This window comes from Tenrec ecaudatus, chromosome 3 (assembly GCF_050624435.1).
Source record: "Tenrec ecaudatus isolate mTenEca1 chromosome 3, mTenEca1.hap1, whole genome shotgun sequence".
Classification (NCBI taxonomy): domain Eukaryota; kingdom Metazoa; phylum Chordata; class Mammalia; order Afrosoricida; family Tenrecidae; genus Tenrec; species Tenrec ecaudatus.
This window is the reverse complement of record NC_134532.1, coordinates 111,821,927-111,894,015: the sequence shown is the minus strand read 5'-3', so window position 1 is coordinate 111,894,015 and position 72,089 is coordinate 111,821,927. Positions and strand designations below refer to the sequence as shown.

The window sequence follows — 72,089 nt, the reverse complement described above, 5'->3', positions numbered from 1 at the left end:
AATGGCAGTTGGATTTGATTACAGACTCAACCTGCCTACATAACTGAAGTGTTTGCTCAGATAGTTTATTAGATAATCAGGGCCTTTCCATCAGAGTATTAAATTCATCGTGTTGTATAGGCAATTCACTTGAAGGTTAACTTCTATTACTAATGAAACAAATTTCCCATTCTTCTCTCTTTTCAAGGAAATAAAAGGCACAGTGCATTCTTTATGTTTAATTGAGGAGGAGGTTCATGTAGTGTGTGTTGTTAAAGTATGTAGTCGACAAAAAAAAATCCAGAATATCAGAAAGAAAAAAAAAATAAATAAAGTATGTAGTCGGTGAAGCTGTGGAGGAGGTTTCTTGTGGATTTGTTTGAAATTGCCGCATGACTTAAAACCAGTCAAACAAAGGAAATCTATTCAGGGATGAGCTCGGCTCTGTATTTCTGTGTTCTTTCTATTGCTGCTCGTTTCACAAACTAGATGGCCATCGCCATTTCCAAGTCTTGGTCAAAGCAGGTTTTCTCTGCCGCTGTCCATGGCCCTGCACTGCCTTGGCTTACCTGGCTCTGTGGCTGCACCTGGAATACAACCGTTCCCACAGGAAGGGGACTGCCCATCATTTTCTTTTCCCCTTGCTGACTTTCCTTCCAGGAAGCACATTTCTTGTGTGAGTAACTTCAAACTGCAGGAGACCCACTCCTCCCGTTTTGCTCGTAAGCCCGACGGCTCATTCTGAGCATTGGTGTCCCGAGGGCTCCCCTCACCAGGTTGGCAATTTGTGGTGTCCCTGCGCTCGCCCCATGGACTCCTCCCACACCAGACCACAGAGAGTCTTCAGTAGTGTTTATTATCCTAGTTTAATCCATGAGAAGCATCAGTGCCATTTATGTGAATGTATTATTGCTCAGATTATATGAATACCGGGGCCCCGGTGGCATCTAAGCAGCTAGCCTGCTAATTGTGAGGTCAGCAGTTGGAAACCACCAGACGCTCAGCTGGAGAAAGACGAGGCTTTCCACGCTCCTAAAGAGTTCCAGCCTTGGAAACTCACAGGAGCATTTCTACCCTGCCCTCGAAGGTTGTTATGAGTCAGAATGAGCTCGTGAGCACTGAATTTGGTTTTAGGTTGTTCCTTTTACTACTTACTGCTAACAAAAATGTTATTCATATAAGTTCATAAATGCTAATTACCAAAATATCGTGGCTAAAACGGCAGAAACTGACAGTACTGAGCAACTCTAACACCGCAGCCGCAATGAGAACAGCAGTGTGGGTTCTGGGCACCTGCAGCTGAAACCACGTGTTTCCCAGCAGGGTGATAATTGGGTAACAGTGACAGCTCCGCCCAGCAAGGAGCCGTTTCAGAAAGCAAATGCTCACATAGTAGTAGCTTTGTTAATGCACGTCGGCTGGGCTGGGCTTGGGAAAAATGGTTTTGCTGTTGTAACCAACGATAGTCGGGCTATTTTTAAAACAATAATGCATTTCTGCTGAAACAGAAAAACGTTACAGGCCGTCATTCTGCGGTTACCCCTTCTGACAGTGTCACTCCACATCTCCCGCCACCCCCAAGCGATGCCATTGCGAACCGAAAGAGAAGGGGCTTCTAAACAGCAATTACGCATAAGTTGACCAAGTTTTAGCTCTGCCCCTGGGACCACACCCAGTTTCCATTGGATGAGCGCTGTGGTTCCTGGACCAGCAGAAACGAGGACCCTCTGTCGGCCTCTTGGGAAGCACCCCTGCCGGATCCCTGGGGAGGGCAACGCACATCGCGGCACCGGCTCCGGTGGGTTTGGAAAGGAAAGGCTGTGCTTTCCTCCCGTGTGGCCCCTCCTTTGACTCACGAGTCTGTCACGAGTAGAGCAGCAACTTTTGGGTCTTGCTGGGCAGAGAAACAGAACGGAGGCCTGACTGCCTCGCTGGCAGCATCGTTTATGGATCGGTTGGTTTTACACACAGGGCACAGAGACTGTGCTTTAGGGCCCCTTACAGGATTGCCACGTCGAGGCTCACGGGAAGGTTCTCAGGATGGAGCGGTCTGCAGACGGTTTGGGGCGCAAGCACTATGGCATCAGTATTTGCCTTTGAGATCGAGGGCGTGATGGGGACTAGCCATCGCACTTGATTTATAATTATATCCTAAAAGCAAAAGTGAGGAGCAGGAGTTAACGTGCTCTCTGCTCTCCAGAATGCCCCCACGTACCCGCACGTGCATCTTATCGGTGTAAGGGAGACGTGGGAGATGGCTGGAACATGTTCTACCGTTCTGTCACTTGGACTTAGACTTTGTGGAACTAACCGTCCCATCACTCTACTTGACATGACATCCCATTTAGAAGTGTTAGAAACAGGAGGAAGATGCTCCCTTACTTTTCTATAAGGCCAAAATATCTGGCCATCCCAATTTACCCTAAGCTGAGATGAGAAATTCAGAAAGAAGTTTCATAAAGATAGAGCATGGAAAACACTCCACTTACCTTTGTCCCCGGCAGCCCTGGTAAGCCTGGTTCCCCTTGGGGACCCATGAAGCCGGCTTCTCCCTTTGGAAAAGAGGAATGCACAAGATGGGTAAGCATCTGGCAGCAAATAGGAAAGTTAAACTGACGTCTTTCCTCTGCAAGAATTTCCTTCCCTTCCTCACATACAGTGTTCTTAATGAGATCCAACTAATCATGAAATAATTTAGAATTGACCTTGATCAATGCAAATATTACAAGCAAAGCTTTCAAGAAACTTTAGATTGTAAGAGTGATAAAGACATCAGACAAAGGTTTTAAAATGTCTTTTCTCATCTGTGGTCCAGTGCTTCCTGCCATTTACCAAATTAACATCCATTATATATCAAGGGTGATAGTCCTGAATCATCCCAGTCTCCAAGTACACCAGTCCGTGTATACCCCCGCCCCTTGAGTGTGGACTGGACTTAGAGACTCACTTCCAGTGAACAGAAGGTGATAGACATAGTGGGGTACCACTTCTGAGATTAACTTATGAAAAGACTCTGGTTTCCATCTGGGGCCCTCCACTTATTCTCTGTCACTTGGTTTCGTGCCTCTGAGGGAAGTGACCCATGAAGAAGGCCTGATGGGGTACAGAGCTGATTTGTTCAACCAGCAGCCAGTGGGGATGGAGGCCAGCACCAGCCACATGAGTGACCTTGGGAAAAGACCCCCGGTCCAGACCTCACATGAGACCACAACCCCGCTGACAGCTTGACGGCAACCTGGGGAGAGAAGCACTCAGCTGCACCATGCTCAGATTCCTGCTCTCCCTCCCGGGGCTAAGAGGTAACGAAGAGTTGCTCTAAGCATGTCCTATAACATGCTAGGCAGCGAACACAGTGGACGGAGCTAGGGAAGAGAGTTTCAGAAATGTTCAGCAGGAGAACAAAATTTTTCTTTGCCATCATTTTAACCTCAGCTTTGCGATCCTGAGAAAACCACCGATCATATTTTCTTGCATATCTATGTATTTTATTTTTAAGTACAGGAACTCAAATCTAAGTCTAGTTACTAGCAATTTATCACAGAATTTTCAAACAAACAAAAAAATGTAATGATTGGATTCCCATATGTCCTAATGCCTTGCCTCTGACTTTTTCTTTTGGGGTAGGGGTTGGGGGGCAGGTGTTCCTGTTGTTAGATCCACCACGTTGCCCCTGCAGGCAGGGATTTCAGCCCTTGTTTATGATGCTTGAGCAGGAAGATACTTTACAAAATGTGTCCAAGTGCCATCAAACATTTTTCAAACAATTGCATTAAAAAATAAGTTATAGAAAGTCTTGGGTGTTAGTTAGGGGATCAAATGATGTCACCAATGTGAAAATCCATTACTCATTAATTGGTATGGCACATTGATACATAGCTCAAACAGACATATCTGTCACTCTGGTGCTCATAGTACTAATTTATACCAAAAAGTAAAAAGGAAGGGGAGGAGATTGCTTTGGGCTCATTTGCTTATAAAATGTCCCTCCATACCCGTCACAGAGCAGAGAATCTAAACAAATGATTTTGGGAGGGGTCTCTTCATGGTCTAAAAGAAAAATTGAACTACATGCAGAGAAGTCAGGGATAACCATTTCATGTCTAATAAAAGTATTTAAATGAATATTTCACTAAAGGGTGCAGGGGGAAGGGAGAGCAGGGAGGGGGGTGGAGGGGAAAAAAAGGAAACCGAGCTGATTCCAGGAACCCAAGAGGAAGGCGATTTTTGAGAATGACGAGGGCAACAAATGTATAAGGGTGCTTTGCTCAATTGATGTATGTATGTATTGTGATAAGAATTGTATGAGCCCCAATAAAAAGATTTATTAATAAAAAAAGAATTTATAGAAAAAAAAGGAGCGCATTCAAATAGTCTCACTCAAATAACTCACTGCCTCACGTTGCTGCCGACTCGTAGTGGTGCTATAGCACAGGGTGGCGCTGCCCCTGTGGTTTCTGAGACTCTAACTCTTCACTGGCGTTGAAAGCCTCATCTTTCTCCCCCAGAGTGGCTGGTGATTTTGAGCTTCCCCCCTTGAGGTCAGACGTTCAAAAGGTAACCACTATTCCACAAATACATATATATTCTCTCCCCACGCTCTAGAAAAAGATCTGTATTAAAGTTAATGTGTTGTATTAGTAGAGACTTACTGTCATGAAAATATGATGCAAGTTATTAGGTTGAACATGTACAGGTAGTCAAGGCCTCGTGCACATCCCCAAGTAGCTATCAAAGGATCTGATTGGTTAGCCAGCAAATGGAAGCATACTAATAAAAGCGGGGGGAATCTACTAAAAGCTGAAAAATATTCCTTTTCCACATTAGTGTGTAGTTTCTACAAACATAGGGAAGCATGCAGTTTTGCAATTTGAAAATAAATAAATGAGACCGATGTCAGCGGCTCGGCAAAGATAGATTTTTTTTCTTTTGTAGACAAAGCTCCTATATTAAATTCCTGTTTACACGTGGAAAGACTAATTGGGGCATCCATTTTGATTTCAAAATGTTAAGATTGATAGTTTGCAATGATTTCAACACTATTGAATATTAACTAATTAAAAAAACCTTGAGTATGATTAGCTATGCCTTGTCAAGTCTCTCAAAGAAAGCATCAACTGAATGTACGTAGTGAGACATGGCAGATTTCAGGTTGTTGGAGAGGAAACTGGGTTGAACTACAGAATCACAGGTTTATTTTTGTTATTTCTTTACAAGCGTTACATATCCATGCTCGGTCTTAGCAAATTCTCCAGCCCCCACCCCTCCAGACGCTCACCCCCACCAAAACCAAAACAACAGAAAATGAACTATTGCTATTGAGTCAGACTGATGCATGGTGAACTTCGAACCAGAGAGCTTTCTTGGTTGAATTCTTTATGGTAGCAGATTTCCAGACCTTTCTTTATTGAGGCCTGTGGTTGAGTTCAGACCGTCAACCTTTCTGTTAGCTGTGAGAACAAACCATTTGTGTAACCCAGGCAGCTCCTTGGCATGCCCGGAAGGAAATAATGACTGGGCCATACAATGTACAGTGCATGTCCAAGGTGGCCAGTGAGTTCATGTCGGAAGAGAGTAGGCCCCCGTCTTCGGCTTCTTTTCTTTGCTGCCTTGAGAGACAACACTGGAATAAATAAGCCACGAACGTGGCCTTTGGGGCCGTTTCTTATCCTCCTAAAAGGATTCTCAAAGTGTGCTTAGGGGATCCCCAACTATTCCAGAGATCATTTCAGGATGATTTCTGACCATGGAGAAAATTTCTGGTTAAACTATTTTCATAAAAAGGTGAGGACATGATTTCCTTGATCTCCTTTCGTCTCCTTTTCGAGGGTGAAGAGGCAATCACTTGAAGAGTGTGGTGAAGAATCATGCAAGAATCTCCACAATGATTGAAAAGGCTATTTAAAAACTCCTCCCTTGTCTCGGAACACCTGGGGGGTACAAATAGGAGCCACCCAGTTGGGGCCTCATTCTAGGTGGGCTGAGCCATCTCAAGACAGCCCAGCAGAAAGTCCGGCAACCCACTCACAAATTCAGCACTTGGAACTCTGCGAAGCACAGTTCTACTCTGACACACAGGGGTCTCCATTCAAAAGCAATCAGATGGCAACTGGGCTTTTGACTGACCTGTCAGAGGCTGGCTTTTGTCACGTTACTTCAATCAAAACAACGATGACAACAACTTACAACAGATTGAATGAAGAAGTAGATAGGAGCATCCAGCTGCCATATATAAACCAAATATGAAAGATATTTGCAAAAAATGTGTGACAATGCCGCTCTTACTGCCAAGCTCTTTTTGTTTTGGAAAACTGAACTATTTTTTTTAATGTGTGATTTTATGAAGGGACTTCAAAAATGTGTGGAAAAAATGGAATTAAATGATAATAAAAATTTCCCAAGAACTTTATGCTCCATGTGTGAACATGCAAAGAAATGTTTGTTTTAATTTCCAATATGGTAACTATCAACAGATGCACCCACATAAGCAAATGTTCTTTTTGGTTCTTGCTAATTGTTAAGAATGTAAAGGGGTTCGTGCGACCAGAATCTTTGGGAACAGATGCTGTGTACCACAGTTCACAATGGTGTTAAAGACTGACTTTGCAAGATGGAGTGTTGAGGTGTCAAGTAATGGGAGATTTTGCTCACTTATAGGGTAGGGTATTCAAGCCTTATTATAAGACAATCCAAGCAAAGCATTTCGTGCTGTCTCTAGTATAAAGTAAGTTTTCAATAAATGTTTGTAATTGTCATTGTCCTCATTACATAGACTAAAGGAGCTATGGTAGTGTAATGGTTATATGTTGAGCTTTGATACTCATGGTCAGCAGTTCAAAACCACCTGCACTCCTCTGGAGAAAGACTGGGCTTTCTACTCCCATAAACAGTTACAGTCTCGGAATCCCACAGGGAGTGGCTTGTGAGTCAGCCCTGACTCGATGGCAGTGTGTTTGCTTTTGGTTTTACACAGGCTAACGTTAGGCTGGTTTCAGTATTGTTAGCGGTAATGTTTTTAGCTCTCCACAATCTGTCGTTCTGTACTGTCAAGTTGATTCTCACACATAGCCCACTACAGGGAAGTGTGCCCTCACCTGGCAGTTCCAAGTTTATACTCATGATAAAGGCAGATCGCCACATCTTTCCCCTGCTGGTTTGTTGCTGAGTGTGAACAGGGGGAGCTTTTGCTGAGCAGCCCAGTGCTGAACTGCCGTGCAACCAGGGCCCCGCCTTCTGTGGCCTAACTGGCGATATGCAGTATGTCTTCTTGTCACTTGCCATTTCCATAGGGCTGTCCCAAACCCCTCTTTGAATTCCTTCCAGAATTAACTCCATATCTGGTCAGGAGACTATATCATCATGCTTGGAAAAGTGCAGGACCATGCCCGAAGAGACCAACCCTTGAGCTGAGCGGACACAGTGGTTGCAACAATGGCTCAAACATAACGATGGGCCTGTGGTGGGTTCCACACTGAGCTCCTAACTGGAAAGTAAGCAGTGTGAAACCACCAGAAGGGTCTTTCTACTCCTGTAAAGATTCACTTTGTCCTACAGGGTCACTATGAATCAGAATAGACGTCATGATAATGAGTTTCTGTGAGTATTGGGTTTCCAATAATCCTTTTAAAAATTCCAGCCTCTTTGGCAAGGACTGATGTGCAGCCCAGTTTCTAAGCCTCCTGAAATGTCTCAGGGACAGGCAAGGCCAACCCAATGTCCTATTAAGTATTTGTTGTTGCTAGGTGCAGCACAGTCGGCTCCGACACAACAGAATGAACACTGCACGGCCTTGTGTCCTCCTCAGGATTCTTCCTGCGCCTGCGCCCCTGACGCGGCCACCGTGTCAGTCCATCTGGCTGAGGGACCGTCCTCAAAGTACAAAAAGGATAAGGGAATAGCTATTCTACTGTCGCCACAATGCTCATTAGCTTAAGTAAAATGACTAGCTCAGAAAAGGCTGAGATAAACATCTGGAAATATGACTGAGAGACAGAAGACATTTGAAGAATGAACCCTCTCTGGAGTAAATAAGGCTAAGCCAAAGTGAGGTTACTTACGTTGTCGGGGATCATCATTCTCTGTATTATTGGTGCTTGTAAAACAACTCTCCGGACTGTCTGCCATGAATCGTCTCATATAATTAACGGGATTAGGAGATTATTCTCACACAACTGGAGAGATGCAATACAGGAAACTGGGACTAGAATGGAATTAGGTGTTTACACTGCTTTTAATGGTGGAAAACACAAACCCAGAGTGGCCCCTCCACTCCTTTTACTTGGGCCATCACCTGATCTGGAAAATCTGTGTCGTGAGTTCAGCGAGGCATGTTAGGAAAATCGCGAGACAGCAAATACCTACCAGAAGGCAAGGAGTCTTTATAAAAGGCAAAATAATCAACTGCCACTGAGTCATTTCTAACGCCTAGCGGCCCTGTAGGCAGGGTAGAACTTCCCCTGTGGGTTCCTGGGACTGTAACTCTTTACCAGAGTCGAGAGCCCTGTTTGTCTCCCTTGGAGCAGCTGGTGGCTCCTAATTTCTGACCTTGTGGGTAGCAGCCCAATTCATAACCATTGTGCCCCAAAGGGCCAGTGCTGCTTATCATCACTGGGGAAAGTAAATTAAAATAGCAAGTAGAATTGTTCTACTACTACAGTGGTATGGTATGTTCTGAACATATGACACCCTCTTAAAGAATACTAACTTTTAAATGTTTGACCTATTCATATTCAAAGACAAAAAAAATCTAAAAGCAATCAGGGTAAGATAGAGACCAACACATACATTAGGCTACTGGTGACTAGCTTATGAGTGAATATATATTTAATATTCTAAAGCTAGTTTACATCAGTTTTACTTTCAGATACGTAAGTGCACATTTATATCCAGCTGTCTTACATTAAGCCAATATTAATGATACTTGAAAAAATATCAATAATATTGCTGTCCTTCCCAATAAACTTACTTCGTTTTGGAAAACTGAAATTTGTTGCGTTCATAAAATAATAGCGATCTGTGAGTTAAACAGCTTTAAATTGGTTCTTCTTTACGTCTTCATCCGTTATTCACTGGCACTCTGCTGTGTGTGTGCGTGTGTGTGTGTCTGTGTGTGTGTGCGTGTACGCGTGTGTGTGTCTGTGTGTGTGCGTGTGTGTGTGTGTCTGTGTGTGTGCGCGTGTGTGTGTGTGTGTGTGTGTTGTACATTTCCCTACTGTCTATATACTGTTAGGTACCATTGAGTTGGTTCTGACCTATAGCGACAACCTTTGACACTAGAACAAAACACTGCCCGGTCCTGTGCCAGCCTCACAATTGTTCCGAGGCTTAAGCCCATTGTTATGGCCACAGTGTCCATCCATGTCATTGAGGGCCTCCTTTTTTTCACCTCCCTTCTATTTTACCGGCATGAGGTCCTTCTCCAGGGACTGGTCTCTCCTGACAACATGCCCAAAGTCTGTAAGATGAAGTCTCACCATCCTTGCCTCTAAGGAGTACTTTGGCCATACTTCTTCCTAAACAGAAGTCTACTCACATTCCACATTTCTCCTCCATTGCTCTATTCACTCACCAACTGTACTCACACAGCATTTTAGGGTTTCAAGAACAACAACAACATATTGGATTGGGTAAGGTATGTCAAAAAACTATTATACATTAAAAAAAGAATAACAACATAGCTTGAAAGAATATTCCTGCCTTGCAGCAAAATAGCAATGAATCCCAGTACTGCGGGATTTGCAATAATCTCAATAAAAACTTCTCAATCTCAAGAAAAACCATTTCTTAAAGATATGTGATCGGCACTCAGAGCGCCCAGCACAGCGCCCAGCACAGCGCCCAGGCCCTCTCAGCGGCTAGTCAGAGTAACCAGGAATAGAATGAAGCAGACAATGCTTGTTTGCTGTTCTTGGGACCAAACTCAAACCCAACCCACTGGCATCGAGTCAGTTCCAGCTCATAGCACCTCGGTTTCTGAAACTGGGTTTTCGGGTTCCTGAAACTGTCATAGAAGCTTAAAATAATAGACAAAGGAGACTTCACAGAGTTGGAGGAAAATGGAATTGGAGACTTTACATAACTGAGGTATGTCGGAGCTGTTGCTTTAAATATTCATCATTATTGGTGGAAATAAAGACACATAACCTAACAGTTGTCAATGTTATATTTTCTGTGTGCACATTTTAGCGTCATCGATTGCTAACACCACCTGTATCCATTGCCAAATGGTCTTTCGCCGTTAATAGATACTCTGGCATTCTTAAGCTCTAAATATCTTAAAACGTATTTGAGGCATCTTAATTTTTTTATATTCAAATGGCTATTTCAGCTACAGGCAGTGTGAGGAATTAAAAGTTCACTCTATTGGGAATTTGGGGGTGGGGATAGGTTTCAGTCCAGGTTCTGCCATGATCTGCCTTGGATCCCTTGAGAAGTCACCCAGTCCCTTGAACCTCATGGGTTCCATAAGTTACTAGAAGGATAAACTTGACCCTAGATGAGAGCTGTAGTTATTAAAATGTGCTCTTACCAGTAACACTGGAAATAACAATTAGAAACACGTTGTATGCAGCCCTATGAATTAGTGAGAGTTGACTTGGGATGAGGGGGAATGCTAAGTAGATTTACTAAATTATTAGTACAGATTTTAGATAATATTGAGGTCATTTTACATGCTTTGCCTGGTGGTATAACAGATAACTGAGTGATGGCAACAACCACCTGTTTTTAAGAGTTCCTACCATTCCAATGAACGTCACAGTTTCCAAAAGAAGGCACGGGTGAACTCCAGTCGTGAGCAGTCGCTAATTGACATCACCACTGCCAGCCATGCTGTGTCATCATTCACACAGGGAGGCCGAGCCTGGGGCACAGGCGGCCATGCCACTGAAGGGAGAACTGCCCTCCTTTCCATGCAAGAACCTGATTCACTGAGCACTCCCGATTTCCCCACCAGATTTGCCATCTTCAAAGGATTAAGTAGACCTTAGATGAGAGCTGCAGCTATTAAAATGTATTCTTAGCAGCAGTACTGGCAACGACCATTGGAAATCACTTCTGAGGAACACTACGAGTTACTGAGTCTTGACATGAAGTAGTATTGGGGACAAGGGGCCAGGACCATCTCTGAAAACCAGTCATTACTGATGGCAGTCTGGTTAGCGCCTAAGGAAAGGGTGGGAGAACATAAAAAGAAGGAAGAGTGGATGGGAAAATGGAGGGAGGGGAGGAGAGAAGGAGGAAGGGAGCAATAGACGGTGTGGTATTGAAGCACAAATTTAATTACCACAGGGATTAAGTCCAGGTTTAAACTATCGTTGTTTATTATGTTGTGCTGTTTTCATGACAACCATACAAAACTGCCATGGTCTCACTGGTTCTGGAAACATCCAACCAGATATATTCCTTAAAAAAAACATGGAAAAATTAAATGGTGGAGTAATCTAACTCATAGGTACAGATTATGATTTAACTAACACCTGGGGAAATATTTATATACAAGACTATTTTAAGACTCCTTAATGTGACCCAAAGTGTAATTGCTAAAGCTGGCATCATCTTCTGCTACTCAAGTCACCTGCTAGTGAGTAGTTAAATGACTGTCGGATAACTGGAAATGTCATCTCTGTTGTGCTATTGTGAAATAGGGGGTTGACAGATCAAATTCCAAAATGAAACAGATAGTCTACTTTTCCAGTCTGGATATTGCACCTGATTTTTTTTTCTGAGTTGTTTCTTAGGCTAGTCTTACCATTAATTACATAGCCATATCCGTCATCAATGAAATCAAAAGCCAAACTCCAATAACAAGACTGTCACACATTTCCCATAGTTGAGCCGGTAGAAAAGATGAATTATATAATAGCTGTAGTTTGGGTAGCTAAACTAGGGTTCATGCTGGGCAGAAGAAATGCAATTAAGTAAAATATCCACCTACTATGGAACTCTGTGAACAGCAGCGAGCAGACACATCTAAACACCGGACACAAGTGGCTCATTTGAATGAAAGCTTTAGGCACTCAGGACACATAGAGATGCCGATTCAGGTCTCTGGAGAATGGCTACTGTGGAAATCAGAAGTGTGTCTTCATGTGGCCAATCATGGAAGGCTTGCTGGGTCTCACATCGATTTTCCAACCACAGCCAACCATGTTGGCAGCTACAACTTCAAGTACAAATAGCAGTGAACAGACACACAAAAAATGCTTGTCATCATTGACCCACTGCTACAGACTTTGCAGGACAGAGTAGAATTTTGTCACTGGATTTCCCCAACTGTAAATACTTACAAGAGAAAACAAACTCATCTATTACCCTCTGAGTGGCTGATACGTTTGAATCATCAGTCCTTTGATTAGCAGTCTCATGTTGAATCCACTTGTCAACATTCAAACAAATTCAAAAAACCTAAACTCATCACCATCAAGTTGATGCAGTCGACACCAACTATAATGATCCTACAGGACAGAGTAGAATTGCCCCTGTGGGTTTCCAAGACTGTAACTCTATCCAGGAGTAGAAAGCCTCTTCTTTCTACCAAGGAGCAGTTTGTGGCTTTGAACTGCTGACTTTGTGGTTAGCAGCTCAAAGGGTAACTATTATGCCACTAGCGCTCCTTTTCTCCACCTTTCGTGGGATGCAGATAAAAACAACAACAAATAAGATATCATTTTAGTCCAGCATTAGTAGCAGAGTTAAAAACAAAACAATAACAACAACAAAAGTCAATGCTGGTGAGGGAACAGAGAGACTGGAACCCTCACACATGGGTGGTGGGGTTGTACAATGATAGAAACACTACAGAAAAGGTCATACGGCTTCCCATAATGGTTGGACATAGAAATAACATGACACAGCAATTCACTATTGCATACGTCCTAGAGAAACAGCAGTCATGACACAAATAGATATTAAACCCCATGTTCATCGCAGTAGTATTCATAATAGCAGAAGATCAAAATGGCATGCATGCCCAGCTATGAAAGAATGAATAAATAAACAATAGAATGATGGTGGATCTGTGAAATAGCTCATAACACGGATGACCTTGGAGCATTACATTGAGTGAAACAAGCAGTCACAGAGGACAAATACTTTACAGATCACGATTATAAAACGTATTCACACTAAAAAGAGCCATTCTGGGTCCAAGGGGGGGGAGGGTAAATTACTCATCAGAGGAGGAAGGGGAAGGTAATCAATGATAAAAGGGAAGTCAGGAAAAACTGATGGGGGCAGGGGAGGACACTGGATAGAGCACAAGGGTTTTAGACAGTAAAGTAAATCTTGTAAACACGCAACAATGGTGACCGGGCATGGCTAGACACACAGTCTGGTCTGGTGGGTGAGCAGCAGAGAGTAAGACTACACCCACCAAGTTTGACAAGTACACATGTTTGACAGAGGGCATTTCTTCATGTGTGGGTAGCTATGCTGCAAATATATCCATGCATGTGGGGGAGCGCCCAGGGGACAAAGTTATCAAAACATCTTAGCCATAACCAAACACAGAAGGAATGAATAGCTTGCCTGGGGGGAAAGGACCATAGTCTCAAGGGACACTAAGGTCAACTGGCATTACAGTCAACCAAGACAATGTCATAGCAGTCAACCAAGATATTGTTCTCCATCCAACTTGGGTGAGTAGTGAGTGGGGTGGTCTTAAAAGATCCTGAACAGTCATCTACGGTGCAACTAGTGGTCTTGCCTTGTCCAGTAGAGTGAACGAAACTGTTCACCTGTGCACCTGTTTTCAGATGCATGAAAAGTCAGTCCGATGAGTCCACACAAACATCAGTGTCCACAGACCAGAACTTGGTGGTGCCTGGCTACCATTGCCCACAGCCTGGAAAGGGACACTGTAGTTGATCTGGGTAAAGTGGGAGGAAATGTGGAACAAAACTCAAAACCATGAACAAAATTAGATTTACCGGTTGGTGGAAGTAGTTTCCACCAGTCACTCTTAAGATCTGGCACCGAATTTACCCCTGTCAATCAATTCTGGGTCAAATGATAGAGAGTTATAAGGGGAACAATAACACTAGGGAAGCACCCACTCCTTAAGGAAATCAATTCTTTGAAATCAAAACAACATCAGTTACTCAAAATTCAGAAGAGTTCAGTAAAGAGGAGGAGTGGAAACAGGAAACAGTGGGAGGTAAGTGGGAAAGTGATACTGCCTTGTGGGGAAGACAGCGCCATGGAAAAATGTGTACAAAGTATTGAATGGAAAACTGATGTGCTCTCTAAACTGCCACCCACTATAAAATAAAAAGTTCCAGAAAGGACAGGAGGGAGAGAAGGAAGAATGAAGGCAGGAAGAGAAGAAGAAAGGAGGGAGGAAGGAGGAAGCAACAAGTGGTGTTAAGGGAACCATGAGATTTGAAGCGGCAGTGCAACTGGGTAACTCTAGCTCTGATCATAACACATCACGAGGTTCAAAGTAAGCCAGCTCGTTAATAAAGTAAAAATAAAGAGGCAAGAGGGGCATCCATTCTGTGTCTTCTTGCTATAACAACAAAAACCCAAAGCAGAAACAACTAAGACCCCTAACAACTACAAACTTGTCTTCCGTATGATGACAGAAAGAAAAGGGGAAGCTGGGAAATTCCTTAAGAAATCTGACAATGACCTCCACAAGTCTCACTGAGCCTTCATGTTCCATGAAAAAAAGAATCTTGACTGATTTTCTCCAGACTCACATTTAATAAATAGCGAAGAAGTATTTTCAATGACCTCACTTTATCTTCAAGATGGCCATTGGGACAGTTCACCTAACACGATTTTGTCAAATTTACATAAAAGATGTCCTTCACATATGAGCAGAGTCAGCAAACACTCAGATGGGATTAGTAGTGGAGGTAAGAAAAGGAGAGACAGCTTCATTCATTCAAAATAGCTCACCAGGTGTTTTCCTATAGACGTTCAGAACTTACCATCTGTTAAATAGAATGGTAGTCAGAACGTCTTAACTCATTAGCTCTTACCCACAGAAAAATCTCTGGTTTTCCATTTATTGCCATTTGTTTTATTTTTATAAGTCATTATCAATTAAAGAAGCAAAAATATTATTTTTTTAACCTGTCTAAAAAAAAAACAAACCTCCTTCTAACAGATCAGCTTAAACTAGGTCACGTTTTCCATGAAATGTAGCACCCATAAGTAGACTCGATTTTCATTGTCCAAAAAATAGTACAGCAGAGTTTTAAAACTATGTGCTGATTTGCCTGGGCGCTAAAAGCATCACCAATAATTTTGATTAACGTGTCTTGACACTGAATGCATTAGCCATGCAATATCTGTCTTGCTTAAAGGCTAATTAGAATTCGAGTCAGCATGCTCCCTGCTTTTGAGGACAACAGCAAGAACATTTGTTGTACAGGAACCTCCAGGCAGCCAGTTTGGGTAATGATTCATTTGTAAAATTATTGAGGAGAATAAAAGATGGTAGAGTCTGCTCCCCAAAATGCCTATTTCCCTTGCAGGTCAAATCTGAGTATGAATTCAAACATCTTGTTTGCTATGTAAAAAATGAACTACAATAGCAAATTTATTTAAAAGCCAGAAAATATACCTTTCTGACTTTTTCCCCCCTTAACAGGATTAAATCATGAAAGTATACACGCTGTATTTATTAGTGGTTTCATTATGGCTTGCAAAAAATCCCTGATTTCTGGTTGTATGAATTTCCTAAATTGACTCAAATCAATCAACTGCTCAGGTGAACTTCACACAAACAATAAATAATGAGCAGTGCCAACACAATGTTACCCCTTACACCAGTATTTCTCTTTTAGGAACTCATTACACAGTCTATGTTATTTCCCCCGATTTCCCTCTGTTATTTTTAATATGCGATTTGATGGTTCTGAGGAGGAAACCAGCTCTCTCGTGGATTATGGAGATCGGTTTCTATTAGATTACTGAACACTCTATTTAATCCTAAGAATGCCAAAGTAAATGTTTCTGCCACCTGTAAAAGTTAGTCTTTATATGATTCAATGTCAAAGATGATTTTGCACAATGAGGCAAAAAGGTTAGCTTCTGTCACAAATGCTCCCATCCTCAAGTACTTGTTCTGAATGCCAGCATTTCAGTAACATGAGGCCAGAGCAAAACATCAAGTCTTTAGAGATGATGTACTGTAAAAAAAAAAATTGCTGCTTAAACGATTTGTCTTTTTAAAATTTGGTGGCATCTTTACTCGACTACCCACAGTCCCAAATCACAGCAGCTCCTCGGGCGAGAGACTGGGCTTTCTACTCCCATAAACACTGACAGGTCTGGAAACCCATGGGGGGGGGGGGCTGAGCTTGGTTTGGCTTTCCTTCAGATGCCTCTCTTGGCTCACAGTTTTCTTTCCTGTATTTTCTTTGGGATAAATAGGTAGTATATGTTGACAGGAGAATTCCATTCGTAAGGCTGTCTTAGGTTAGGCAACACTATTGAGTGGTGTCTAGGAGAATTTCCATCATAACACATCATGCTTTTCCTGCCAACAGTGATAGGAAGGAACATTTTGACAGTGTCATATCTTCTGCCTAGAACATTTTGTTCCTTCATCCTTTGTGCCTGGAATACATTTGTGCTCTAGCATAAGGGGGCAGGGTGTTGCTTTGCTTCAAGAGAAAGCAGGGTATCTTCCTGCTTTTCAAAGTAACATTCATCTATGCCTGTAAAGGAGTTTTCAGTAATTACATCCATTAACCTTGTAGAGCACCATTTGCTTAATAATAGAAAGGTTAAAATTACTCACATGAGAAAAGACTACATACAACAGGTGTACAGTCAGTGTTTCCCCAGAAGAAACAGCAATCGCTGAAATTTATATAGTGCTTACTAGAGGCTTGGCACGGCACTTTGGGGACAGAGTGCCTGCAGCATAGGTTATGTGGAGCACAGCTCTGTGTGTTACAGCAGTGGTGCTCCGCGGCCCTTTCATACAGTTCCTCATGTGGTGGGGACCCCCAGGCATGACATTATATCCGTTGCTACTTCATCACTGTCATTTTGATACTGTTATGAATCATCATGTAAATATCTGATATGCAGGATGTATTTTCATTGCTACAAATTGAACATAATTAAAGCATAGTGATGGATCACAAAATCGATATATAATTCTATATGGTGAAATATTCATTTCTAATGACAAGTAAATGAAATTTTGTCTTGAAGCATGGTGTAGCATGGTCACGCTGGGTTCTCATATGTGAACGCATCTGCATGTGGACGGACCCACCTGCAGACGATAGAGGAGCAGTGTTTCGGTTCCTAAGACTATTGGAAATATGTGTTTTCTGATGGTCTTAGGTGACCCCAGTGAAAGGGTCGCTTGACCCACGTTGAGAACCGCTGTGCTACATAGAGCTGCTAATTGAAAGTGAGGGGATTGAACCCATCAGTCCCTGTATGAGAAGAAAGATAGGCAATCTTCCTTTGTAAAGATTTAATGTCTTGGAAACTCCGACAGGCAGCTGTGCTCTGTCCTGTAGAGTAACTATAAGGAGGCACTGACTCCGTGACAGTGATGGATATGTTTGGAACGATTTTGAAAGCTGAGCATACATTAGTTCATTGAATTCTTGCAAATGTTCTGAACTATTGCCATTGGTTATGACCATTTAATGAGGAAATGAAAGGACATAGTGATTATATATCTCGCCCAAGGTCATATCACCGGTCAAAGGTAGAACAGTACTGCTTAGCTAGTAGGCTAAGATAGCCATAAGAAACCACAAGGTGCAATCGGTAAGCACCGTGCTGTTAACCTGAACGTCTATGGTTCGAACCCACCAATCGCAGAAAGGACTGGGGCAGAAAGGACTCGGTGATCTTCACCCATAGATATCTCAGTGCGGGCAACACCACGGAGCAGGTCTACTCTGTCATACAGGGTCTTTATGCATGGGAATGACTTAACAGCACACACCAACACAGGCACCACAACAGGGGTAAGTCATATATGTTCAAAATAAGTGTCGAAAATAAACTTAGAAATAAAGAAAACGCAGATTTTAGTGAAGTAACAGAGAAGCTAGTCACAATAAGTTTTTACTACTGAAAACATATATTTGAAGGCTTGTTGATAAAATAAGTTTCTTAGCTCAAAATATATTTCAGATCAACGGCTCCATGGTACATTGTACATAATTTAATTTCCCCAGTTGAACATCTTGACACTATATGAACCATGAATGCATGTAATAGGAATTGCAAATGTCTTCCACATGGTGAGAGAGCTTTAGAAGACATGTGCAGGAAGCTTGAAAATACAGTGGTCTTACATTAAGATATTCTTGATCTTAGTTACTTTTACTCTGTATGTCGAAGGTATTAGCACGTTTCTCTGATGGTGCCCTGAGATGATAGATAGATGAGCCTGCTCTCTGTATTAAGTCACTTTACTCATTTCCTGAAAGCTTTGTGGAAGGCATTCGGATGCTCATTAAGTTTCCTTCCATTCCCCAACATCAACAGGTGGTGAATCAAAGCTTCCCTGGTATGTCATGACTGGCCTCCTCGATGTCTTGGATATGACAGATGGCATTTGCATGCTCTGTGTAGCACCAGCAGATAAGAAGGGGATGAATAGCAACAGGAAATAGTTCCCAAGCATAAATAAACATACAAATCTAGGAAGATTATAACTAATGTTCTCGCAACCATACATTCTAAATCCATTCATGGTAGTTTCATCTTTTAACTGTTCCTTCATGTGCTAACCCTGCTTGGCTACCTAGTAGGAGCAAAGTAAATTAAGGGGATGAAAAAAAATCTACAGCTAACGATCCTACCCCATCATCACAAAACTATACACCTTTAACTCTATTTGTTACAGTTACCCAGCGACCAATAATGACCCGGTTGAATCCTTACATTAACCCATTGTGAACATTATTCACTGATAGTTAGCATCTATTACATGCTTAGGAAGCCACACCCTGAACCAGACAACACTTAAAGGTCAAGAGTAGAACTGCTGATCCAAATCAAATCCATAGTCGATGATGAATTGATTTTTTGTTTGTTGTTTTTGTTTTCCAGTTGGTCGCTCCTTCTCACTATGGTTACTACTTAAAAAAAGATTAAAGAAAATGCCAGTGCTCTATGACCTTGAGAAATGGATCTGGCAATTTCTAATGACCCTTGGAGAAAAAAAATTACTTTTGGTGGGAAGTCACGAAAATAGCTCCTAATTTAAAAAAGTTCAGAATATTCAGGCTAGTCCACAGATGATGAAAGAAAGACCAAGGCCCAGTATTCACATTAAACTTAAACCGCAAACCCACCACAGTGGAGCCGAGTCTGACTCATCGTGACCCTGTAGGACAGAGTAGAAGTACCCCATAGAGTATCCCAGGCTATTAATACTTAAGGAAGGGACCTGCCTCATCTTTCTCCCATGGAGCAGCTGGTGGGCTCAGATGATTGATTTGAGATTAACAGCTCAAAGCTTAGACAACAATAGCAAATAGCCAAGGTTGAAATCACATATGTTGTGTTGTTTAGGGGAAAACGAAGTCCTTCATGGTCCAGTAACTTGCTCACAACCCAAATGGTGCCTTGTTTTTGGGAGAAGGGACAACTGAATTTCCCAGTTGGGAGGTTCCTGACTGACCAGTGGACAACACAGCCCTGCAGTATCATCGGCCTCAGTCCTAACATGTACCCTCTTTTTAAACACCCACCTGCATATTTATAGGGCTGCTAGTTTCTTCTCAATCTTGACAATTATTTCTTAGTTTTATTTAAAATCAATGATCTTATAATCATTTGGAAAAAGGGTATCTCGTTTTCAGTATACGGACATGGTGAAAGTACTGCCACAATGAGGAGAGCGGATGGTGCCCGGCTATCAAAAGATAAAGCGTCTGAGGTCTTTCAGGCATCAAAGACCCAGGACAAAAGAAAGCATATCATTGTGACTGAGGGGGAGGGCAGAGTGGAGACCGAAAGCCCATCTGTAGACAATTGGACATCCTGTCACAGAAAGGTCACAAGGAAGAGACGAGTCAGTCAGGGTGCAGTATCGAACTGACGAAACATACAACTTTCCTCTAGTTCTTTAATGCTGCCCCACCCCATTATCGTGACCCCCCCAATTCTAACTAACAAATTTTGCTAGACCAGAGCATGTACACTGGTACAGATAAAAGCTGGAAACACAGGGAATCCAGGACATATAAACCTCTCAGGATCAATAATGAGAATAGTGATACCAGGAGGGGAAAGGGAAGGTGGGGTAAGACATGAAAAAAATAATAATTTATAACTTATCAAGGGTTCATGTGGGAGGAAGGGGAGGGGAGGGGGGAATGAGCTGATATCAAGGGCTCAAGCAGAAAGAAAATGTTTTGAAAATTATGGTGTAAACATATGTACAAATGTGCTTGACATGATGCATGTATGGATTGTGATAAGAGCTGTATGAGCCACCAATAAACTGACTTGAAAAAAAAGACCTTAAAAAAAAAACTGCCAGAAAGGAACACTACGATATGAAAATGTGTTTTTAAAAAGTGTTCTGTTACTTTTGTTAAATATCAAGTGATAAGAGAGTGTTTTTTTATAAAAATATATTAAAATGACACACTTATGATTTCTATAGTACTAATCTGGAAGCATCAAACAAAAAGCCAGGAAAAAAATTGGCTGTTACCCCAGAAGACAATTTTAATGCCTAATAATTCTACAGATAGTTCCCATGTCATCAATGAGATCCATACCCTGTCTTTACGATTTTGTAGGGAAGCTGAAACCACTGCGCATGGTTCTTAAATAGCTTCACTTTAATGCCAGACGAGGAGCGTGGGTGGCGCTGTTGAGTTAAGTGCTGGACTAAGTCCGTGGTCATGGTGGTCCTTGAAAGTCACCAGCTCCTCCACGGGAGAAAGCTGAGGCAGTGTCCAGGGCAGCCTGTGTGATCTTAGAGATCTCAGAACTGGCACTGACCAGATGGTACTGACATGAGCTGGTGTTGACTCAAAGGCAGTAGGTTCAATGTAAGGAAAAGGTCGACACCTTTTCAATGGTTTAAAAGCAGCACACGCAGTAAATGAAGGTTACTGTGATTAAGAACCTTGCGGAGGTACTGGGTCCATTGTTAGAATTAGGCAAATCTACATTATATCAAAGGGCGAGTATGAGTTGTCTGTGAATAAGAGGTTGGTAGCCCGAGGCCTGTCTGTACGAAACAGTCTAATTAGAGGTACATGACTGTGATTGTATGTGTACACAAAATTTGTAGAAAGATGAAATGAAAGATCTTGGCACTTCCCCATGAACTTTTTGAAGCCGCTTCCCTATGATTAAACGCAATGTTTCAACAGACTTATGAAATCATATTACCTTAAGTAAATTACTTTCGAGGCACAACCTTCACAAGAGGGTATAACTACGCTAACACTGAAAGTCAGGAACAGTAAACTTAGAACGGTCCAACCTGAGACTGATTCCAATGCTATGTGGCCTGTATAAGTCGATTTGCAGTAGGTCACTATACCAAACACTACTAAGTCAAACAAACAAACAAACACAACTTTCAAATAAGATGCTGATTTTAAAGGGCAGCTACAGCTACAGGGAATAGAATCTCAAGCCTTCTCAGCTGTCAACTAACTTTTGAAATTTGTCTATTTTAAAATTAGAATGTTTACAAACTAAGATTTAAAAAAATACATAGAAAGTTTATGGGGACCAAAGACATTGGGTTAAAATCTTTTAATACCATGATTTGCAGCGAGAATTGTGGACAGGAAGTAGAAGCCCAAGATATGTTAGAAGGATCATTTTAAAGGGCAAATCACAAGAACAGCTGCCCAGCCATCAGGTTTATGGGATGGTAAGACTCTACTGCTGGTCAAAATTTGACAGGAACTCAGGGATAAGATGAAACATGAGCGCAGAGAGAACTTCCACGTTTTTAAGAATTACCCTGACTTCAAGTGAAGGGTCATTTAGAGTAGCCCCCGTGGGTGGCAGAATGGGCTCAGTAAAGCCTGCAATGCAGAATCTGCAGCAAACTTTTACCCCTTCTTAACTTTTAATTAAAGCAAAAGTAATTCCTTGAGATGGCTGAAGTGGATTTAAATCACAACCTATGTTCATTTCTTAGTTTTTCCTACTATCCTCCTATGTTGGTGGTCCTCACCATGACACTCCCAGGACGACATGATTGTCAATGTATTATTTACCTTTATCCCCGGCAGTCCAGGCAGGCCCGGAAGCCCTGGTTCACCCTACACAGGAAAATCACACAGCATTATAGAGCAATGGTCATGGAGTCACATCGGGAGAGATACATGGAGAAGACGCCTCCGAGTAGAATAGGACATAGAAATGAACAAATTAACATACAGGCCCAGTTTCTAGAAGGTTGGTAAAAGTATGCAATCCAGTCAACTCTTGACTACTGTTCACATCAGTCCGGTTTTTCCATCTTTCGGCTTAGCATCTCAACCAGAAGGCGAGAAAGGGGTAAAATGAGAAGGCAGACCTCCGAGTATATAATATACGGTTGGTCCTTTGGTAAAAGGTTTACTGGGCGACTGAAGCTATTTGCTGCAACAAGGGCATGCATTTCAATACTGCATCCACTTCCGGTGCCCCCCCCCTCAGAGAATCAAGAGTTGGCTGTATGAACATATGGTCCCATGAAAAGAATAAACATTAAACTCTGGCTCACTTCAAAGTATCCTAAGATTTCTTTTCCATTCCTGAAGGATGAGAAGAATATCATTAACCCGAGCCGATGTTTCTGACAATTGTTTGAATCTGGGCAACCCTGCTTAGCAGCTTATGGCTAATGGTACCACACAGCTGTTACTGAATACGGGTTTGAGGTTAAGTGGTACATTTGGGGTGAGCACACTGGAGTCAAATTGAACCTTCTCATTTTCACAGACTTGTCCGGATTATTTCGGGCACAAAGTATTGCGACAAGAGGTACACTGCTTGGGAAATCTCCTGAATTCTGCTGTGGATGCATAAGAGAATTACAGGAGAAAAGGAATTTCCCTCTGTATTGGACAGGTGTGCTTACCATTTCTGGAGGTAACATTTGAAGGCAGAAGAGTGACTCCATTTCATGATGGTGAGTGCAGCACCCACGATCAAAGCATCACCACACTAACCATAAAGACGGGGCTGCAATTTCTAGGAGTACTCACTAAGACTCACCACATCTTCCATATTGAATATGAGTTCTTTCTAAATTACGAAAAGTAATGTTTTGCTCTGCTATAAAGCATAAAACAATTCCAAGTACTGCATATCAATAAGCGGTATAATTAGAACACAGAAGGGGCAATGGCTCCTTAGTGTTTGGGGTCAAAGGTACTTGAGGAGCGTAAAAGCAAAACTGCAGAAAAGAGAGCTTCGTTTCTGAACAATAAGACAGAGATGAAATTAAGTCAGAGCAGGAAGGATATAGCAACCACTCTGATTTTGTTGTGATAACGTGGAACTATCGGGAGTTACTGTGCTATTCCATTTAAAGAGCTAGTGTCCTAGCAGATCCCACTTTACACAGACGTGACCTGGTACTTTTAACTTGTGTTTGCTTTCCTTTCTTTCCCCAATACATTAAGAGGCATCGTAAAAAGGACTCGTACCATGTTTTACGAATGATTCATTTTTGCCTAATATCTACATATAGCCTTTGAAAACATATTGATTAGAAGTAGAATCAATAATCAACATAATTCAACATGTTCATGATAAATCTGTAGCTTTTGTATTGTTCTGAGAAGTTTCCCAAAGTTTGGAACATCATAGCTGAAATATAGGAATATTTATAGACAGCAATATTGTTTTCTGGTGGGTCCTCACCATACGCTTAATTCCTATCAAACAGCTAGGATATATGGTTACTTCAAGGAAAGATTTTTATACATGTTTATACAGCCGTATGGACTCATGTTTTATAATGAGAAAAATGTATAATATAGAATATTTTAAAATATTGAATGAAAACTCACATAGACTATACCCATTTAGCAGTGTTCTTCATTGTGTGTGTTATATGTGTGGTTATAAATGTACTATGGAAGGAAATATTTTAAGAATTAATATTTTATAGCTTTATATTTTTGTGAAATTTCCCTTACCAAATTTATGAAGACTACAAAACATTGACTCTCTCATATTTCCTTGCGTGGGGCATCTAAAAACTTTAAGACACCATTTTCTTCTATATCAATCCTGCATCTTTCAGGTGTAAACGCTTCACTACCAACAGTTTTTCAGCTAGCACATCCATCTGCTCCTGCTGCAGGGCAAGACGAGCCTCTGCACCGAGCTCGGGGAGCGCCCTGCCAGAATGTGGGTCATCCTTTGAAGCCAGGCTTTCGTCTGTCTGCCTTCAGTTAGGACACTGCTTTCACCTCTTGGTCCTGTGGCTATGGCTTTATACGGCTCAACCATGGGAGTCCTCTTTGACTAGAGATCAAAGAATTTTATCCTTTTAAAATTAAAAAAGAGATTTTAGAAATATGTGGGGGATACAAAGAAGGAAAGAATTATATGATGAAACACAGCCTCTTCTCTATATAGCTACACACTCTGCAAACACACACACAGAGTAAAGTATTATCATTATATACGCTAGGCTATAAAGAGAAAAATAATCTGTAATGAAATTCCTTTATTTTGAATGCTACTCTAAATAGCAAACTTTCATACTGGGAAATGTTACACAGTAGCAAGCTAATTTAGTGGCTTTTTGTTCCATCACGATGTCCTATACTTTTCTGGGATGCTTCAAGAATGAGCTCACATGTCAATAACCCTACAGAGCAGTTATGCAAAGGTGCGAAAATACCACCAAAGTGTGAGCAAGCCCTAGCGTATTCCATATTCAGCTGAGTTTGCCGTTTTCCTAATCTAGGAGCGCAGCCACTGCAGGAATGCTCTCTGTGAACCAGTGTTGTGCTAAGAATGGTCAACTCCAGGTATCAGACAAACTCCAGGTATCAATCATCACTGATTAGGGAAAAAAAGCACTATTACCTCCAATGGTAGACTCTGACCTAAATATTAATGCAAAAGATGTTGTTCCTTACAAGGCACATAGGCAGTTGACTGGGTTATAAGCTTTTAATGAATCCATCCCATTCTTTCAGCGCATTTTGAAACTGTTTTTAAAGAAACGCGAAGGGAATCTAATGGTCCCAGGTGTGGACCTAAGAACTCACACACCCGATGGATCTAAACTATATTTTAAATAATCATAACAGGGAAACATTTTATGAAGCAATTGAGTACTCTAGAAACACTAGCATCCACAAAAGATTACAGCAGAATTCTCTTTTGTTTAAAGAGACAGATCTGCAGATAACTTTTTCTTTTTTTTAAATCAAAGAACAGATTGATGAGCTGTTTAAATTTAGCCTTTGATATATTTAAAGTTTAAGGGATCTAAAAGCAGATCATCTGAGAAGAATATTTTATTTTTCAAATGAAGGCATCTCTGATTAAGCCACTGATTTTAAATTTCTGACATGAAGCATCAGGGAAACACTTTTTAAGGTTAACTGTAAAAAAAAAAAAATCACAGTTGTGCTAGACTCTCCAGAAAAGTCTCAGATCTACCTGGTAAATTCTTTCTCATCTTTTCTTAACTTCAAGCAAAAAGTCTGTTTTAAAATAGATCTTAAAGGAATGTACAACCAAACACACTGCCATATCGACTGGATTCTGACTCCCATGACTCCATGGGGCTGAGTAGAAGTGCCCTGTGGGTGTCTAGACTGTAACTCTCTATGGGAGTACTAAGTCCTTCTCCTAAGGAGAAGCTGGTGGCTTTGAAAGGCTGACCTAGAGGTTAACCGTCCAATGAGTAACGAGTACACCACCAGGGCTCCTAAAAGAATGTAAAGGCCTTCTTAAAAATGTCTTGAGCCTGAAGTGTTTAAAACAAAACAGTGGTATGCTCAATGACCTGAAGAATGTGGGACCATTAGTTTACTATGTCTCAAGGCTCCAGACTTACTACAATGGGATTTATTCTCTCTACACTCTTTCTGCTAATGAGGAAAATTCCACATCAGCTACTGCTAGACAAAGGCAGAGTCATGAATTTAGGAGATTCAACCTAATGTGGAATTCACATTTACATGTTAGCTACACTACATCTGCTATCTAAATTCCGCCTGCACTGGGCATTGATAGCCAGATGCTCAGACGATAAACTGCTAGCAGTTGCTTCCTGCCTCAGACGCAAAGGAGCGTGAATCTAACCCATTCATTACATAGCCCCGAATTTATTACACCATGTCCCCAAATAATTTCAACATTTACATAGACTGGTGAGTTATAGTGACTTTTGGCTCGCATCGCTCATGAAAATTTAGGTTATTAAAAAATTTGAGTTATGCAACAGAGTATCTATTGCATAAGTAGATATTATTTTCTTAAAGTGATCAGCAGGCTAAGCATTTGCAAGGAAGGAAAAGAAATATAGTTTATTACAAGATGTCCATTCTCTATCAAGAGAGTTTAGTCTATATTTGTTTCTTCTCTAGAAAGACAGAAGCATGCACATGATCTTTAAGCATGCCAGCTAATGAGTGGTCCCTGCAAGTCGACTGATCTCGGTTAGTGTCTAACGGTTGCGTATATCTGCATGCAAAGCCCAGGAAGATGGCCCCGTTTTGCAGAGACAGGTATCTTCATATTGCACAGTGGGTGGTGGAGTAACAGGACGAAAATGAGGGAGTATGAGGAAGACAGCAGAAATGGAGAGGTTACCTTTTGTCCCGGACGACCAGATTCGCCAGGTTCGCCCTGTGCAAAGACAATCACAGATGAAAGGAACACAGTCTTGCAAGCAGTTTTCAAAATGCATAAAAGCCTCTGAGAATTTTCACAGCAATGTCTCAGCCTGTTGCTCTACATCTCACTAGATGTAGAACACAATTCTGCTGGGAATATACTTAAAATTCACATGCAAATAATCCATATTTCCATAAAAGCCAATCAAAGAAGAGAGAAGACAAGCTATCTTATTAGACCTGTACTATTTCGAATGGTTATGCTCTGTGTGCCTGAAAGCTGACTATGCAGGAGAACAGCAACAGCCTCGTGACCATTAGAGTTGGTAAAAGGGAGGAGAATGTAGAAGCTTATGAAAATAAAAAGTACGACTTTCGGGTTACAAATACATAAACTCACCGCCATTGAGTCAACTCAGATTCATAGTGGCCCTGTAGGCTAGGGCTGAACGGTTCCTGTGGTTTTCTGAGACTATAACTCATTTCGAGTATTGAAAAGCAAGGATGTTACTTTGAGGACTAAGGTGTGCCTGACACAAGACATGGTATTTTCAATTGCCTCCTATAGGAAAGTCGGAGTTCGGATCAGGAAGACTGCAGAAGAATCGATGCATTTGAAGGGTGGGGCTGGTGAAGAATGTTGGAAGTGCCGTGAACTGCTACAAGGACAAACTGACATGTCTTGGAAGAAGTACAACCAGAGCGCTCCTCAGAGGCAAGGCTGGTGAGACTGCATCTTCCACACTTAGGCCATGTTATCAGGAGGGACTAGTTCCTGGAGGGCATTATGTTTGGTAAAGAGGAAGGGCACCAAAGGAGAGGAAGGCGCTCAAGTTGCTGAGAGGACGCAGTGGCTGCAACGCTGGGCGGTAGCAGGGGAACAATTGTGAGGACTGCGAAGGACATGGCGGGCTTTCCTTCTGCGGTGCATAAGGTCACCCTGGGTCAGAGCCGCCTCTCGGGCACCTCACAGCAACCGCAACAATTCTCTATGGGAGTGTAGAAAGTCTCATCTTTTTCCTGAGGGGTAGCTGGTAGATTTGAACTGCTGACCTTGTGTTTAGCTGCTGGATACATACCTTAATGCCAGCAGCAGATGACCCAGGATCGCCCTGGAATGAAACGCAAGAGAGTTAGTTCATAAGTTAGAAATACGGAGGGAGTAGACAACATCACCAACTCACAAAGAGCCATTTTTGACCCGGATACTCAGTGAGGCCCCACAACTAACAGCCTCTGTCTCAATAGATCAGCTCTTGTGATGTCAACGATTTCTGAGGTCAACAAGGTACCTCTTAAGAATATGGGCTCATTTTGAATGCAAAGTACTACGCTGTTTACTCTAACTATGTAACTGTGAATCTCTTGGTGCCGTGCTAAAACTGCACTCTAACACAATCGCCTTCAGTTTCAGGAGACTCTGCTTCTCTTTGTTTCTGGAATGTATTAATGTCATCGGCGATCATTGCCCGAGAGCTCCCTGACCCTTGTGGCCTTCAGAAAGTCAGGGTCAACAGATGAAGTCGAGGGGTTAATGCCGTGGGGAAGGAAAGAGCCATGCTCCCAATCCATTACTTTTCTTCCAGAAACATGGTCACAGCGAAGACCAGCACATTTCCCGCTTGACACTGTTTCATTGTGACGCAGTCACTGCGGAGTTACACGATGATGGATGACTTTTGGGGGATGGGGACACTTGTCAGCTGTCAGATGGAATCTGGAGATAAGAACTGGTTTTCCAGGAGGCACTAGACTCTCCCCAGACTTCATAGAGGGTCACTATATTTCTAAAGCAAACACATTATAATTAAGCACAGAGGGCCACTTCAGAAAAGAATACGGAGACTAGCGGGGAATACTGCCTATCTCTGAAATGAGGTTGGCAAAAATCTTAGGTTTCCAAGCTTCTTAGAGCTCATTCCATCAGGGAGGTAAAATGAAGGGGAGATAACTTTGTCACTTCAGAGGCTGGCAGGAAAAGAGATACACCCACAAGTGGAAAGATGCATATTCAGATTGCCTCAGCTGCCTCATCTGTGCTGGGCCTGCAGTCCATTTCCTTGTTCTGGACCCTGGAAGCTGCTCATAAATCTCTTAGAGATAAAGCCTCAGGCCATTGTTAGAGAAACACTTGTCTGTTCCCCATAACACCGCTCCTCTCCGCCCAGTCTGGCACCTTCTCCTTCCCAGCTCTCCGAGAAGCCCCGGAGAAGGTTCACTGACCAAGAAGGCATGTGCCCCTCACAATGCACATCTTCCTGGAGAGAGGCATGCCCTGTGCACATCCTGAAGAGTTCATTGGCTAATTATGGGTTCATGGCGTCTTCCTTATCACTGTCTCTCCATTACACGCGTGCAGATGTGCAGTTGATCTTAACTCAGCACCTGGCCCATCACAAATGCTCAATACACGCACGATGAATAAAGAATCAAATCTCAAAAAGAAAAATTTAGACTTGTCAGCAGTCAAGGATGGAAGTGATTAAACATTTAGGAAGCAAACATCTTTACAAAGGAGACGGAAATAGTAAATTGGCACAGAGAGGAGGATGATATTTCTGTTAATGTCTTGGGCATCTTTGTAAAGGAGCCCCGATGGCTCAGTGGTTAAGCACCCAGCTGGCTGCTATGCAAAACGTCTGTGGTTGAAGCATACCCAGCGCTCTGGGGGATAAAGATGTTGTAGTCTGCTTCTGTCAAGGTTACAGAAACCCTTTGGGGAAGGTTCTACTCTGTCCAATACGGTCACTATGAGTCTGAATCAGCTTGGTGGCACCAGGTCTAGTTTCAGGTTTTCATTGCTGTTGCCCAAGTAATGTTTTCTGCTCTCTCAATGAACGTATGACTAAGCTTAAAAAAGAAAAGGTCCCCAGGGCCTTACTATAGAATGACACTGAGTTTGCCTTCATTGAGCCTGGATGGGAAGTGAAGTCGATGTGGCTAATAAAATCACACAGTCCAGTGTCGGTGAACTCCAGCCAGACAACCATCAACACAAATCCAAGTGGTGAGATTTAACACAATAAGTTCTTTGTATTCATATCAGCAAGTTTGCCTGCTGGGTCCTTTCTTCCATCAAAAATATACCCCATTACACTGCCATGAAATAGGACAAATATTAACACTTTAATAGATGAGAAAACTGAATCAACGAGAGGGCAAGTGAGTCTCGGCTCCCTGCATTGTAGCAGTTCTTTTCATAAGAATTAGACAAGTAGTAGTGGTCCAGTTCAGTTTGACAGCAGGGCATAAAGGGTGCTGTGCCCTCAACAACGAAAGTGAGTGGCTCGTATCAAGTGCAGTTAATTTTTTAAAAAGGGTTTTTAATGCCAAATAAATAGATAATTCTCTAATGAGACCAGGAATGAGATTCCGTTCTCACAGCAAGGGGGTGGAAAGCAAGAAACGGTTGCCTAAAAGGCTGATTTACTTGTGGAAATCCGAGCAGTTTCATTTTCATGGACATCAATGAGTGATATTTTTACTCCTTTTCAAAAAACTGAAATCTTAAGGAATTTTTATAATGCGTAAGTGGCGAGGCAACTGCTGGAAGACATTCACAAGTCAAATGTTTTGGAGGCGAATGCTGGAAGCCGTGGAAATAAAACAATAAACGCTGCTGATCCTCCCTCCGACGGGGAAGCGGAATGACCATAGTATAAGAGTCGGGAGATGACCTAAGCATGTTTCATGGGTCAGGTCATTTGGAAATAAAAGTATCAGCAGAGTAAGTCATAGATGGGAAATATTGTGAAAATATATTTGAGATAAAGGAATGTACCGTTGCTTATTCAAATAAAGTTTCTGTTTTTGTTATTGTTTTTGACCACAACACTCAGTAAATAATTCCATGTATGGGTGGTAAAGCCTGTGAGGACATGTGGAATCCAAGTGGTGACATATTTCGACCTTCATTGGGCACCTGGATGCGGGACTGCTGGTTTCTGGGAGACAGCAGTGGGTCAGGCTGTGACACCCCCTTCCCTTGAGCTGCCCTTTTGACGATCATTGTATCTGTCTCTCCGTGGAGGCACAGTAACAGCCTTGCTTTTCAATACTGTAAAGAGGTTTTGTGCAAGAGATTTACCTGCTGCAACACACTTTTTGATCCCTTGCTTGCTGTTTCCATAAGCAATGATGGTGTATCCAAGCAAGATGAAATCCTGGACAACTTCCACCTTTTCTCCATTTATCACATTGTTACCTGTTGGTCCAGATGGGAGGATTTGGGTCTTCTTTACATTAAATCACAATCCATACTTCATCAGCAATTGCCTCAAGTCTTCCTCACTTGCAGCAAGCAAGGTGGTGTCACCTGCATAGGGCAGGTTGTTAATAAGCCTGCCTCCGATTCTGATGCCACATTCTTCTTCGTGCAATTCAACTTCTCTGGTGATTTGCTCAGCATACAAACTGAATAAGGATGGTGAGAGGATACAACCCCGATGCACACCTTTCCTGATTTTACACCATGCAGTATTCCGAATGAGCACAATGAAGTGTTCTGGAATTCTCATTCTTCTCAAGGTTATCTGAAGATGGAAGAAGAATCGATGCATTTGAATTGTGGTGCTGGAGAAGAATATTTAAAGTACCTTGAACTGTGAGATAGTTAACGTTTATTGTGCCAGTCTGGCCGGTAAACACATATGGGGTTAATTGAAGGGTGGAGAGATAAATGGCTCGGTGAGCTTCGTCTTTCTAGTTCTCAGGTCTCTTGCTCTCTGATGGACCAGGGTGAAGCTGCCTTGGCCAGTTTCCTGCTTCAGCTGGCCAGGCTCACTTCCTGTAAGACATCCGTGAGGAAAAGCCATGGGTGCTGGAGCAGCTGTGTGGTGACCCCTGCCATTGCTGAGATGCTTACACGTTCACTGACTCAGCTTTCCTCCTGCAGTCGGCATCATAGTGTGTGTTTTGTGAGATGGAGGAGGACTTTGTGGATTGGTGTCAGACATATGGGCTAATGGTGGACTTGTGGGCTTGGGCAGCCTTGGGTTGGGATGTTTTCTTGAGGTACACTTACCCTTTATATAAAACTCTCTCATACATATGAATTTCTGTGGATTTGTTTCTCTAAAGCACCCAGACTCACACAGACTGCTGAAAGGTCAAACAAATCTGTTTTGGGAGAAGCACTGTCAGAGCACTCCTTAGGGGCAAGAATTGTAAGCTTTCATCATACATACTTTGGACATATTGTGCGGAGATACTGGTCCCTGGAGAAGGACATTAAGCTTATTAACAACCTTTGATATGCAGATAAAAAAATTCTTGCTAGCTGAAGGTGAGGAGGACTTGAAGCACTTTCTTGCTGATGAAGAATAAGAATTGGAGCCTTCAGTTTAGATTACAATTCAATTAAAAGAAGACAAAACATCCTCATCACTGGACTCCAGGGAAACATCATGATAAGAAGCGGAAAGGTCAAAGTTGTCGAGGATTTCACCTTGCTTGGATCCACAATCAGTATCCATGGAAACAGCAGTCAAGAAATGAAAGTCATGCGGCATTAGGTAAATATGCTGCACAAGACCCATGAAGAATATTGAAAAGCAAGAATGTTACTTTGAGGACTAAGGTGGGCCTGACCCAAAGCATGGTATTTTCAGTTGCTTCTCATGCATGTGATAGCGGGACAAAGAAAGACTGAAGAAGAATCTTTATGTTTGGTGAAGAACATTGGAAGTACCACGGACTGCCGAAAGAATACACAAATCTGTCTTGGAAGAAGTATGGCCTCCTTAGAGGTAGGAATAGGAAGATTTCATCTCACCTACTTTGGACACATTGTCAGGAAAGACCTGTCTCTGGAGAAGGACATCATGCTTCCTAAGTAGAGGGGCAGTGAGAAGGAAGAAGGTCCTGTCAAGATAGATCGAATAGTGGCTACAACAATGGCTTCAAGCATCAGGACAATTGTGAAGTTGGCGTAGGACTTGGCACTGTTTCCTTCTGTGGTCCACAGGGTCCCTGTGCGGAGGAACAGCCTACGTGGCAGCTAATCTCAACAACATAAGTCTAAATCAGCACAATGGCAATGGGTAGGGAGGATACTATTATTGATTAAAAATGTAAAATATAATTTCATTTTCTTGAAATTAGGGAAATTCTTCAGTCAATACACTGTCTTTTCATTTTTTGAAAGCATATGAATTTATATATTTGTACTTTAAAGTTCTAAAAAGCAAATATGTCACTTTGGTAACTAAGGTATGACTGATACAAGCCATCATCTTTTTCAACCGCTTCCTCTGTTTGTCCAAGTTAGACTATGAAGTAGGAGGACCGAAGGGTTGATGCATTCAAACAGGGCTGCTAGTGAAGAGTATTGAGTATATTCTGAGCTGCCAGAAGAACCCACAAATCAGGCTTAGAAGAAACACAACCAGAGCGTTCCTTACAAGTGAGATGATGAGGCGTTGGCTCCCTTATATCATCAGGAAAGACGAATCCCTAGAAAAAGGCAGTATGCTCGGGAAAGCGTCAATGAAAAGAACGGACACAATCCCCAAGACAATGGGCCCCAATACTGCAACAACCACGGAGCTGGTGCGGGCCTGGACAACTTCACCTTTCCTTCTGGGGGACATAAGGTCACCATGAGCTGGAGGTGACTCAACCGCCACTCCCAACTGAACATCCAGATCCTAAGTCTGTCCTTTTTCTCTCTCAGCCACTATCACCATAAAGTGCCTGCACTAGACACACAAGGAGTCAACGGTCAGATGCTACCAGTAACCGGTGGTTTGGTGTAAGAACACTGGCAGCATGACAGGCTTAGTGGTTAATTGCATAGGCTCTGGCCCTAGGGCCACCATCTTCCAGCGGGGCCCGTTCTTAAGCCTCTCCAGACTAGTGGCCACCTCTGCGAACTGTTGTGAACGTTAGAGACACAACAGGCAAATGACTCTGGGCCCAGGGCAGAGCAAGCACGCAAGAACGACAGCACTTGTTCTCACTCACTGTCTGTACGTAAGCGTGGGTTACAGGAAGATGTCCTACCACTCCACAAATGCAGTTTAAAGAAAAAAAAAGTTTTTTTTCACTGAAAATATGTTTTTTATGATCCAACTACAACCAGAAACTGAGTTTGGTGCTGAAAGCAAGGCAGTTGAGCATTATATGGAGGAGCCCTGCTGACAGTGACTCCATGCAGGCTGCTCACTGCAAGCCGTGCAGTTGGAAGCCACCAGTGCTCTGAGGGAGACAGAGAGGCTTTCCTGTCCTGGCCCGAGTCACAGTCTCACAGCCACACAGGGCAGTTCCACCTGTCCTATAGGTCACCTGTCCCATAGGTGTGCTAGGAGTCAGAATCAACTAGAGGGCAGTGAGAGCATATGGCATTGTATCATTTGTCTGTTTGTTTCTTCATATACCTTTTCCTTTCTCTCTTCACCTCCCGTCCTGCCCCAGTCAGCTGGGGGCTCAATCATATCGGACATTACAATAAACTATGGTAAGGGGTATGAGAGTGTAAAGAATGCTACTGGCGGTGGGATTTTATAGGGGACTTCATCCATCTCCAGGAGACTGAAAGACCACCCCAAGGAAACGACTTACAGGTAAAAGTTTCAGCGAAGGTTCGAAAGTGGATGGGTGGAGATATGGAGCTTGGGGAAAGAAGGCAGAGGGCAAGAGTGTTCTCAGCTAAGGAGCGAGCATGGTAAGTTAGAGAATGTCCAACATTGACTGGGGTGGGAATACGCTTTGATCTAAAGACAGCTGGGTTGGCGCCTCCAAATATGGATCTGGTTATGAAAAGGCTCCGGGGATGGAAACCAAATGCAATCAGAGATGCCATGTCGAATGTAAATTAAGAAGGAAGTGTATTTGTAAGCAAAGTGGACCAGAGGAAGAAAGAAAGTGAGGACGTAGATAAAGTAAGAGACTGAAGGGAAATTTCTGAATCACCTGCTAACCATTCGGTCTGCTAGACTAACATCTATTTTGCAGTGGGGGTTAAGGATAAATTCATTTCTACATATTTCTTATTGGAGGGACTAAGACTCCAAAGATGAGAGGATAATCGTTCAACAAGACCCCGACACAGATTAAAATCCATCTTTGGCAGGTCATTCTTAATCCAGAGTGCAGTTGCTCGCCACAGAGAAAAGCCAGCCTAGTGGTTTTTATGGTTCCCCAGCATTTCCAGATGACCAGTCTGGGAAGGGTTGGATTGTTTTACCATCCAAAGGCACTGAGTTGGATCAAAAGAAAAAAAATCCTGCTAAAGTGAATCAGTCAATGACGTAATTTACTACATCAATGGCAGAAAAGAAGCATTTTTTTTCTTACATCGCGAACTTGGTAAATGATGAATGAGTTTCACATACTGAACACAAAGGCCATGCAAAGAGTGTTTCCAACATGCTGGAAACAAATTATATGACAGAAGCAGGAAATGTTTAAAAAATACATCAAAAATTATATTCCAATTACAGCTTTTTCGGGGATGAATGCTATGGGTCAGGTTACATATTATACATTACAGATTCCTATTTACAACATCCTGTTTAGACCCCTTGAAAGTTTATAGAAATGATTTCCGTTTTAGCTGAAGCATGCCTTATACTTAATTTTGGCCGACTAATAAAACTTTTTGTTCAGAACGAGTAACAACCAAACTAGTTGATTTTAATATCCATGTGGTAAGAAGAGCTGACATTTATTGAGAGTTTACTATGTGTGAGTCAATATGGCAAATGATTTGCATTATATATATAAACATAAGAGCAGTATTCCTCTGAGAAATATTTAGTCTGTTAAAAGAAAAACAGTACTTTACTACTGGAAAATTAAGACATGCGTCTTCAAAGAAACAATGATTTCCTAGGTTCCAGAAAACGTAGCTTTAAAATACATCTTCTAAACTATAAAGTTATCTACTGAGACTCACATAATCAGCCCCATTATCCCCGAGTTGATTCTAACTCACAGCGACCCTCTGTACCGTTTCCAAGACTGCACATCTGCAGGGGAATCAATGGCTTCAACTTTCTCCCGACAAGCAGCCGATGGGCTTGAAACCCTGACCTTTTGGCTCGCAGTCCAACGCTTACCCAAGAGTGCTTGGCATACATTATTTTCATGATAAGGAATTGTTCTGACAGTGCTTTCTGTAGGCAGAAGTTGGCAACTCAGGGCCATGGGTCAATTCCAGATGTCACCTGTTTTTGAATGGCTAATGAGCCAGAGAGGGCTTTTGTATTTTAATATGGCTAAAAACTGGTATTATCTCGTGGCAGGTGAAAAACACGTGAAAGTCTAATCTCAGCACCTGCAAACGAGGTTGCTTGGAGTGCAGGCATGCCACTCTGTGGATACGGTATCAAAGGAGGCTTTCTCATTCCGACGGCCAAGTGCAGGAGTGTGCGTGCGAGCCCATGGCCCACTAACCCTGTAAGATTCATTCTCCAGTCTTTAACCAAAGTGCTTGCTGACTCGGAAGCATCAACAGTGTAACAGGTGGCCCGTTTTTAGTTTCAAGAAGTCAGGGTAGTGGCACAGCTCTTGTTAGTATTGAACATTCTCGGGCCACATTGGATCGTGGTGTGCTACGCTCAAGAGAAAAATAAAATGGGCCGACACCAGTGGTTATCCAATGGGACCCATTTTTCCCACACGGGGATATTTGGTAATGTCTAGAGACATCTTTGACTGTCGTGACCTGGGGGACAGGGGCTGGTGCTGGCATCTGGCGGCTAGCAGCCAAGAATGCTGCCACACATCCGACAGTGCAGAGATGTGTTTCCACAACAAACAGTTATCCAACCTGAAATGCCAATAGCACTGCGGATGAGAAGCACTAATCAACAAAAAACTGAGTTCCACTGAGTTTCTAGAATAGGACTACTCCCTGTAGATAAACACAATCGCTATTTACTGACATTAATTAATTCTTTCCACTCATGCCATGTTTATATTAATATTTATAAGAATGAGAAAGATAAAATTCATTTTGTTTATAGACAGGCTTTTATGACCGATCATTATCCATCTGTACTACAATAAATTCCTGAATAGAACAGCTCTATGCTCAGGCCAAGAATAGTTCATTCTCTTCTCTTTTCACCACTCAACTACTCAACTACTTTGCTTGATATCATCTAAAATCTTATTATAGTTTCAGCTTTTTAAAAGATTTAAATTCCTAACACACAGAGCAAGTGTCCACAGTATGTCAGTGATTTGTGTCATGTGTAAGTCTAAGCAGAAGGTAGCAATAATGATAGATTGAGGGGGAAGGGAGGGGACAGTGAGTATAAACAGCGGCCACAAAAAGACTGCTTATGAATAATTATGCTAATAAAATATTAGTGATGGTTTAAAAAATACAGAGGCCCGGGGTGTCCAACTATCTATTCAATCATTGGATTTCAAGAGGAGGTCAATTTTTAAATAGCATGAAAGGTTCTAAGTATAGTTGTATAATTAGAGTAAATATAATTAATTTAGCATTGACCTTTCCATTTTTTTTCTAACTTTTTACTGCTAATAGGGGGGAGGCTTACAGAACAACTCAGTTTTCCATTCAACAATATCATACACATTTTGTTTCATGTCATTGATTGCGATCCCCATAATGGAACACCATTTATCCCACATTTTCCCTGTGTTTTCCATTTCTATTCCTCCTCTTTCCCACCCCTTCTCATCTTCAGAACTTTGGTCTTGGGCAAATGCGACCCACTTGATCTCAAATGATTGATTATCCTGAGGAGTGCATGCTTCCCCCGTGTTACAGTTTGCTGTGTAGACTTCCCTATGACTTGTTTGCCTAAAACGAGCCATAGAAGAGAATTCACTTCCAGGCCTGAAGGGTGACTAAGGCCACAGTCTCAGGAGTCCCGCCAGTCGCCATCAGACCAGGAAGCCTGGAATACTAATGTCAGGTTTTGTTCCACATTTTTCTTGTACTGGATCCAGAATCCTTTACTGGGATGCTTTTCAAAGCAGTCAGCAGTGGTGCCCAGGACCCTTCTGGTGTCAGGGTGGTAAGAGTGAAAGAATCCACTTTCAACACCTTTATCCCAATCTCTGGCTGTTCTCTTCTTCTAGAACTGGGACACATGGAATCCCTCAGGACCTATGTCTTGAAGTCCTTGGATATGAAGTTTGAGGCCCCTTGGCTGTGAATTTATGCTGTTATTCCTTAAAGCCTTATTACTGGAAACTTAGCGATGCAATTTCTATCATTTGAGACATATCATTTTACTTTCAAAATACTTAAATTTGTAGCTAGATGCTGGTGGGATAATCAAAGATTTCAGTGTTTTCTAATCCTGGAGAATCATCTCCGGCCTTGTTGTATGAAGCTTCCCGTACCCACAGACCTCCCGGAAACCTCCCCTTCCCAGCCCGATGTGATTATCTTTCTTGATCCCACCTAAGACATTTCATATTTCACAAACATTGTACCTTTGCTCCCGTGTCACCTTTGGGGCCATTTTCTCCGGCATCTCCCTGAGGAGAGACAAACAAAACCAAATCCACACATGTCAAATATGCTGGTGACATTAAGCCAAGAGGTTTTTTTTAATTTTAAGTTTTCTCATAAACTGCGTTTTAAAAACACCACCTATTAAAATATCTAGTCAATATTCTACAGGAGATAACATATTTTAAGTTGACTGGTATCAAGTGATAACGTGTTGGAGAACAATTTTAATCCCTTCCACAGTGTTAACAGAAAGCAGCAATTTTTCCATCCACCTTGTAAAGTCTTATTCTGACTTAAATTCCCTTTAAGCCCCTCTCTTTTCCCTTCAGGTCAGACACCCATGTGTAGCCTTTCTTGTCCAATTCCTGCCATCCAGACCCTGCCCTCTCTTTCTCCTTACTTCACAGGAACCCCGCCCTTGCTCCAAGCCCATTGTCAACGCTGGGCTCCTAAAGCGCATGATGCTGTTGTAAGGCCTCTCAAGTTTGCTCTCTGGGACGCCATGGACACAGAGCAAAGTGTCGCTTGGTCCTGCTCCAACCTCACATTCGTTGCTATGTGTGAGCCCATTGTTGCAACCCATATGCCAGTGCATCTCATCGAGTGTCTCGCTTTTCCGTGGACCACAGTGCACGATACTCTCCTCAAAATCTGGAGATGAACACTGATTTCTCTGACCCTGAGTGATTTTCACTGAGAAATAAACAGTTCTCAGAAAACTTTATTGTTTTTTTTAATCATAGGAAAGTGGATTTGGGACATTTAGGTGTGCTTTGTAAGTTTTGCATTTCCTCTCAGTGGCTAATCACCTATTCCTTCTTCATCCTCTGCTCTTCGTCGGGAAGTGTTGTAGGAAAACTGCACATTGAACAAAGAAGACCAAAGAAGAATGGATGCATTCAAATTATGATGCTGGTAAAGAATATTTAAAATACCATGGACTGCAGAAGAACAAATACAGCAGTCTTGGAAGAAGTACATCCAGAATGTTCCCTCTGAGGCTGGTTAAGATCATGACTTGCCTACGTTGGACATGTTATCAGGAGAGACTAGTCCCTGGAGAAGGACACTGTGTTTGGTAAAGTGAGGGGCAGTGAAACAGAGGCAAGTCCTCCATGAGATGGACTGACTCAGTGGCTACAGCAATGGGCTCATACTTAACAATTGTGAGGCTGGGGGAAGCAGCAGTGTAGTGTTGCTACTGCACAGAGTAGTTATGAGTCAGCACCAACTTGACAGCACCTAACAACAACAACAACATGCCGGTTTCTTCATTGAAGTCTTATTTCTGTACAGAAAATAATGCAGTAATAAATGATAAGCAGATCGATCGATAGACAGATACTTCCTGAAACATAGTGGAAGTTGCATGGGCTTTGAAGTCAGAGAGATCTGAAGCCAGAATCCAGCTCTAGCTCCTACTGGGCCAAGTTAAACTCTTTAACCATCAAATGTAAAGTAACCGGGGCAGTAGCTGATCCATGATGCGCCCTTAAGCAGTGGTAGTCATTAGCAATAGCAATGCAGTATTGCTCATACATCCCACAGGCTGGATGCCCTTTTCCCTAGCCTCCTAAGAGGTCATGTCTCTAGAATATGAAAAGGTTCCTAAAGACAGAGAAATGATTGATAATGATTTCCTTGAGAAAGGGCAAATGGGGAAGAGAGGCTTTCCCCTTTTCCCGCTCCCCACTTTCGCTTGTTGTTTCAAATAGCATGAAGCTAACCAGCTCAGGCATTTGTCTGTGGTGACGGGTGGATGTGGCCCAGGAGCAGCAGCCCCGGCTGGCCTGCGACACCTTATCTGTGAATCCTCAAACCATTGCTGGCTTCACTCCTTGTTTTCTACACAAAAGACTCATCTGATGTCTAATGAATTTCAAGTTAATTACCACGAATTGGCTGCATGCCAAATCAATGTGCTGATCACCAGGGATGGCAGATCTATGAGAGATCGCCTATTAGTAAGCTGTACATTTATGACCTGAGTATCCCTTTATTGAAAACAAAACCAACTTTATCAGGAAAACTGGCTCAGAGTGGTTGTGAAGCGAACAGTTAGGCTGAACCAGCCCCTCCAGAGATTGCTTTTGCCGTGCGTTCATTTTGTGCTTTTCCCGTTTAAACAGATGTGGTTTTGTTTGATTTTGTTTTTGCTTTGTTGTGCTGAAAACGAGTTCAACTGGGTCAAGAATCTGCTTGGTCTATCGATGAGCTTCTTAGAGGATTGACAGTTATCCTGTGGATTTGCCAGAAGGAACGTGTAGTAGATTGGTAGTTTCTTCAGAAAGAACACACCTTGCAAGGAAATATCCCCAAGAGCTAGAAAGATAAACACAAGTGATGTGCACTGGGAAGAAGCGGCAGAGAGGTGGGGCTTCTGCAGAAGACATTGCAACGGCATGGGATGGCCTTAGTGAGTAGTTAGTACAGCATTTTTGCAGGCCTAGGGTGAGTTGTTTTTTGGAAAGTGATTCAAAAGCCCAACAAAGATTGTTTAAATTCACTCCCTTCCTCTCTGTGTCTTTAAGCACTTGCATGCACACTTTCCCATCCGCTGAAGTTGAGGGGAGTGGTGGGGGAAAGGGAGGGGAAGAGAAAAAATGTAAGCAAATTCATTCTCACCTTTTCTCCGCGTTCTCCAGGCTCTCCCTGAGTAAATGAACAGAGGTTGGATGGCAGATTATAAAGTGATGAACAAAAGACCACCAAGCAAAGTTGTATGGAAACATCCTAGGCACACTGTGGGGGACACGCTCTGCTTTGGCAATATATGGCTGCCACGTGAAGACATGTGAAAAGACCATTGATTTCCTGGAGAAGTGGGTATCAATATTCACAGCAAACAGGGTAATCTTAAGTCTTTGTGTTTAGAAGACTACAGAAGGATATTTTAAGATTATTATTCTGAAACCAAAGAGTACCCCAAGTACAGTGCCGTGGTGATGCATCGCCTGCGAGGGTTCTAAACTAACACATTCCTTTTGGTTCTGCCCAAAATAAAATCACGAAGGTAGACAAGCACATTCTTCCACAAAGCCTTTTTCTCTAAGCACACCTGTATGCCTGGGCCATTTTAGGGTCCAGACTTCCAGTGTTTCCACTTTCTTCCCCTAACATGACCATAGACAGCTAACCCTGGATGAGACTTCTTTTCCAGTTGCGGGAACTCTCCATAGCTTGCTGGTATTCCAGATGGCCCAGGCTCAGGCATGTTTTAGGAGGCAGTGGAATCTTCCAGTAAGAGACTAGATTAGGACAGAATCTAAGTGAGTTTAGGAGCAATGTCCTTATTCAAATGACATAGGACTAAAATTTGTCTAAGGTATACACTACACATTAAAATAGGGAGCCCTAGTGGCATAACGGGTTCTGTACTGGGCTGCTAACCACAGGTCAGCAGTTCAAAACCACAAGCTGCTCCACAGGAGAAAAATGAGATTTTATACTCCAGTTAAAGTTATAGGCACAGAAACCCACAGGGGGCAGTTCTACTCCATGCTATGAGTCAGAATCGACTTTATGGCAATGAGTGTGTGTGTGTGTGTGTGTGTGTGTGACATATTATAATGACATTTCCCTTCCTAAAAGCTTGGGTGGGTGTTGCCATGAGATCAGACTACTTTTCACTATTTTCTTTTCAAATTAAAAACCTCTCAAAGAAGTCAGTTTGGGGGCAAATTTCTTTGCATTCCCTGAAGCTCAGCTCGACCCTTTGGCTTCCTGAATTTCTGGCCATCTTCACTGCTGCCCATCCACCCTGGCGGTTGCTAGGCAATTCAAGAAGAGCATCATGAACACGCAGTAAGCATTAACTCCTATCATTTGACTTTTTAACATGGAGCAAGAAAGACAAGACGACAGGAAAACGGCTTTCCTCCCCGAAAGTCTTGTCTTTCTCCTCCTGCAGGACAAAGGATGGGTCTATAACTTTGAGGTCTGTCCTAGGCTCCTGTTGTTTGCAACGTGATCTGGAAAATCAGCTGACAGGCACTTGTGTGTACAGATACACCGCGGCACAGCTGCTGGGATTAGACATGAGTTTTGTACTTCAAGGGATGCCCACTCATCAAAGGATCTGAGATCCGTCTGCCTGTTTGTCTGGCAGTTTAAACAAAACTGTCGCCAACCTTTTTTATTTAATGGATTAATTTGTTCTTCGAAAAAAGAAAAGACAGGAAAACTTGCAAGTCCCCTGAATTATCCTCTCTGCATTTTTTCCCCCTGATTTAGTGATCCAGACTACGTCCATTTGTAAATGGTATGTACGCTACTTCTTTATTCTGCACTTCCCATGATGAACTCTGTTGTGTAAGCATTGGAGGTTGCCAAATATTGATGAGAGTCCACAGTTGGACAGCGGATACCATCTTTAGCAAGTCTTAGATGTACTTTTAGGTCACATGGGCATAGCTCATGTCTTTATATGCCCATAAAGTAGCGCAATGACAAGGAACATATTAGAAACGAGTGCTTTCTAGTTATTTAAGTATTCCAGAATAAAGATTTTATACACTCTGGTCATATTTGATTATTTTTGAGGGGATGGGGTAGGTGAGGTGTGAGGAATGAAGGGGTCTGGCATTTTTCATGCTAATGAGAATCACAGATACAGTTTATTCACTAATCACAAAGTCCTGACAGTAGCTTATGACAGTATTAATAAAAAATGTCTACCCAAGTACAACCAGTGGGGTTCACAAAATTGTAATAGCTTAAGATTTCACGGAAAATCATATCTCAAATGACTGTTTGGTTTTATTTAACTAACCCTTGATCCTGGTGTTCCGCTTTGTCCTACTGCTCCAGGAAGTCCAGGCTCACCCTTAAAATAAAAATGAGACAGTACTAAATAAAAGACAAAAACCAACACATTAGATATACCTCATTAGAGGGGACAACTATGTACTAATGCTTTATAAGTAGGTGAAAAATGAGTTGTAGTATCCATACCAATTAGTTTATATGGTCCAAAATTCTATATCTATGTACAAATCATACAACAGAATTATTTACCTTTGTCCAGTCCATTAAGAAAGCTGAAGCAACTTACCACTAGAAAGTCGTAATTATCCAGCATAAGGCTGGGTGCAATGAAGGTATCAAGGAAATGTTTGGTGAATGAGTGAACTGAAAATATCAGGCTCCTTTGATAGAAAACTTCTAATTTATGAGCTCAGGAAACTAAAGATCAAATCATTAGTTTTTACATGAGACGTAATCCAATGAACATTTCCAAATCAAAATTTTGGGGAAAAACCCTCCCCCCAAAACAATTAATTCATTTACACATGTGTAGGTCGCAAAGGTAAAAAGTGACAATGGCATTGACTTCTCTTTCCAGAGAATTAATTAACAATAATTAAAACCAAGCATTTAGATTTATGGCTGTCACTGTCAGCATGACTTTGGGTGACGAGATGAGAGCTGTTGGACAAAAATACGTTCCCCCTACAAAAAGATGCTTGTGTGTCTCTGTAGACACCAGTCAGCTGCTGGAAGGGCCCAGGAGCCTGGGAAAGATACCCTGGTCATCCATGCTTTGACATGAGTCAAACTTGTATCAACTAGAATTTCAGGTAAAACTATTTCCTCAAATTCTCCATTATTAGACAGTTCTCTTCTTTATGCTATAGGTGGTAAAGTTGCTCGATTCATTGACACTTAGGAAAGATGTCTAAGTTTGACATGTGGCACCTGGAGGGCACCCCTTTCTTACATTGGAGTTCTAGGCTCGAAATCTGTCTGCTGCTATGAATAGTAACATTTCTTCATTGCTGCCAGAAATGTACGTCCATTAACTCACTTACTTCTCACAGAATGAGACTAAGTCGGGACTATTAGTGTTTTACAGTTTACACATAAAAAAGACAAGGCAGAGAGAGGTTAAGAGATCTGCCCACAGCTGTACATCGATACTTCCTGCCACCCAGTCACTTCTGACTCACAGCAGCCCCGGAAGGCAGGTAGAACTGCCGCCCCGACGTTCCTAGACTGTAAACTTTCATGGGAGTAGAAACCTTGTCTTTCTTCCTCAGAAGAGCTTGTGGTTTTAAACTGCTGACCTTGCTGTTTACCAAGCCAAGGTGTAATCACGACACTACCAGTGCCATCTCATAGCCAGGATTTAAACTCTCACAACCATTTTAACCCTATGTGAAATTTCTGTGTATCAGTCAAGGAACGCACCCAGAGGTTGTTACACACTTGCGCACAGAGCACACATCATCTATCCTCATTGTCACTTGGTTTATCGTCCTCATTTACAGCCGACCTTCCTAAACGTTTGTGGCTCTTGTGAGGGGCCATTGGGTCAGCTGCATGTCACAGGGAGCCCATGTACAGGAGGCCAAAACACAGCCCAGGCTTGCACCAACTTCTCACTCTTTGCGAAGCGGGAGCTCACCGTTGCTCCACTTTGCGGAGCATGCGCTCCTTCTCTAGGGATCTGACACCTTCCGGTGACATGTCCAAATAAGGACACTAACTTCGCTTCTAAGGAGCATTCTAGCTGTGTTTCCCAAGACAGATGGTTCTTTCTCCTGCAAGTCCATGGTTTGTTCCTTACACTTCACCTGTACCATAACTCAAGGGCATCCATTCTTCAGTTTTCCTATTGAACAGTTCAGCCTCTGCATGTATATGAGGTGACTAGAAATACCATGAGTTCAGTCAGATTTGCCTTAGTCTTCAAAGAGACAGCCGGGCTTTTTAACACTGCAGTGGTTTCACGCAGCAGATCTGCCCTATGCAATACATGGGGGTACCGAAAAACTCAGAATTGTGCTGGGCGGAGCGGAGCTTTCGTAGTACGCAATTTCCCCCTAGGGGATCATTGACCAACTTGCTCTGAGTTAGCACACACAGTGGCATCTCCTGGGAAGGTTCTCTTGAGTCATGGTGATTTTTTTTCTTTAATAAAAGCAGTTTTGTTCTAACCTCATTTTGGCTGACTTAAGAGAACTGTGTGCGGCTGTGAAATTTTGTTTCCTGCTCGGGGAAAATGTCTGAGAAACTGTTGTGATGTTGAACACAGCTGACAAGGACAGTGCTATGGGAAAAACGCAGGTGTACAAGTGGTTTTCCCATTTCAAAAAAGGTGAAATGTCAATTGATGACAAACCTCATTCTGGACATCTGTCAACTTCCCAAATGGATGAAAATGTTGACTTGTAGTGCATTCGGAGTTCATTCCCCCAGGTCAGACTGTTCATCAAGCTTTCTGTTCTGAGGTTCTGAAAAGATTGTATAGCAGTGTGCAACAGAAAAGGCCTGATTTGTGGCAGACGGCACTGGTTTTGCCACTGTGACAATCCAGCTGCTCACGCAGCCATCTCAGTGCACCAGTTTTGGGCAAAAAAAAAGCATGCCTCTCTTGCCCCATGTACATGACTCACTTGACCTTGTTCTGTCAGGCTTCTTTCTGATTCCCCAAATGAAGAGGGACATTAAAGGACAGCAATTTGATGACGTAGAAGAGGTGACGGAAAAAAAATGAGGGAGGTGATGTTAGCCATCCAAACAGATGAGTTTGAAAAATATTTATAAGAATGAAATCTCAGATTTGACAAATGTATTAAGTGTAATGGAGAGTACTGTGAAGGTGATAATGTTGTTTTGTAAAAAAAAAATTAAAGTAAATACACAGTCTTGAAAAAAATTTCCATTTTGGGTGGGGCCATATCCTCTCATACATGACTTGATCTCTTGACTGCTTGTGGATGCAAGAAAAATTAACTTCTTGATGACTTTTTTCTCTGTTTATCATAGATGCTGATTGCTGGCACCGCTGTGAGGGTCTCTAAGCAGAGGTGTGACCCATACTATGGGTTGTAGTCTTTGATCTTCATTGTAAGTGCTTTGCGTCCTCTTCACTTTCAGCAAACAAAGTGTGTCCCACCAGGCTTTTCGTGAGCCTTGCTTCAGACCGATGCCATGTTCTTCATAGAACGCATTTTTCCTATCATTCGCTCAGCAGACAGATTGGATAAGTATGAGGAAAGTATTGAACTGCAGTGCACATCTTTAAGATATTAAAGACAATATATATTTTCTGTTCAAAGGACTGCCTCTTGGTCTAGGTACATGTTCCACATGAACACAATCAGACATTCTGAAATTCCCATTCTTCACAAGGCTATCCAAGATCTGTTTTGATCCAAGCAGCTGCATGCCTTTATACAGTCAATACAACACAAGCGGGCATCTTTCTGGTATTCTCTGTTCTGAGCCAAGATGTGTCTGCCATCAGCTATGATCTTTTTCATCCCAATGCTCTTCTGGATCCAGTTGGAATTTCTGGCGGCTTCCTGTACATGCACTGCTGCAACTGCTTTTGAATCACCTTTCGCAAAATATTACTTGCATGCGATATTAATAATAGATGTTTAATAATTTCTGTATTCTGCAAGATCATCTATCTTTGGGCAAAACTATGGCTCTCTTCTATACTGTAGGCCACGCAGCTGTTTTCCAAATTTCTTGGCCAATGGGAGTGAGTGCTTCCAGCACTGCATCAGTTTGCTAAAACATTTAAATTGCTCTTCTGTCCATTTCTGTGGTTTCCTCGGTGCACCTTGGACTTCTTCCTTCTACAGCACCATTGTCTGTTTCATTTTCCTCCAATACCATCAATTCTTGATAAGTTTGAAATGGCTGAACAAGTCACTTCTTTTTGATACAGAGACTGTGTTCCTTCTATTTCCTTTTAATCCTTCCTGCATTGTTCAATGGGAGAGAGACTGGGCTTTCTCCACTCATCTACAGTTAGTCTCAGAAACCCAGAGGGGTAGCTGTGAGTCAGCACTGACTGATCCAATGGCAGTGAGTGTTTTTCAGCACTTTGTCTATAGGATCCCTCAATAATGCAACTGCAGGCTGGCTTTTTTCCCCCTTCAGTTCTTACAGTTTGAGATAAATCCTGAGTGTTTTCTTTCATGTTGGTTTTTGAACTTTAATACAGAATGTTTATAAATCTCAATTAAATTTCCATTTTATAAAGATGATTTATGCACACCTACAAGATAAACTGATGCAATGTGAAGCTGTGGTTTCTTTCTAGCAGCAGGAAAGTGTTTTCTAATTATACTGGATTATTATAACTGCTAAAGCCTTCCCCTCCTGGAAAATATTTCCTTTTTATATAAAGTCAGGCTATAGTCCTAACTCTTGCACATTCTTTGGTCAAAGGACAAAACATTCTTCTGACTAAAAGTAACAGCGGCCCCTATGGGGGAAAAATGGACCTGTCATTTGTACATTACAAAGAGGGTAAGAACTTGGAAACAGAATACACTAGAAACAGAGGCTGATCATTCACTCTGCAAGCAGGGAAATCAAAAAGGAGCTGTTGAGTCTATTTTTCTCAGAGTTCACAACAGGAAGAATTCATATCATAACTCACGGCTTAGTGCAAACAGGAGATGCTGCCAGGGAACAGTACAAACTTGGTTTAGAGTTTCAAAGAATAACCATGGTCACTGGAGTTTTATGTATGTATGTATGTGTGCACACGTGTAAGCCCCTGGAAAGGGACAAAGTACATGCTGAGATTATGAACCAAGGAAGAGCAATGTGGTGTAGATATCTGCAGTGTTCTCCTCAATGTATGACCATCAAGGGACGACCACACGATTCATTTTTTTCCTTTCATTTTATTGACTGTAAAAGGAGTGTTGCAAAGACGTAAACACCGTTACATTCATTGTCCCACCAGCCTATAAAAGCATTTTCATTTTGGAAGTAAATAGCCAAGCCTTTCTTCCTAATTTGTCTTCATCTGGGAGCTCCACTGATACCTGTTCAAGATCACAGCAACATGCCAGCCTCCCCTGATGTGGCTCCACCTGAAGTCGCTGGTTCGTCATTACCCCTGGGTCTCCTGCGTGGACGATGGGAGGTCTCCCACGGAGCCACCACTGCCCACTCCCTCTGTTATTTTGTCACCACCTCACCAGCATTGAGCATGTCATTCTTAGCCACTTGGGTTCCTATTTATTCATCCTAAATGCAGCGCTATCTCTAGAGTTGGCGTCACCCTCCACTCTGTCAAGCGTGCTGTCGTATTCCGGCGAGTGGTCTCTCCTGATAGAAGGCCCGAAGTGTGTGTGACAAAGTCTCAGCATCTTTGCCTCTCAGGAGCAGTCGGGCTGTACTTCATCCCAAACAGATGTGTTTGCCCTGGTGTTGAAGTTATGCTCTCTGGTAATTAGCATATTTACACTAGAGGGATAGTCTAGTAAAAATAATCACTTTCTGATGACAACGACACAAAACACTTCATAAACATAGCTGTGTTACCCGTGAGGTGCACCCTTCCACCCTGCACCCGCCTAGTGATCTCATGGCACACATGAGAACAGTCTATTGCTCAATCTTATGTGACTTTTGGATCAAGGAAGAATGGGAGGTTGGGGATAAAGCATGTCTTTTAGCTCTTTAATGAGTTCTATCAAGGAAAATACGTCTGTGCTTCCATTTATATGAAATAGTCACAAAAGCTGAGCCGATGGCTACTGAAAGCAGATTGACGGCCCTGGGAGCTGGAGAAAGGGAAGGAGCACCCGTGTGCTGGGCGTGGGGTTTGATTTTGGAGCTAGCTAGCGGCGATAGTGGCACATCATTGTGAATGCACTAGAGCCCAGGAACGTTCTCATTGACGTGATTCGATTTATGCTGTGGACCATTCACCTCAACGTAGAAATAAAAAGAGAAACACAGGCAAACACATCGAACACATTAGACACAGCCACGGCGTCTACAGAGGCCTCTGTTATCGGCCAAGAGAGCTTCCCAGGTGGTGTGACCGTAAGGTTGGGATGAAATGAATAGCGATTCTGAGTATTTAATCCACCCTATAGAGTTCTGGTAGCATTCATTGCTCTGACAGGTGTTTAGGGAAAATTCTGTCCTAGTCCAAACTGTCTGAAGGAAATGTGAAGACGGAATAGATATGACAGGTATCTGTGTCTAAATAGCTTATTTTAGGGAGGCGGTGAGGCTGGGGCAGATATGTGGCTAAATAATATCTGAGGACACAAGTTTTATTTCATGATAGTTGCATTTCTGGAAGAAAATTGGCAGAATAAATGGATATCAAAGAAGAATGAGTTACATCACCACTTAAAGTGCTTTTCGGATAATTAAGGGTAAAATGCTATCATCATGAGGAATTTTCAATTGAATGCCATTATATGATATCATTACACCACAGTAAAACCGTACACACAGAGTGCAGACAAAAAAATATGGGAATTAGTGTATATGTATGATGTTGAGTCTTAAAGGTACAGTGGGCTATTAACCAATGGCCATCAGCCACTCTGCAGGGAAAGATGAACCTTTTGACTCCTGTAGGGTCTTCAACCTCAGAACCTCCTGGGGGCAGTTCTACTCTGTCCTACCGGGCCACCATGGGGCAGTATGTTTGGTTTAGGTTTTGTGGGTGTGGTGGTGATGTGCAAGCTAGTCTTCAGCTTCTTGGGCCACCTCTGTCAGGCCTTAGTTACACAAACACAGAAGACAATCCACGGTGGTATAGAGCCAAACAGCAGCTGGGACCTTCACTCTAGTTGGATGGATGGGCTTCCCTCTCCAATATTTTAAGTTCCGTGGCTATTTCTATTGTATTGTATTACTCCCAAAGCACCATTTGCCTGTGTAGGCTGAAAATAAGTTGGACAGACTTTTAAGAAGGATGGCTTGCTGCTTTCACATTTTATTAAAAATAATTCTTAGCAAGCGTTCTTTAAACTCTGATGTCAAACATAATGCAAGGTTGTCACAACTATTTCAGATAATGCTCCTCCAGGACAACTTGAAAAACTATGGCAACAACCAAAGCCATTGTGTCTTCATAGGTGACGGGAGTCGGTGCCTTAGGGAAGTTGGATGATTTAGCAACCATGCTGAATGCTGATCAGCCTCCCTGCAATCACAAATTTCCTCTTCCATTCTAGCAATGGGAATTGAAAATGAGACATAGCTTTCCAGGTTTAACACACATAATGTTATATTCCCTTGCCCAAATACATTTGTATCTTGGTAGTACTGTATTTTCTTTAACAATGAGGAATGAGCTCACTCCTGACCCAGCTACCAGACTTAGTACACCTAAACTTACAGTAAAAAAATTCATGGAAATCCTGGGAATTTATCCTACAACTGTAGTTGCAGACATATTCTAAGATCTATTTTAAACATCTTACTGCAATGCTGTTTGTAATCATGAGAATTTTAAAATATTCAAAATTAGGTGAGTAGATATGATAACCAACAATATTCTGACAGTAGGCGACAGATAACACAGTTCAGTGATCCCTGAGAGAAGGGGACATAATCAATCTAGGGTTCTTCCTATTGTCCCACCATGAAAGCCAATTTGTGTAAAGTCCCTCTCAAAGCTATTCCTAGTTTGCTTGCTGTCATAGATTGAATTGTATGTCACCAAACAACATGTCCACTTGACTGGGTCATGATGCTCAGTGATTTTGTAGTTACGTAGCGATCTGATGTGACCAGCCAATCAAATGTAAGGGAATTAAGATGGAATGCCCTATTTTCAGGATACAGCCCTCATTAGTTATAGGAGAGTTTCCTTGGGGTGTGGCCTGAATAATCTTTTATGTTACAACAGATGAAAGAAAGAGAAGCAATCAGAGAAAGACAAGGAGGCCATGCGAGGAGAACAGCATTTGGACTAGGGGTTCCTGTGCTGAGAACCTCTTAGACCCAGGAAATGATGGTTGCCAAGACACCCAGAGATGTCAAAATAAAAACAAAACAAAAAACCCTTGGGGTCCACAGATATTGAAAGGAGAAAAAGTCCTTTCTTCAGAGCCAAAGAAAGAAAAACTCTTCCTCTAGAGTTGGGATCTATAAGTTGGAGTTCAAGCTCTCTAACCATCCCTTGTCTGTCAGTTTATTGATCTAGCGTGGCTCATATGTTGCTGTAATGCTGGAAGCTAAGTCACAATCGCCTGTAACCACTGTGTACAGCTCCTGCAACAGCGACCACCATGGTCCTCTCCAGGCTTGGTCAGGGTGCACACAAGCAAAATGATTCACTTTGGGGAATATGGACATGGGAAAGCTACCAACTGAGACACTGAACTCAGGCTATTCGGAAAGGAACCTTGGCTCCTGGATATCCGGAGCATGGCCTAGCAGTGAGAAGACTGGGTTTAAAGCAGCCATGTCTCCTTGGCCCTCTGGTCTCTGTATCCAATTGGAAGAGTCATGAAGGAACAAAAGGGACCCACAGGAAGTGCTTCCATTGATTGCCTGGGTCCAGAGGAAGCAGTGTCCTGTAGTTCCCTTTTTAAGTAACTTATCGTCAAGGATTGAACTGTGTTCCCAAACCTGTGTTAGAATGCTCACCCCATACTTGGGAGCACACTCCCAGATGTCGATGAGACATTGTCCGCAAATGTGCTCTGCCCTGTCACGAAGCTGCAGACACAAGACAAGAAGCACAAGTGGAGGAAGACGGACACCATGTGATGACTCACGGAGTGAAGGAATGACAGGACCACAGAAGCGGAAAGACACCGAATGCTTTCCTAGAGCCCAGAGAAAGGGGCTTCATTTTTAGCTGCTGCCTAGTCTTCTTAACTCCTCACCGGGGAGAAAGCACATTTCTATTCTTATAAACCATCCATGTGATGTATGGGAAACGGAGACCTGGGAAGAGAGGGTATGCGGACACATTCTCTATCCTCATATTTTAAAAGTCTTGGAAGTCAAGACTCTGGTGGAGGAAGGCCTTCACTTCCGTGAGTTCGAGGTGCATCCCAGTCACATTCTCCTAAGGAAACATTATTCCCCACGAGGTCCCCCATAATAATGCCAATTTTAAGGTGCTTCTTGCAAACACATAGCCGCTTACTACACTCTTGCAGGTTAGCTGCTTGAAGGCTGTCTGCCTGAAGGGTATCTGCCATTAAGGGCAGTCAGACCATCTAACCCTTAGTACGGCCCACTCCATTCTGATAAGGAGCCTAGACTGTTCCCCAGGAGAAGAGCGCAGGGACCCTTAAGGTCAAGCTAGCTTAGAGATGACCAAGGTCAGGCTGCAATCTTAACTCCAGAATCTGCCCCTCTGTTACATATATACCTTCCTGTCACGTGTAGGCCTCTAGTTACCTCCCTTCCTATTACATGTATTTCCCTACCTTGTCCCTTTCCTGTTACAGGTCTGCCTCTAATACAACCTCTTCCTGTTACGTATGTGCGTGACATACTTGCATGCCCGAGATTACAGAAGCTTCTGAGAGAATGCATTCCTTCCTCACTCTGGTTCCAACTGCCACAGGAAAGGTGAGCACTTGCCCGTCTTGGCTTATATTTCTTTAATTTACCCTTCAATTACACAACTGCCCTGAGGGGCCCATGCAGTTATGGAGGCTGGTTCCCCAACAGTGTATTATTTATGTCATACCAGCTCCAAGAACCAGGACACTTAGAAAAGTAGGGAACAGGAGCAAAATCAGCCAGACAAGGGATGCCATGGGGGGTTCTCTTCTGGATTAAAGAAGAAGAAGAAAAGTTGTATATACTCATATGGATATTGAAAGCTATTAAGAAAGTGTTAGAAAGTGTTTGAGAAAGTGAAAGATTCTTAGCCATTGGAGAAGTCCGACACAACACAGTTGTCCGGCTCCATTGTGTCACATGAAGGTTCCTAAATTCAACAATTTGTGCTTCTTGACAAAGTTCCACGTTGTAAAAAGAAAAGTTACCTAAGCCAACGTCTAGGGTTTCGTTGGCGCCTCGGTGGCTTAGCGGGCTGCTAATCTCAAGGTCAGCAGTTCAAATCCACCAGTTTCTCTGCAGGAGAAAATCAAGGCTGCCTGCTCTTGTAAAGGTTTTGGGAGCCTGGGTGGTAGTGGTTATCCTTTGGGCTATGAAACGCAAGGTCAGCAAGTCGAAACCCCCAGCTGCTCCTCAGGAGAAAGATGGGTTCTCTACTCCTGTAAAAAGTATTGTCTTAGAAACTCACAGGGACAGTTCCACCTTGTCTATGAGTCAGCATCAGCTTGATGGCAGTGAGTTTGAGAGGTGTCTTTCCTCGGTTTCCAACCCAGAAAGAACTCACTGTCTTTGAATTCACTGTGGCCCTACTCAGAGTTTCCAAGGCTGCAAGCCTTCATGGGCACCGATAACTTCATCTTTCTCCCAAGAAGTAGCTGTGGGTTTGAATGCTTCCCTGTGGCTAGCCGCCCAAGAGAGCTACTGATGGCATCTCCAGGGCTCCATGTTCTTGAGACAGCCTTCGTAAGAAATTGGTGCGTGATTTGAATGGAGACGACTCTCGTCTTGTAAAAACGAGGTGCTGCATTACGGATTCTGTGGTTGCTGAGAGTCTCCACTGAGTCGATGCCAGGGCGTGGCGGTCTCATGTGGGCAGAGAAGAACTGCTCCACTGGGTGTGCAAAGCGATGACCTTTGAGGAGCGGAGCTCTAGGTCAGTCTTCTGGTCCGTGGTTTGAACCACCAACCTTTCCACTAGCAGACGAACACTTCATAGTCCCAACAGTCCATGGGTCCCCAACCCCCCTGCCATGCAGGCAATTCTGCTCCTAGCGACACAGAAGCGTTCCGGAGCCTGTACATTTCTAGGGGTGTGAACAGTCTCACCTGCTTGCATGGTCGGCAGCCCAACACCTCAGTCACAGGCCCAGAAATCTAGCCACCACCCAGGGATGCCTTAATTATTCATAGGAATACTAAATGGCTGTATTCACTTTTAAAAGAAACTAAAAAAAACCCTAAAGGTCATCAGAAAGGAGAAAGAGGGAATCATTCCTATTAAAACTCATGGATGCAGCTGGTGGGGGAGGGGGAGTCGGCATTCTGCATCACAAAGATATTAATGTCTTGAACTCAGCGAGGGAAGTTTTATTTACTTCTGCTACCACTGGATAGATAGTTCCAGAATGCTAATGCTTTTCTTATTTTCCTTCCTGATTAAACTTTGAGGTAAATTGTATTATCCCTGTTTGACAAATGAGGGAAACCAGGCTCGGGGAAATTAAAAAACTTGTCCAATGCCATGCAAATACTGCCTAGCAAACTGGGCAGACCTGGAGGACCACATCCCCCCAGCCCCCACCCCGTGATGCCCTGGAAGCTGATTGGCCAGTTTGGAAGCTCTCTTTTGCCACTTGTGTAAAACACTTCTCTCAGGCTCTCTGTTTCCTCAATAATAGATGGGAGATTCCAGTGAGCCCAGACCATAGAGAACAATATCTGCCAGTGAGCAAATGCTGAATAAATGTTGGTAATTCTTACTCACTGCTTTGGTGCTCTGCACTGGGCAACGTCAGAAGATGCAGGACAAGGTCCAGAAATTCATTCACTAACCATACTAAGGGTGTTTCAGGAGGCACTCTTGGGGCACAGAGATTTAAGCACTCAGCTGCTGAGTAAAGAGTTGGAGGTTCAAACCCATCAGATGTTCCATGGAAGAGAGATGAGGCTTTCTCCTGCTTTAAAGATTTACAGCCCGAGACACTTTACACAGAGCCATGCTAAGTCAGAGCCGGCCTCATGGTTTGTGTGGAGGTGGTGCATTCTGGACTAAAGGGTTGGTTACTCGAAGCCCTCCAGAGGGGCCTCAGAAGGAAAGATGGCAATCTATTTCTCCACATCAGCCAGGGAAAGCCCTGCTGGGGGACAGGTCTGCTGCGGCCCTCAGGGGCTGCCGATGCGTGAAATCGACCGGACAGGTGTGCAGTGGTGACTGATGAGGTGCTTCAGAAAGAGTGTTCTAGACATAGCTAGAACATCATCTAACTCAATTTTAAACTTTAAATTCTACAATGTAGCATGAGTTCTCTTCTGCTTCCCAGCTTCTGTTCCTTTTTGACAGGCTCTTCTTCTACAGGCACTAGTGCAGGAAGCACTCCTTGACAGGTTGCCCTGCATGGCTTAGTCATGAGCATATAACAAGATCTTAGTATCTAAAGAAGAATCCGGCAGCTGCCCAGTAGATGCCACCTCCTGCTGACCCCTGTGTGGCACTGCCAAACCAGACTGCCTCCAGAGGGTTCCCAAGGCTAAGATTTGGAAAAAAAACGAATCACCACGTCTCTCTTCTGAGGCACCTCTGAGTGGACTGGAACCACCCACCTTCCAGATAGTAGTTGAGATTAGCCATCTGTACAACTGAGAGACACGTGGGGTTTTCCGTAGAATTGTTCACTTAATGTCTAGAGCCGCCATCTACAGAAGGCCAGACGCTCCTTTAGCCTCAGTGCCCATATGATGCCTGGCATTGGGCGGTAGTGAAAAGAGTAACTGGTAGTGAGGTCAAATGAATGACGGACAAAGCCAGTTGAAGTGACTCATGAAGCTATTTACGGGAAGTTTTAAACATAGCTTTCTCAAACAAGACGTGGAATTAAACCAGAATGAATGAATCAGTATTTTTGTGAGCTGATCTGTAAAATGTAGCCTTTTAAAGTTAAGCAAAACCTAAATGGATTTCCTGACATCCCAGACACGTTCGCTTCGTTTCTGTTTGTTTTTCAAGAACCTGTGAGGAGTTTCCATCCCTCTGACACGCCTGTGCCCCAACAAGGCCTGTTGTTCAGTCTCACCCTTGCCTGGCGTCCCCTTTAAGAGACTGAGGACATTTACATTTTAGTGTTATATTTTCTAGGAACGTGCCTAAATGAAGGCGGGTGGGAGAAAGTGTTTTGTTTTGCTTTCTTTGTAAACCATACTATCATTGTTTCATTTCAAACCAATATGAAATTACCCTTTTCAAACATAATTCCCCTCAAAAACTTTCTATGGGGCCCTTGGACCCAAGTGGTGGTATTTTCGATCATCTCACGTGCATGGGACAGCTGGACAATAAATCAGGGAGGTTGAAGAAGAAGGGACACCGGCAATTGTGGTGTTGGAAAGAATCCTGCCAGCCTGTGGACTGCCAGGGAGCAAACACATCGGTCTCGGACAAAGTACTGTCTAAATGCTCTTTAACGCAAGGAGGGTGCAACTTCATCTCACGTTCTTTGGACAAGTTGTCAGGAGAGACCACTCCCTGGAAAAGGACATCGTGCTTGATAGCATAGATGGAGAGCCGTTAGATAGATAGATAGATAGATAGATAGATAGATAGATAGATAGATAGATAGATAGATAGATAGATAGGAAAGACAGACCTTCCAGGAGGTGGATTGACACAGTGGCTGCAGCAATGGGCTCCAGTAAGACAATTCCAAGGATGGTGCAGGACCAGGCAGCGTTTCCTTCGGTTGGACACAGGATTGTAATGAGTTGGAACGGACGACAGTTCCAACCTAACTATAACTGCAACATTTATTCCCCAATTAAGGAACTTAATATCGACTGAAAGAATAGAAATACCTTTTGCTCATTGTAGCAAGTACAACTGAGTGATAATTCTATTCAAGAACATGCCTGTGGATAAAAAAGGACCTTAGACATGTTTGGCTCACACTCAGGGATAAAGTTATTTGGCTTTATGGATATCCTGCACTATTGAGCTACTAACCACAAGGCCAGCAGTTCAAACCCGCCAGCCAGTCCTCAGGAGAACGGCGAGGGCTTCCGTTCCCGTGAAGAATGACCGTCTCAGGAACCCAAAGGGGGCATTCTACCCTTGGGCACTGCCATCATTTTGCCATGAGTATGAATTGACTACATGGCACTGAGAGAAGGAGAGAGAGTGGGAAACAGGTAACATATTCTTAACATTGGAATCTACACAATTGCTGACTTAACAAGACAGAAATCTTTTAAACATAAATTTCACACTTTTATTCTGTGAAAGAATTGAACTGCTAGTTGACTCTCCTTGAATGAGTCAGTAGTCTGGGACCTGAAAGCAAGCACCCTATTTGCTCCTAACAGATTTTATTAATATCTAAGTGGGAAAATTTAAAAGAAGAAATTATATAATATCTAAATGGGAAAATTTTAAAGAAGAAATTAAATAGATAAATCCAACAAGCAATACAGGAAAATTTTCAGTTAAATAACCAGAAAGTAGACTGATAGTGTAGTCATATCCTTCAGGAATTTAATGTAGACTTTGAAAACAATAAAGTCAAGGTAGCAAAAGAAAAATGTGCATTTACTAGTTGTAGAAGAGGATCAGGATTTAAAGAAGAAGAAAAAAGAAGCCTCATTGTATACTCAGCCCGTTAAATAAAGCCAACCAAGCTCATTGTCATTGAATCACTTCTGACTCCTGGTGACCCTCTAGGGCAGCGCATAACTGCCCCTGTGGGTTTCAGCAACTGTACTTCTTTATGGGAGCAGAGTGCCTCATCTTCCCCCGAGCCCACTGTACACATCGGAATAAACAGCTTCTCCAACTTCTCTGCTCTCTCTGTACACTCACCATAAAAATGCCCTTAGAAGTAGGCGGTGAGGCTTAATGTCAGTGAGGAACTATGAGATCCTTGTATAAAAGATGAAAAGGAATTTCAAATAGAATAACTATAAAATGATTAAAACTTAATGTTCTTTAAAAACAACACAGATGTCTAGAATAGATGTGTTGGTGACAGGTCTAGTATCATTTTAAAATTATTTTTTATTTTGAAGTTAAAAATAACAATAAATTCTAGGAAAGATTTACAAATGCATCAAGCAAACTCACTTGACATTTATCTTTGCTTAGAAAGAATCCACAGGACTAGGTAATCACAGAAAAGTTCTAGTTGCTTAGACAACAGGACTTCCTTTTAACCCTGAATACATGAAAGATTTATCTCATGATAGCAAAGAGAAGAGGATGTGAAATTAAAATTCCTCAAATTAGACTTCTACCTTTCTGCATCCTCGGGTCTTCTATTCCATGGCATTTGCACAGTGTGGAGCATTAATTCCTGTCTAAATTATTTCTTTTATTTATTCTTTATGAATGAGATTTAGTCTTCTCAATGTCAATTAATTTGGAAAAAGTAGAAACATAAAGAGTTGCGTTTAAAAAAATAACCAGACACATGAATATGCAAATAAACATTTGTTTTGCCAAAGTGTTCTTCAGTTTCACCATTTCAGAAAAAAAAATGGATCTATCACAAAATTATTTTAAATAATTCACTTCTCCAGTGTATCTGAAGGAATGTTTGACTGCCCCATTTTCAAACAGTCATCTTGTGGTGTGTGTGTATGGATGTGCGCACATGTGGGGTGGGGCGGAGAGAGAGAGAGAGAGAGAGAGAGAGAGAGAGAGAGAGAGAGAGAGAGAGAGAGAGAGAGAGGCACTATCACGGAGCACAACATGAACGCATGTTGTTGTTAGGTACTACGGAGTCAGCTCCGACGCATGGCAACCCCGTGCACAACAGACCAAAGCGCTTCCTAGTCCTTGGGCACCCTCACCATGGTTATGTATTCAGTGGCAGAGCTTGCATACAGGGGGGAAAGTGGTTAGACAGACCCACACATCAGGATGCAATGGGTGACAGGGTCTGGGGATAAGAAGGTCAATTGGCACAGCAGTTCACAAAGACAATAGTCTACATCCTCTTTTGTCATCTTAAAGGTCTGTGACTCTAAGTCACGGAGGTGACTTTGTCCTATAAAGTGAAACTTTTGGTCTCTCCGTGTCGGTAGGAAAGAAACCCAAATGCACACTAGACTCACTGTCCTCGAGTTGATTCTGACTCCTAGAAGCCCCATAAAGTGGGGTAGAACAGCTCCTGTGAGTGTCTGAGACTGTGACTCTTTACAGGAGCAGAAAACCTCTGTCTCCTGCAGAGCAGCTCGTGGTTTCCAATAACAGCCTGACACTTAACCCGCTGCACCACTAGGGCTCTTTGGATAAAAGAGGAGTAGTGAAAATTGGAAGGCATATGGAAACAATCAGCCCAATGGACGAATGGACTACACAAACATCAGTCTCCACCATCCTGAGACAAGAGGTACATGGTCCCGGGCTCCCGCTGCCAACCATTGTGCAAAGGATCACATTAGAAGGTCCTAAATAGAGTGGGAAGAAAATGTGGAACAACAAATGCAAAATCATAAAAAAAGACCAGGCTTACTAGTTGGAAACAGAAACTGGTAGAATCTCCGAAACAATGATTCTCACCCTTTGGTCTGGCCCTGCACTCACCCTGAGAATTCAATTTTGAGCCAAGCTATACACCTTAGATGGATCAACCATTTGAAATTGAAAGGGAAGAAGCATTTATCTAAGAACACAGATCAGAGGATTAGGAAAGAAGGCAGCAAGAAAGAGCAAACACAGAGAAGCCGGAACATAAGGCTACACCGTGAGCATTACAATCAATGACCCAAGTCCCATGGCCTCTGAGGGTCCGCCTCACGCTCACACTCTCCGTGTTTTTAACATTGGGACAGTCACGTGTTCTTAAAGAGTACAGTGGACAAGATGGACAAGGTGGTACTTTCGGGTAAACATTGACTGCTAACTGCAAGGTTGGTGGTTCAAATTCACCAGCCACTTAGACGGAGAGAGTTGAGGGTCTCTACTGCCAAAAGCAATTACAGCCTTGATAACCTCTGTCTTACAGGGGTCTATGGATTGGGCTTGATGACGGGTTATTTTGGTACAGTGGAAGAATAGAATTATCACTCCATTCCCAGCTTTGCTTGCACTGAGTTAAAAAATGGCATTCATGTTTTACTTTTTCTTTTTTTTCTCAAATCTTCTCAAGATGATATAGCAGATGCTACAACTATTATTGACTGGGAGAAACAGAAATTCCATACACCTAATTTTAGGTGAAAGTCTATGGAACAGAGAAAATAAGCTTAAGTTAAATTTTGGTGACACATTCATAAAAATGTGAAGCCATTTAATTTCCCTGGGTTTTACAGAAAACACCTTTAAAATGCCGCAAACATGTCTAATAAGGCATAAACTGAAATATTAGCTGTCTATTTCCTTGAAATACAACTTAAACTTGAAGGCTAGGACAAGAAAACGTCACATTCCTTTCCCTTGCGAAGGAAATTGCATATTTCCTTTGCAAAACTAAAGAATACATGGTCTTCCTAAGAGTGTATGTGACTGTTTTGTTTCAGGTTCAAGGTGTCTATAAATTTTCATGATCGTCTAAAAATGAAAAAAAAAAAAAGAAAACCATTAACCGTCAGGCACACAGGTTTTGTTTTAAATCATCATTACAAACAGAATTTGAGCTCTATCTCCTGCCTTTTTCTCAGTATTACCATGATATATGGAATTTAAAAATCTCTCTTAGAATGAATACACTTGCAATTTATGTGTTTTCTTTCATTCTGTCAATGTTCTAAAGAGAACTTAATGTTCTGTTGTTACCAGCATTTGTGACGCCAATGAACATGTATTTTCCAAAGTGGAAAAATAGAGCTGGATCCTGGGCAGTTTACTGCTGATGAATGGGCAGTGTTTGGTTTGTGGCTGAAAGGGTCCCCTAAGCTCTGGCTGCGACATTCCTTTTATTTGAGCACTGAGTTGATTCTGGAAACACAGAGCCCCTTTAAAACATAGGTCAATCAAATGTCCAGATATTTACTCGAATGAGAAGGACAAGTTTAACAGCAATACCCAACAAAAGGGTTTTATGTGTATTATCCAGGTAACCCTCACATTGACCTCGTTAGGTAGAATCCGCAATTGTCCCCCTTCCTGATGTCTTACAGATGAGAAAACCAAGGCCCCCCGGGGAGCTGAAAGGCTGGCAAACCCCCACAGTCTCTAAGGGGCAATCTCCTGCTCTGAATGCGCAGACAGTTCGAAATAGAGGCAAGGATTTCTTCCCATGAAGAAGATGAATGAGCGAGACAAGGTGGGAGAAGTCACGGTGGGGGGAAAAATACGTATTCTGTAAGTGCTGCCCTCCTTATGACTTCAGAACACAATCCAAGATTTTGGAACTTGAAAAGGCAAAAACAAAAGGGAAGACAAAGCGGAAGGGTCACAGAATTTCAAAGGACCACATCAAGAGCTCTGCTGGGGACAGGAAAGTCCCCAGCTCAGCTTGCTGGCTCCTCTGGGGCTGTTCCAGCTAGAGGCTTTCTTAGCTGCCACTAGGGCTTTGCTGGTCTCTGAGGAGGTTCCAGGTTAAAGGGATAGTCAAGGCTTTATGAGGAATGCAGGATACCAGACCCAACTGTGAGAGAATCTTAGTGCTTTGTCCAATGCACAGGTAGACTGCATGGGTAGGTGTGGGCAGAGATGTGGCTATATTTTTCTTTGTTTCCCCTCAGGATTAAGCATACAAAAGATGTGTAGGACCAGAACTGTCAAGTGTCAAATGTAGTGAGGTGAAACTGTCATACCCGATCATTTGATTTCCATTTCGACCGATCTAAAGTTAATGTTTTCTCCTTTCTCTTTGGTTGAGGCTTTTCCTCTTTTGTCTAATCATTGTTGTTAGATTTTTATTCATTTGCTTCCTTTCAAAAACGTATGATTGTGCTTTATGTTGTATGACTCTCTGCATGTGAAATCCAGGATAGGTGGATCAACAGTAAGTGGCTGGGGGCGTGGCAGGGCAGGAGGGGGTAAATGGGGAGCTCACAACAATGAATATGAGAATAAAATGTTCTGAAATTGGTTATGGGCTGGTTGCACAAATCTTCTTGATATGATTGAATAATTACATTGTTGAATTAAGAAGTATATGCCAATAAAATGATTCAGGAGAGAATAAACTAGAATGCATTTTAATAATAAAATGTCAAACATAGCATTTTCTCTACTCTGTACGTATTTATAAGAAGATATGGTTGTATTTCATACATAGGCTTATTAGAAAGTAAGATATCCAAAATACATTGGGAAAATGTATAAAGAGTTTCTATTTCAGGCATCTTTAAAAAATTAAGCTACTTTAGTCATCTGCACCATAACTTCTCTGCATTTCAGAAGTATACACAGTATATTTAATAGGCCTACAAAAGCATTAATGACATAACTGATTAGAATAATTTTAATGCTCTCCAAATTAAGAGAAAATACTGTCATCAATAGAACTCACCTTTTGCCCGTTCATCCCTGGAATGCCAGGCGCTCCGACGGTACCCTGAGTAGACACATGATGATATCGTAAGTACACGATGTTTCATTCTAGTTTATATTGCACTGGTTTGTCTCACCTTGCTACAGCATTCTGCTCTATCATTTTGCATTCCTTAGAATCGTAATAAGAATGCTGATGGAAGCCTTTTCTTCCTAGGGAAGGCTATTTCCCACCTTCTATAGTCTTTCATCTAAACATATACTGCAGACTATGTATGCTTCACGGCCCTTATACAATGTGCAAATGTATAATACCCTAGACCCACTGCCACCGCGTGGATTCTGACTCCCAGCGGCCCCATCTGGGCTGTCCATGGCTGTCAATCTTTGTAGGAGCAGACAGTTTCACCTCCCCAGAAGTGGTGGCTGGAGGGTTTAAACTGCCAACCTTGGAGCTAGCAGTCCACAGCTTACCTGACTGTGCCACCAGCTTCCCCAGAAAGAGGGGAGTTAAAATCTCACCTTGTTTCTAAAGACAGACTGAACTCATATATATATATGTATAAAGTCACATCATAAACTGAGATCCATACCTATCAAAAAGCTGTAGGATTACATGTTGGTGGTTTTAAGATACAAATAGGCTTAATTCTATCTGGGAAAAGCCTAGCAGTGAGTGTAGTAACAGAATTTCTTTGAACTATGTGTTTAAATGCTATAAAGCAAACCCTCTGCCATCAAGTTGATTCGAACTCACGGCGACCCTATCAGGCACAGTAGAACAGTCCTTCGGGTTTAGGAGACACTAAATCTTCAGGGAAGCAGCAGCCTCACCTTCCACTGTGGAATTGCTGGTAGGCTTAAACCCTTGACCTTGAAGTTCGTCAACAGCTCAATTTGTACCACCAGGGCTCCTCTCAGAAACCAAAAGGCAATGAAAGAACACAATTTTTTGTTCCTCAGAGAAGTAAATAAAAGATTGCGACAAACGCACATTTCCTGTATTTGAGCCATTTCTCCTTTCGCTTTCAGGGAGCGCATGAAGGTGTCTTCCTAAGTGGGCGAGAAAGGTGTCAGAAAGGTCCAATACCGATCAGGAACAATACAACTTGGTTGTATTGTCCCCAAATAAAAATCTGTTCTGTGTGTTTGTGTATGCACACACATGCATGTGTGTGTGCGTCTGCGTGTACACATACTGAAATAGGGATGGTTGGACAGAGGTAGAGTAACCTGAGAAGAGAGAGCTAATTACTATCTTGGACAATCTAGGACATTGAACCGGACACAGACACATTAGCCAACGTTTTCAAATAGTGATGTCATTTCCTTCCATTCGGTCCAATTTTTTTTTTGAGTCTGGAGAAACCATTTTAACATACAATGTGCTTATTCTTTTTCTAACATTAGAGAATGGGTTTTTAATAGATGCACGATTTGACATGTCTTTAGAAATAATTGAAGAATTATTAAAATAGCATTTATAAGCAAAACCAATTAAATGGCGACTTCCTTAGTGCGCTCCCTGATTATATTGAGTGGGTCACTAACGGGCTTCCTGGGCCCGAAGCAGTAATTTTACCCGGGCTGCACGTGGATTAGGGGAGCTTTACAATTTCACACCGTACTTAATGGAGACGTTATTGCCAAGGACAAAGTGTTCCTACACACCCGTCTGACAAGTCGCCGGCTTTTACTTGGTTTGCAGGATTATGTTTCAACAGATGCCACATGCAGCGCTTGAGGGATAAAAGTGTCTATCTTTGCTGGATTCCAGGGGTAAATAAGAATCACTTTTCCACCTGTTATGACACTATTGTTTTCCTTCGTGTCTGTAGGTCACATGTGCCTTTTCTCCCTCCATGGGCGGCGGGGTGGCTGATGAAGACTTAGTGGTGTTCTGCCGCCGTCAATATGCTTCAGGCTGTGGCACTGGTGTGATGCTGGAAGGCTCAGGTTCTCACCATCAAATTGTAACGGTCCATTCTGATGAGTGTGACTAATGATGGGACACGCACTTCTCCGGGTGTCTCCACAAAGGGAGACGCCAGCGAGGGACTTGAATGCAGCCCCTCAATGCCTAGGTCTCTTGTTCTGGGTAGTTCTACGGTGGTCACTTCGTAATCATGCATTGGAGAAAGACGATGCGTTTAACGTGCAAGGTCATGGGAATGTCTCCATTTTAAGTTTTGTTTCTATGGCCTACTGGTATGTGAATTAAAGCTTCAATAAGCTATAAATACAGCACGGGCAGGATAGAATCCACTTTGTACCTCTTATATTGTTTTAGAATCACGGAGTCTATTAGAAATCTAGCGGCCAATGCGGTATAACTGTACATAGTTTGAGAATGCACACAGCAGAACAGCTGCTTCAGCCTGGTCAACAGCAGCGCATTCTAGTCACCTCTATGTTGGCCATCACACAACTGGAGTGTAATTACGATCGCTGTATATTTTGTTTGTACTCTACCTTTTGTCCAGGAGCACCCAGAGGACCCTATAAAAGAAAAAGGAAATGATCACAATATTGTAACCACGTTGGCTTCACCAATTAAACCAATCTTATTTTGAATGCCTCCCTTTGTGCTGAAATCTGCTACTGTTTTGTGCATCAAGAAAAAAAAAAGTCTCTGTTGGAAGTACACAGTGGATCTCTTCTCGTTTGCTTTCATTTAAAGACCATTAAGCCTGTGCAGTAGGATTCTGATTTTATTTCCCTTTAAAGAATATCTTTGCTGTTCCATGCATCTGTTTCTTCAGATACCTGCAAATCTATCACATCCCTCTCACTGAGAAAGCTAGAGATGCTGTGAGCATCGGTTACAACGCAGTGCGGGCCCCTGGCAAATGGACACATTACCTAGCTTCTGCATCTGCCAAAGCTCCGTAAGCGGATTTGCAAAGGAAATACTCGAATATCATTACAAAGAGACATGTTTTGTTTTATCCTTCCTCTTATGAAATGCGTCCAACTGACCTGCACAGATACTTGTTTACAAACTAGAAGATGCCAACATCAACCGAGGCACCTCGTGTGGACCAAAACGGAGAACAAAAGATGCTTCCGCTCTTGCTTATACTTGGATACTGAGAGGAGGTGGGAAAGAAATACAATATTTAGAGAGATGAATGGGAATATTTATACATAAAATGGAAATGTGGCAGTTCTGAGATTTGGCAGGTTTTCAACTACAAAGTCAGTGTCAGGGGTTCTGTTGGCTTTATTTATAGAAAGGCAAAGCTCTGGGGCTGTCTGCTGTGAGCGTTTGCTGGGAAAAGCACCCCCAAAATTCTGAATAATCACGTCCATTTGTAAATGAAAATAGTAAGCACTTTTGCCTAATTTTAAAAGACTGCATTGAACTATAATATGTTATTAGAGATTATAGAGGTTCCATCATATTTTTTATAGAAAGTTCTTTATTCCCTTACAGTTATATATGGTTACCTTATTTCTAATGTGTGACATTTCAACCGATCAGCCTCTTGCACTCACATTCAGAAACATTAAACACCAAGGGTGGCCATTAGTGGAAAAATTTGTCAAGCATATTTTTTTAGGAAAAAATAATCTATCATGTTCAGGACTATTCGGGAAATCTCTTCTCCATAAGTTATTTTGTCATCTTCCAAGATTTCCCACAATTCCTGTATACACTTGATTTAAAGTTATTAAAAGTACACCATGCAATTCTGCCTTTCTACATTCCTTCTTGATGATCTCAACCCACCAATTTTGGGGGGTTGCCTTTAGAAAACCAAATAATAGACCACCAACTTCTTCATGAGTTGGCTACGTGACAGGATCAGACATTCCCCTACCTATCTTACTCACCCCTTCTTATTTACTTCCTTGTTTTAGATTTTGCTAAGAAACTAGAGACTATCACGTGTACATTCTCATAAAATTATGTCCCTTACCAATCTACGTGGCTCTCCTTTCTATGTAAGAGAAGGAAGAGTCCCCCCTGATGGACTCTGGAATTCATCCTTGCCCTTTCCCTCAGGAATTGTTCTCCATCAATTATCCCTGCATCCTGATCAGAACCTCCCCCTCTCCACTGGCTCCTTCCTCTCCGCACATAAACATGTTTAATCACTTCCTCACTTGGGTATATTGTTTGGGAAGTGAATGTTTATGCTAAGTACGGGCAAAATTTGAAGGGTGTGCTGATAGCAAATCTGAGGATGAAGAAAAGACTTGTCTTTTATCATTATCTCTGATTCTGTTTTCCCAAGAGCCTCCAGGGCCTTTACTTTTTAAAATGTTTAGGTTAGAAAGGAAATCATACCAAAAAAACACACATTAATTCAATGTTTAGACTCAGTCTGTAATGCTTCATTCACAAAGGTTTGTATCTCACTGTAAACCTAACTTTGCCGCTTGAAAAAAATCCTGTCTACTAAAACGGGATCTTTCATTACATGAGCAAATTGTAAATCAAGTTTTGGCTTGAGAGTAACACACTTGGTATTTTTTGATTTGTTCTGTGTTACATAAACACATAAAATCAGAAACTTCATTTTCTCACAATTCTTAGGTGCCCAGCATTAAATTAGTTGTCTATTTTATCACAATATTTACTGAAAGTTGGCCATAAGGGAAGTAAAGATAACATTTTTTCCCACTAGGAAACTTCTACTACTTTTGTTAAATCATTAATTTTGAATGGTGCATACATATCTTATAGTTTATCTCTAGCCATAGTGCCAAGCAGATAGCCTCGGCTACCAAAAATGTACCTAAACTTTGATCTCATCGGTAGGAAAAAATGGCAAAGTGTCAAAGACAGCAGCCTCTATTACTAGGCAGGAACTGAGAGTAACAACTCACACAACTCTACCATCGAGTTGATGCTCATTCATAAGGACCCTCTAGGACAAGAGAGACTTGTCGCTGTGAGTTTACAAGGCTGCAGCACTGTTGAGGAGCAGACAGTCCAATCTGTACCCCTCAGAGGGGCTGGTGTTTTTTAACTGCCTTCCTTGCAGTCAGCAGCCCGAAATGCAGCCACTCCACCACTGAGGCGTCTTATGGAGAATAAAGGAGACCTGAATACAGGACTCAGACATACATTTGAGGAAACACACACACAAACAAACACACGCACACACTGTACAGCTATTTCTCTGATCAGGATTTGACTTCTATCTATCTTTTGAGCATCCTTAAATTAAAGTTACATTGCACATCTGTAGCAAGCATTGAGCTAGTTCAGTGTAGGCACACCAACTTAGACATCACTGCTCAAAGACATACTGTGAAATCAGAGTATTTTGCTACCAGTTGTTTAAGATGTCTATCTGTCGATAAACTTGAGCCATCTAGATTGAATTTATAAATTAACTTCAATATATTAATTTAAATATAAATACAAACCTATGAAATAATGGAGAAACACCACAGAACCATTTAACAAGTTATTTATCTAATTTTCTTCACCTTATTTGTATTTTCCACGCGAATGACCACATGAATAAACAATGTCATAAAGTTTACTAGCCACATTGGTCTTACTTTTTAAACATTCTATGTTCATATAATTTCTTCATGATTTGGCAAGTTTAAATCGAATGACTTTCTAAACCAAAGTCATAATCTGTTTTTACTAGCTATCAAAGTGCTTCTTTCTTAGACATTTCCTTGGTGTGCTCATTTATATCTGCATATACTCTGCACAAAACCAATATAGGTCTGTATGAAATAAAATATAGGAACTTTCTTGTTGTTGTTGAGGAATTTTGCATCATGGGCATAGTTGTGTACTAAAGATAGCAGACCAATTGAACCACTGTGGGGAGGGTGGGGGAATCACAAGGGATGTTACTTGACAGACCTGCATGCCAATGTGTACACCAATGTCTTCAAGCTTGTGTAGAAAGACCACAGAGAGAGCTGAGGTAATATAAAAACTTGCATATAAATAAGAAAGTACATAGTATACAGTGATTTTCTTTCCTGTTTCCCTCGCTTTTACATAGTCCATTTCCAAAGATTACGGTGAGCATTTCGTGAGATGAAACTTAAAACAAGATGGCAGCCCGTATGTTGGTGATTGCCTTTACCCAAAGCAATTGACTCTGGCCAAAGAGTGGTTCCTCCGAGGCTCAGCCATAGGAACAGCTGTGAGGATGGCGCAGGACCAGGCAGTGTGCCATCCGCTGTGTACAGGGGCGCTGTGGGTTGAGCGATTCCTTACTTCTCCCTCCCCGAGTCTACCAGAGAATTACCCAAGCAGCTCGCTCTTGCTCTCCAACGGAAAGGCCCCCATCTTCTTGCTCAGAAGCAATTCTCTTCTCATCTGCCAAATGGTGACATCCACCCAATGGTCACTGTGCTGCCTGAACAAGCTTCTGAAAGACTCGCGGGCTCATATCTTCCTTCCGGTTTTCCCTAGTCCAAATTTCAGGAGGAGTTCGAATTTGTCACGTACTTGAGGTGCCGTGCTTCCTCATCTGGACACTGCTGCCTGCAACAGGCTCCCTTCGCTTCGTTCTTCCGTCCTCCACCCACTGCATGATTCAGAGCTCGCTGAGCTCTCTCTCCCCTCAGCACGGCCTTCTTTTTCTCCAAAGCACGGTTGCCACAGAATGTACCACACAGTGCTGCGACTGCCAGGCCACTGCTTACTTCATTCTATGAGGCTTTTGTCTTGTACAGAAGCTTAAACATAGTAATTACACAGTAAAGCTCTTCGAGTTTCTCCATTTCTGCTCTCACTGAACAGTTTGAGTTCTCAATGCGCGATAAGCAATAGACCAGATACTTGAGATTCAGTAGTGACCGGAGTAAACAAACATGCATATCCGCCTGAACTTTATAGTCCAATGGATAGAGACAGACAAGAACTCTGTAGAAATATGAAGCGTGAAGTCGGGTCAGGTGGGAAGTGCTCCAGGAGGAAAAAGGAAGAGGTAGATGTGGTGGTATTTTATGTTGAAGGGCAGGCTCAATGAAGGACTCAGTGGTCAGCGATCCTTAAACAGCTCTGAAAAGGGCCAGGTAGAGATCCATGAGTACAGACAGGGAAGTGTTCCAGGTACAGCAACCCAAAGGGAAAGGGACAGCGTGTGAAGTGTATTCAAAGAACAGCAAGAAGGAAGTTGGAGAACAGTAGCAGAGGGGGGTAGAGATCGGGAAGGGAGGCCTGCGGTTGATTGTGAGAGCCCTAGTGGCATAGTGGTTACACACTGAGATGCTGACCGAAAAGTCAGCGGTTCAAAACCACCAACCAATCGGAGGGAGAAAGACTGGGTTTTCTATTGAAGTAAAGAGTTACAATCGGGAAATGCACACGGTGCAGTTCTACCCTGCCCTAGTGGATCACTGCCGGGTCACTATAAGACAGCATGGACTCGATGGCAGTGAGCTTGGTAGATGGTTGCAGTCAGCTCAGTGGTACTGACTATGAGTCAACACTGATGATGAGGGTCATAAGAATGAATACAGAAAGCATATCATGTCTGTTTCTTACACCTCAGACAAAAGAGTCTCAATGTAAGAATGGCGAGACTTGTTCCTGGGTTGGTCATTCTAACTCTACTGGTTAATTCTAATCATCTCCAAATTACCTCTAAGGGCACAAGTGATTGGAGGAATTTAGTTCCTGTCTTCTATATTAAAATAGCAAAACACATTCATCGTAGTCAATGCTATTGCTGTTCATACGCACTTCAGAAAGCCAACATACCAACAGTAGGAAGAATTATCCACCCAAGTCAATCTTCAAGGGGACTGTTAAAAAATGGATAATTCTAAACCATTAAACATTGGTTGCCCTGTCTGGTGTGTTGAAGGTGGGGCGGGAGTCTTGCTCGATGGATCATAGTAGGAAAAAAATTAATGAATTTTTCTGACACTACCACAAGTTATCCCAGATTTGATTGAGGTATTAATTACTTAAACAGGATGCTGAGTTTCTCAATGATGTGCTGTAGGATGCCTCCTGGGAGGTGTTGTAAGGCAAGTTCCGGTTGCCTGCTATGAGGAAATGATGTTCGGTGTGAGCAGGAGGCGGACTCAGTTCCTGTTCTGTCCCTGACGGCGAACAGTAAAACCTGAGGCTCTGAAAGCTGGTCATTGCTGGATACAAGAATATACAACCAGCTTCTGTAATAAAAATCACAGGGAGCAAAAAGAGATGGTTTATCTGGGAAGGGGAGGCTAAAGTTTCCCAACTATTAAGCCATTTGAAATTCTTTCCTTTTCGAGTGAAGAATTTTTCCATGCATTAATGAAAAATAGGTAAATGAAGTCCATCCTTTTGAATGTTTGCTTCCAAAGGCAAGACTGATAACTCATATAACCTAACTGAAGGAGCCATAGAACATTAGTATCAGACAAGAGGTGGATGTAACAGACATTAATTGCAACTTCTTAAAAGGTATTCACCTGGTCAAAAGCATCCTAAGATCGGAAATCATAGAAATCTGGCTTGTAAAGAGAAAGAGGCAGGTTAAAACATATCATGGAAAGTTATCTAAGAAGGAATCACATAAAATGTCCTCCTGTGGAATTTCAGGTGCTGCTTGGATGTTGGATGTGGATGGCTAAGAAACAGACTCTAAGCCCTCCCCAACCCAACCCATTGCCTTGGAGGTGACCATGACAGAGCAGAACTGCTCCACATGGTTCTCAAGGCTCTAATTCTTTCGGGCAGCAGTCTGCCACATCTGTGGCAAAAGCGCAGGGGCTGGGGTTCCAACTGCTGATTTAAACATTGTGCCACCAGGCCTCTTTACAGCCCCTCTAGCTACGCCTACAGGTTGTCTGGGGCATGATTCAAGGGGTATCTCACAGGATTCACATTTCATGGTTCAAGCGTGTGGACCCGCCAAACGAGAAACGACAGGGGCATGTTTCCCATGTAAGCGAGAGTGGTGAAACATTTTCCATCTAAAAATGTGATTTAGCTGGCCTGGATATGAACAAACACAGCATCAACACGAGAAAGGGGGGTCACGCTGAGCAGGGAGGGCCTCCTCTCTTCTTTCAAGTCTTGCATGAGCTCTGTCTTCAATCACAAGTAATCGGTTATGCTTTCCCTCACAGCCCATGCCTTTCCCCTATTAGTCTTCATCGGAAGTCCTTCCTCATTCCTGAAGGCTCAGCAGTTATAACTCACTTTCTTTGTGAGCTTCTCCCACAGACCCAGCCAGCGTCTGTTTTGGACCCCTGTGTTTCCGCAGCGTTAAGTGGCTCTATTTTCATTTGTTTACCTAGCTTAGAAATCCACTTGACTAGGCAGCCGTCTCCTCAAGAGCAAAGCTGGCATAGAGTTCAGGGTAGTAAATAAATTGACTAAATTAAAATAAGAATAATGGATGACATTCAGTAAATGGAACCTGATCATTTTTATTTTCATTTCACTTATGACCATTCAGCCGTATGGCTATCTCTGGAGCGAATTCTCCGCGTTGAGGCAATTGTTTCTCTTGATTTTTTTCCTGCCGTCTCTCTCTCCAGTAATAGCACACTCCCCGACTACATTATTCAAAAAAGCTCCTATTAAAACAGGTCTCGCTGAGAGTCTATCAAAAGATAGTATGTCATTATATTTATTCATGAAAATTCGAAGAAAAACTTCTCAATGAAGTTCTTTATTTCATTAAAAAAACAAACCAAAATGAGTAAATTGTTTCTGATTCCTCTGTCCCCAGCTCTGCCTCTTTTTTGGGGGTGGGGTGGGGAATATTAAACAGGATGATTCATTTATTAGTTTCTCAAAATCATGAGGCTGTGACCCCTTTTAGAGAGGCCTCTTAAAGCTCAGGAAATTAAAAGAAGTAATACATTTTTCACACCACTTGACAAAACCCGCATGCTGAACATTAAATACTACTAGCAGATTAAATCCAGAACAAGATATTTGAGAATCTATGTTCTGATCAGGTCCCCAAACAGATACCCAGGCCTGAAATTAGCTTTCTCTAAGCCCTTCAAA

At 42.4% G+C, this 72,089-nt stretch overlaps 1 long non-coding RNA gene across 1 annotated transcript; it reads right to left on the bottom strand.

Annotated features, from left to right (window-relative positions):
* Window positions 1-38,177: 38,177 nt before the first annotated feature.
* LOC142443772 (uncharacterized) lies at window positions 38,178-43,015 on the bottom strand. Its single transcript, XR_012783525.1, has 3 exons — window positions 42,959-43,015; window positions 40,813-40,839; window positions 38,178-38,210 (listed from the first exon to the last, which is right to left on the bottom strand). It is a non-coding gene; the product is annotated as an uncharacterized LOC142443772 (long non-coding RNA).
* Window positions 43,016-72,089: the final 29,074 nt, after the last annotated feature.